We start from the raw sequence: 72089 nt of genomic DNA on the forward strand, positions 1-72089 counted from the left end.
TAGATTAATGCGTCCGTCCGTCCCCTTTCAATACTTTAACGAAGTGAAATCTCGTGCTATTGGGGTGTAAAAATAAAATTGCGCAAAATTCCAATGTTCCTACCAGCCCACCCTGCAGGGACCTGTTAAATTAGAGTTTTAGCCGGGACAGGTATTTTTATGGGCAGAAGAGGGTGATGTAGGGTACTGTACATGGCAAAAGTTATAGTGGTGTCAGTGGAGATGGGTGGAAACAGGTGCATGGTACCGTACGAGGGAAGGTTCGAGGTAGAAGACGGTAAAGTTTGCTGGAATAATCTTAAATTAAAGCTTTCATGAATGCAGGGATTCATACTCTTTGGTGGAGACGATAGCACAGAGTGGTGTACCTTCTTTATGATTCTGATATTTCCATCCTACCTGCCTATGTCAGCTGTTATTTCCGACTCTTTATGTCTCTCTCTATGCCTCTCTCTTAGCTCTCTCATGCTTACATGTCCTTTGGATTGCACTCTCATGCCTTTGGATTCCACCACTCTTCGATATTACTTTAACATGCTAATCTCTCACATTAACATGGCCACTTTGATGCCCTCTACGAGGAGGCCGCTCTCCGTTCTTACATTTACATGCTAATTTCTCACATTAACATCACTGGACCCGCCCACTTATTTATGGCCCTTGGGCTACACCCATTTCAAACTCTTTTAAACATTCTGCCTCAACAGCAGATCATGCTTTGCCATCTCATGACGGACGCTTGTGTTGCACCCAAAACGTCGTGATTTATTTTATTTTATACCTACGTGACTTTACCGAAAGAACCAAAGAGTATGGAAGATACCAAGTCAGCTTCATCCCCATGGTGATGTTTAGGCAAAAGTTTATCTATGAGTATATATAGGCTGGCTAACAGGTATGAAGTTACTCCTTTGGTGGTAATATACAACAAAAACAATAATAAATGTATAACCATTGTCATGGGTGAAGTCTTCCCATACTGGATCAGTCATGGAGATTGTTTCACCATACGCCATCATGCTTCTCAACGTGGGTTGATAACGAAAAGGCTCATGGCCAGTTTGTTTGATGTTAACTATAACCGAGAATCAAACTCAAGTGGACTGATTCATAGTGCAATGCACAAACCATTGTGACACCGTTCCACTCGTATGTACAAGTTAACAGGGAAATTAAAAAACTATGCCATGTTTTTTGTTTACTGTCAATAAAATGAGAAATTAACATTGCCACGTTGGTCAACCCGTCGTCTGAAAATTACGAGATGTACAAGTCAAAAGTCTTAGGTATAATGCAGACAAGGGTTTTGGTAGTTGGACGATTTCAGAATGGGTTGCAGGTGACAATCCTAATCAAATTACAATTTTCAAGATCGTGTGCATAGGTCTGTTGTAGACAAAAACAACGGCCTGCTGATAAAGCATGTCCTGCATTCTTACATGTGTAAAGAAGCTCCTTCGCAGGTTTCATTTTCTAGATGATTTATTCCCGACGATAACATATTTACAAGGTGAGAGTACGACTCACACGTTGCACAAGGCTATGACTATCTGCAGTCCCGGTGGTTTCTAATAGAGTAGATTAATCTCGAACAGTCTTTCTTGATGGTTTCCACCATGTTGATTTCCAACAGTCGGCCCCGATGTCGTCCACCTGCAGTTGTTCTTCAGTCCCCAAGGCATCACCCCATTTGCGGGCCATGCTCCCCCTTATATACCCGCACGGCCACGCCCTGGTAACTTCCAGCAGTTTTCCCCGGTAGATTCTCTCAGCAGACTCTATTGTCTTCTACTTCACTTCTCTTGGATGGCAAAGTTTATAGTGGGGGCAGTGGAGATGGGTTGAAACAGGTACAGGTTACTGTACGGGGGAAGGTTCGTGTGAGTCATACTCTTGCGTTGTAAATACGTTATCGTGAAATAAATCATCTATCAAATGGAACCTGCAAAGGAGCTTCTTTACACATGTGAGTGTAAGCCTGAGTACAATCTCACGTGTTGGTGCTGTCGAGTATTTTAATTTTACCAGTGGGTCAATGAGGGAAGGGGATGATGATTTATGTAGTGATAGAATGGGTGGGTCATTCTTGAGAGCATGAAAAAGTGCGTGAGTGAGGTTGACACAGTAAATGATCGGGTGATTGTGTGATCAGGTAAATATATGACTCATGAGGAGAGAGAGGGAGTATTTACGTGAGTCATAGATTTAAGGAAGTGGGTGAGTTCATAATGGAGTGAGTACCAGTTTATTGAGTTGAACAAGGCGAGAACTAAAGCGACCAGGATGAGTCTCATTTGCAAGAGAGACCTGGATCACCCAAATTACCAAAGCTAAATAAAACACAGAGTTACAGTAATTAAAGCAAACATACTATTTTCTTCTTTCGATAAAGCATATATAAACAATAGAAAGACAACTGCTGTCTCATGAAAAATCGACGTAATGGAGCTAAGGGATGATAGAATGTGTGAGTAATGTGCGACATGGATGTCCTCTGCCCCCTACACGACTGAACATTTTCTTTGACTACGTAGTTTGAGACGATTTCCATGGATGTACCAGTAGAATTTATCTGGTATAGATATAATGGGAGGCTGATCGATGCCTGAGCCGGTCATGGTATGGCTCTCTATTGTTAAACCATATTATGAATGCAAATGATCTGGTGATTACTGCCCACTCTAAGGAGAAGTTGGAGACACTACAGCTAAACATGAAGCATGCTACTAAAATATGGGCCGTTACCATCAGCCCCACGAAAACAAATCACCTCCCTGGGTATTTTACATCATAAAAATGCTCCCTTCCTCAATTCCTCATGTATTTGGGGCACCTGAGGAGAGAGTGGAGTGGGCAGTGTGCTGATGATCAAGTCCGTTTTGGGAGCCGAGGTCTCATTTAAAATAATTCGAGCATTATATTTTCATCAACTGCTCAACAGTGTGGAAGCTACCTGGCATGTCACTCCATAAAAATCTTCATGTCTTCTCGGCCACAGTTATACCCTTCCTTATCTCTCTCGAAAGGAACATTAAGGTTAGCTTGCCCACGATCTATTCAGGGTTTAACCAGACTGGACTTTGTAAGCTCACAGATTCCTAGAATATCTGGACAAATGCCCATCTGTGGGCTCCTCCAGCAAGCGAGGCTGCGTTGATTGTGTCATGCAGTCCGTATGCAGTCACGGCATCCCCAAGCAGCTTCAATTTGGCTGGATAGATGGTGCTAAATGGGCGTGGTACGGGGTAGAGAAGAGATGGACTGATGTGGTGCAGAAGGATGTGGAGCTGATTGGACTTATTGATGACTGGTATCAGCAGTGTCATGATCGGCTTCTGTGGAGGAGGTTCATGAAAGGTGCTGCTGAGGAAGTGGAGGCAGTTGCCCTCCAGCAACAGCATAGGGCAGAGGAGCGAGGCTCAAAACAACGAGCAGAGCGCCAAACAACTGACACAAATAAATTTGGCACAGTGGGGAGCACGGCTGTTGCATCTGCCCATCATCTTCCTAAGTCAATCCATGGCACCTGCGTCTATTACATGACCTCCTGCCAGCCAGCCTTCGACACTTCACGTGGCCTCAAAATGCACCGAGCATGGCACAAGTGCTGTGGTGATGTCACCGCCACTTAGGGGTGAACGACGGTTGTTGCGTTGTTGTTGTGCGTGTGTGCACGGACGCATGTACGCCTGTGAGTCTCGTGTATGGAGAGATAAAGAGAGGCAGCCGGGCAGGGTGCTGGCCATTCACCCCGTGTGCCATTCAGAGCTTCATAGGCGCTTGCCCCAACATTCTGGTAAGGCTATACAGCGGATGATTGTCGCTGTTGTGTGTGTGTATGGACGTTCACCCCCCTCCCACCGCCCCCGTGTGTGCAGGGACTCATTACGCCCCCTCCCGACAAGCAGACCGGCATCCGGACTAAAGGTAAGTGACAATAACAGATTTTTTTTCCATTTAAGTAACTTTATGTTTTGCTCACAATACAGTATTTATTAGAGTGTTGCATGCAAATGTACGATATTTTGTCTTATATATGACTTTGTTGATGTTCTATGGGGTATGTTTGTCTTTCTGAGTAATGTTTTAATTAGGGTGGTGTCATTTTCACAATTTCCCCAATATTTTTAAATGGCCGACTTGCGCTTCAGCAATTTTCGGAACCAATGGCTAAATCTCTTCATCTTCTTGGGCTTGGTGGTGGTGGCAGAAGTGGTGGTGGAAACGGTTGCGGTGGTGGAAGCTGTGGCAGCGGCGGTGGAAGTGGCGTCGGTGGTGGTGGCATCATTGTACATTTGAGACACGGTCCATATTAGCTCTTTCAGCTGGCTACGGAGATGCAGGTTCTCTTCTTGCAGCCTCTTTTCCCCATGCCACATGTCCTCGTGACGCACCAGCTTCCCGCGCAGCCTAAACTGTTCCTGCCCTCTCTGCGGATTCAGGAAGTTCAACTTCCTCAGGTGGGCGTGCAGCGACCTCCGGAGATCTTCGTTTTCACAGCGCAGCGACATTTGCCGCTGTGCTGCATTGCAGTCTCGGAGAAAATCCGCATGCAGAGACTTGCTCTCCCTGCAAGGCACTCTCGTGGGCTCCAGCTCCAACTGGCGCTCTTTAAGCTGTTGAACCAGGCTCCTGATCTCTCTCTGGAGAGTCTCTCGGTTCTCCATGAACTCCTCCAGCTGATGCTGTAGCTCCAGACGGAGCATCTTGCTCTTCTGACAGAGCTCCACATTCTGCAGGCCCATCCTCTCCGTAGACAGCGTCGTGGTCTCATGGTCAAAGTCTGAAATGGAAAGCGTAAAAAGAAGATATATGAATATCCCCATCCCAAGCATGGCCAAGACCAGAACGCCAACGATCAGCAGCACCATGCTCAGTTCGAGTTGACGGCACGCGGGACAGAAGCAAGTGTGAGACACGTCACGAAGGGGCGTGTTATTTATCGTGACGTCATTACCGGATGTGACGTACACTATGACGTAACAGCCATCTCTGCCCACTTATTGTCAATCATTGCCCACCACGTGACTCCACGGCCCTGCCCCTAACCACACAGCTCCTCCCCCATACTCTTCTTCCGCCTTCCCCACGTGACGCGAGCCAATCACGCGAGAGGCGGCGCGCGGTCGGCCCCGCGTCCGCTTCCCGCCATTCTTGCAATGGGTGGCGGGGCCGCTCAGGGTGGGGCGCGGGGCGCGGGGGCAAGTTCACTCCACGTCGCGAGTCGGGAGGAGGGACGAGGGGGAGGGGCCAGGAGGGACGAGGGGGAGGGGCCAGGAGGGACGAGGGGGAGGGGCCAGGAGCGGGAGGGGGGGGGAGCTGAGAGCTGCGAAAGTTTGGGGTACCACTACTTGAAAAATATACTGTACCACAGAAATGAGTTTATGTTTAGTTCGATTTAGAACATCTTTCCAATGAATTTTGATTTAAAGCTTTCGTGACTGCAGTAATTCATATTCTTAGTTTTTTCGGTAAAGTCACGTTGAAGAGAAACAACAAAATAACAAAATATATATAAAACAATAAAAAATTCTCACGACGTTTCGACCATAACTCAAACGGTCATCATCAGGTGTGTCGGTTTGCATAAATTTATTTTGAAAACGGCATGTTTATTTATTTATATATATATAAATAACGTTTGCGTCACGCGCAACGATGGCAGTTTGCCAGGACTAGTCCATCTATTTTTTGAAAAGAGGAGGGGGGAGACGAAATTTGTTTTTATGTATGCTGTCTGAAAGGCACTGTAAGCGTGAACAATCAATCAAGAACTGAAATGATTTATCAAATCTTTCCAATGATTGCTAAGATAGAATCCATCTTCTCGGTTGAAATTGTCTCTGTGTTTGTATATGTGGATAGCCTCATGAACGAATCTCTCATGGAAGCCAGATGGCTTACAAAGAACCTCCGTCTTGGAAAAGTCAATGGCATGTGAGCCTACTGAATTAGAACAATGATCTGCTACGGCCGAGGTGTTGGTCCTACCGTGTTTAAGGTCTGCTTTATGTTCACGAATGCGGTCCGAGATATGGCGTTTGGTTTCTCCAATGTAACTACTACCACAGAGGCAACTTAGTTTGTAGACACCAGGGTATTGTATGTCCGGAATCACATCTTTTACAGACGGAACCAGATCACGGATTTTATGTAATGTGTTGAAACGGACCTGGATCTTGTGTTTATTCAAGATTTTGGAGATCTTTTTTGTGATCCCAGCAATGTAGGGTAAAGTGATGGTTTTGAAAGGCTCCTCAAGAGGGTTCTTCTTCATGGTTTGAGTGATAGCTTTGCGGATTGTATAGTCGGAGTAACCATTAGCCCTAAGAGCTTGGTGTACGTGCTTGAGTTCACTGCTTATGTGTTCCTGGTCGGATATGCATTGGGCTCTATGATACAGAGTCTTGATGAGAGAATTCTTCTGTGATGGATGGTGGTGGGAATCCGGTTTCAGATAAGCATCCGTATGGGTAGCTTTCCTGTAGACAGAGTGGCTCATTGAACCATCAGGTCTCTTTTTAATTAGGACATCCAAAAAAGGTATCTTGCCATCTATTTCGACTTCCATGGTAAATCTGATGGCTGGGTGTATGGAATTGATGTGGTCGAAGAATTGGTCTAGAGCAGGCCGGCCATGTGGCCAGATGACAAAAGTGTCATCCACGTACCTCTTCCATAAGGTTGGGCGCAGAGTGGCAGTCTGGATGGCGTCAGTCTCAAATTTCTCCATGAAAATGTTAGCTATAACTGGAGAAAGGGGGGAGCCCATTGGGGTGCCCTCAGTTTGTTTGTAGAAAGTTCCATTCCAAGTGAAGTATGTATTGGTTAAACAGTGTCTCACCAGGGGGGGTACCTCAGTGTTTAGTCCTTGATGAACCAAGTCTTCAATGATTGCAATGGTGTCAGGTACAGGAACCTTGGTGAATAAGGAAACTACATCAAAACTGACAAGCAGGTCGTCTGGGGACAGGGAAATACGCCATATCTCGGACCGCATTCGTGAACATAAAGCAGACCTTAAACACGGTAGGACCAACACCTCGGCCGTAGCAGATCATTGTTCTAATTCAGTAGGCTCACATGCCATTGACTTTTCCAAGACGGAGGTTCTTTGTAAGCCATCTGGCTTCCATGAGAGATTCGTTCATGAGGCTATCCACATATACAAACACAGAGACAATTTCAACCGAGAAGATGGATTCTATCTTAGCAATCATTGGAAAGATTTGATAAATCATTTCAGTTCTTGATTGATTGTTCACGCTTACAGTGCCTTTCAGACAGCATACATAAAAACAAATTTCGTCTCCCCCCTCCTCTTTTCAAAAAATAGATGGACTAGTCCTGGCAAACTGCCATCGTTGCGCCTGACGCAAACGTTATTTTTATATATATAAATAAATAAACATGCCGTTTTCAAAATAAATTTATGCAAACCGACACACCTGATGATGACCGTTTGAGTTATGGTCGAAACGTCGTGAGAATTTTTTATTGTTTTATATATATTTTGTTATTTTGTTGTTTCTCTTCAACGTGACTTTACCGAAAAAACTAAGAATATGAATATCTTTCCAATGGTTGCTTAATTTGAAACCAACTTCTCGGTTGAAATTGTGTCTGTGTTTGTAGATCTGAATTGCCTCGTGAACAAATCTCTGATAAAAACCCGTGGGTTTGCAAAGAACCTTGGTATCGGAGAAAATTATATCGTGATCACCCACATGGTTGTAACAGTGATCAGCAAAGAATTCGTTTTGCTGTGTTTCAAATCTGATTTGTGCTCGCGAATTCGGTCAGAGACATGTCGCTTTGTCTCCCCGATATAGCAATCACCGCAGGTACAACTCAATTTGTAAACCCCAGGGTACTGTAAGTCAGGAATGCCATCCTTCACGGATGGGATCAGATCACGAATTTTGTGTACTGTATTGAACCGGACCTGGATCTTGTGTTTGTTTAGAATTTTGGAAATCTTTTTAGTAACGCCTGCTATATATGGTAGTGTGATGGTTTTGGCCGGAGTATCAAGTGGTTGTTTCTGTATGGAGGGAGAAACAGCTTGGCGGATGGTACGGTCAGAGTAACCATTCCTTTTGAGGGCCAGGTGTACATGTTTTAATTCACTGGTCAGGTGGTTTTGGTCCGAAATGCAATGAGCCCTATGGTATGAAGTTTTGATGAGAGAATTCTTTTGGGCTGGGTGGTGGTGGGAATCAGGTTTCAAGTAGGAATCTGTGTGGGTGGGTTTCCTGTAGACAGAATGCCCCAATGAGCCATCAGGTCTCCTCTCAAACAGAACATCTAAGAATGGTAGCTTAAATTTCGATTTAAAGTTTTCGTGACTGCAAGGATTCATCTTCTTTGGTTCTTTCGGTAAAGTCACGTAGAATGAGAATAAAATAATAAATTGATAAAATAAAATAACACAATAATATTCTCACAATGTTTCGGCCACAATACAAGCGGCCTTCATCAGGTGAAGGGAACGAGACTGTCTGGAGGACAGCGCTGGAGTGAGAAAGCCACGCTGAGATCACGACCTTTAAGCTGTGTGAGAAGAAACAAAGCGCCTGACAAAGGAATTAGCATTTAATTTAGCATTGAAATGGCTGAGTGATTAGCTTGTGACTGGTCACAGAAAATGCTATATTAAAGTTAAAGCATACACATCCGCAAAGGCACCCCTTGACAAAGGAATTAGCATAGAATTTAGCATTGAAATAGCTAAGTTAAAGTATACACATCCGCAGAGGCACTCCTTGACAAAGGAATTAGCATAGAATTTAGCATTGAAATAGCTGAATGATTAGCTTGTAACTGGTCACAGAAATAGCTATGTTAAAGTCAGAGCATATACATTCACCGAGGCACCTAGTACAAATCAAACAGGAGAATTTAGCATTGAACTAGGCGAATTTAGCATTGAAATAACTGAGTGATTAGCTTGTGACTGGTCACAGAAATGGCTGTTGAAGTTAAGGCCTACACATCTGAGCTATTCACTGTAACTGGGTATACAATACAATATATAATGAATACTATATCATGAACCAAAAAAAATACTAAAATATAAATTACCTCAATGTTATCAATAAACTCTATATTCTCCAATCAGCTAAGCTACCAACAATAAGTCGTTATATATCACAATGCTATATGGCGAAAAATGGGTGGATTCTTACCCTCAACTTTAGCAACACGGATAGCTTAACCGTGGTTAATGGTATGGTTTACAACATGGAGTATAACAGCGCCTCGCAGCTGTCTCTCTCCCCCTCCTCTGTTCCGACCATCGATGAACTCGTCCGTCTGAACGGGACCCGTAGCTATCCGTGGTGCTAAAGTTGAGGGTAAGAATCCACCCATTTTTCGCCATATAGCATTGTGATATATAACGACTTATTGTTGGTAGCTTAGCTGATTGGAGAATATAGAGTTTATTGATAACATTGAGGTAATTTAAATTTTTGTGTTTTTTATTGGTTCAGTATATAGTATTCATTATATATTGTATACCCAGTTACTGTGAATAGCTCAGATGTGTAGGCCTTAACTTCAACATAGCCATTTCTGTGACCAGTCACAAGCTAATCACTCAGTTATATCAATGCTAAATTCGCCTAGTTATTTCAATGCTAAATTCTCCTGTTTGATTTGTACTAGGTGACTCGGTGAATGTATATGCTCTGACTTTAACATAGCTATTTCTGTGACCAGTTACAAGCTAATCACTCAGCTATTTCAATGCTAAATTCTACGCTAATTCCTTTGTCAAGGGGTGCCTTTGCGGATGTGTATGCTTTAACTTTAACATAGCCTTTTCTGTGACCAGTCACAAGCTAATCACTCAGCCATTTCAATGCTAAATTATGTTAATTCCTTTGTCAAGGCGCTTTGTTTCTTCTCACACAGCTTAAAGATCGCGATCTCAGCGTGGCTTTCTCACTCCAGCGCTGTCCTCCAGACAGCCTCGTCCCCTTCACCTGATGAAGGCCGCTTGTATTGTGGCCGAAACGTCGTGAGAATATTATTGTGTTATTTTATTTTATCAATTTATTATTTTATTCTCATTCTACGTGACTTTACCGAAAGAACCAAAGAAAATGGTAGCTTACCATCTTTCTCCACTTCCATGGTCTTGTTCTTCTGACAGAGCTCCACATTCTGCAGGCCCATCCTCTCCGTTTGCAGCGTCGTGGTCTCGCGGTAAAAGTATGAGATGGAAAGCTTAAAACGAAGATAAATGAAGATCTCCATCCCAAGCATGGCCAACAGCGGAACGCCAACGGTCAACAGCGCCATGCTGAGCTCGTGTTGACGGCACGCGGGACGGAAGGAAGTGGTGAGGCACGTCACGAAGGGGCGTGTCCTATATCACCGGATGTGACGTACAGCCATCCCTACCCACTTATTGGCAATCATTGCCCACCACGTGACTCCACGGCCCCGCCCCTTACCGCGCAGCTCCTCCCCCATACTCTTCTTCCGCCTTCCCCACGTGACGCGAAGCGATCCAATCACGCGAGAGGCGGCGCGCGGTAGGCCCCGCGACCGCTTCCCGCCATTCTTGCAATGGACAGCGGGGCCGCGCAGGGGGGGGGGGCGGTGGGGGCGGGGGGGGCGGGGCTGAGTTCACTCCACGTCGCGAACGGGAGGAGGATTGACGAGGGGGAGGGGCCAGGAGGGACGAGGGGGAGGGGCCAGGAAGGACGAGGGGGAGGGGCCAGGAGGGACGAGGGGGAGGGGCCAGGAGCGGGAGGGGGGGTGCCGTGGCGCCGCTCTTGGGCCGCGAGGCCTCCCCCTGGGCCCGCGGCGCCACGCGGAGACCGCGACAGCAGCAGCAGGAGGTGGTGGTGGTGGTGTTTGTGTTTGTAGGCACGGGAGAGGTGGTGGTGGTGTTTGTGGTTGTAGGCACGGGAGAGGTGGTGGTGGTGTTTATGGTTGTAGGCACGGGAGAGGTGGTGGTGGTGTTTGTGGTTGTAGGCACGGGAGAGGTGGTGGTGGTGTTTGTGGTTGTAGGCACGGGAGAGGTGGTGGTGGTGTTTGTGGTTGTAGGCACGGGAGAGGTGGTGGTGGTGTTTGTGGTTGTAGGCACGGGAGAGGTGGTCACGGACAGGCGGTGAGTGCCGGGTGATGGAGGGGGGGATTGCAGGGTGAGTGAGTTAATGAGGAGAATTAATAGGTGAGGAGGGTGAGTGAGTTGAAGGGTGAGGTGAGTGAGTGGGTGAGTGGTGAGTTCACGACAGGGAGATTGGGGCTGAGTGAGTGAACGCAGCGCACGGTAAAGATCCCCTGAGAGCATTCGCAAGAGTTGGACATTGAGTGCCGCTGTCAGGGTCCACACGCAAATTACTCACTTGGCATGATATACAAATTAACCATTGTAAACGATAACTTTAAAGTCCGCTATTTGTCAGAGCTAATGCGATGTGCGTTTTGCATATTTGTAGCACGTTATAACCATCGTCAACATCGTCATTTAGAGTAACCATTAGTCCATACGTGTCACTTGCTAATAGTCCCCGGGTCAATCACAACTTTGCCGTGCGTGCAGGCTTTGTCTCTGGCTGCTCCCTAGGGCTGCGATGCCTTTCCATGCCACAAGATGACGTTCATAGCTCCTTCCACACCGCGACAATATTTACTGCAGTGTTCTATAACGCGGCAGTTGCGTTGCTGAATAACACCGCGTTGTGTAAACTCCCTCGTTACAATGACTAATACAGGGTAAAGCACAGTCCGTGATAACAGCGTGAGATGCGTGTGTCGGCTGAACAAAGACTGAGGCGCGTGGGGAGCATCAGGAAGCATGCAGCAGCATCCCAATGCCTCGTGTGACGCTGTGCCCAGGCAGCCGTACAACCGCACATTCCTACTCGCGCGACGTGGTTCTGTTGACTCAATCGCGTTATATCCATTTAGCATCTGCGTTATAAAACGTGTTCCCTATTACATCCATCGTGCCATATCCAAATGGCGTTATGAAAACACGCGTTGAGGCAGAACGAACTCTATAAACTATTTTTATTTTACCAGGTGAGACCCACTGAGCTATGTGGCTGTTTTCCAGAAGCGACCTTTCCACAAATGATAGATCAGCTAAATGGCTAATCACGTTAGAAATGTGTAGCACCAGCCACAAATACTCTAGACATGGGATCCCCTTTGACAGGGTCAGTGTCTACTTAGATTCACTCACTCCGCCTATTGTCATGCGGCATCCGCAGCTGCGTCGCGACACTTGGTAGAGTGCTGTCTTTGAGGCAGAGAGCTTTACAACCGTGTGCAGTGGTTAATTTGCTTAACAGCTTTACACCGAACTCCTTGCTTGTGGTAAAACATGTTTGCGACTTTGCTGATCGAGAACTATGCAGATTTAGATTTATAGTAACATGTACTTAGTGTGAGATGAACTTCCAAACAATTTCCTTTGCTCAACATCTTGCAATTAATGTCTTTTTAAATGGTCAGCTTAAGTGATTCCGTGATGGTTATGTAACTTGACCATTAAGATAATCTATGGAGCACAATTATTTCAGTATTATTTGTCATAAGTAAACTTTAAACTGAACCCATATGTGATATTATATTGCCTGATTATTTTATTTTTTAATGTAGTCTACATGCTCTTCTGGGGATATTACCCCACATTTACCATTCATTGATGTTCCCTTTGACATTGGTAATTGGCATTGTCACACCATAGTAATTCATGGGCAATTATGTAATTCTCTCTGTGTCTATCTTTCTCTGCATCTACCTGTGTGGTTGTCTCTCTCTGCCGGTGTGTTTTTCTCTATATGCGTCTCTCGTGTGTCTCTGTGTGTGCCTCTCTCTGTGTGTGGATGTCTCTCGGTGTCTGTGTCTCTCTTTCCTTTTCCACGATGTGGTGTTGTATTTACATGCAAATTCTACCTCTAGCCCCGCCCACTTACCCTTGGGCTGAGCTTATCTCAAGCCAATATAACTTCGTGTTTCAGCAGCTTTCTCGCTATATTTTTTCACCTGATGATGGTTGCTTGTGTTCCGATCGAAACGTCGTGATCTATTATCTTTTCTACCTACGTGACTTTACCTAAAGAACCAAAGAGTATTGTGATTTTGATAGTGATCGTTGTGGTGGAGGTGGTGATATTGATGGTGGTGTTAACGATAGCGGTGATTTTGGTGGTTGTAATGGTGGTATTGATGGTGGTAATGGTGGTTGACTATTACCCCTCTCGTGTCCTTACTTCCACAACCAGGTTTAAGAATCTGCTGGTGTCTGTGCTGGAGGTGGATGTCGGATATCTGTGCGGTCTGGAGCGGTGGACAATAGACTCCTGCAGCTCAACCAGGTGGACGCACTGGGCAGGGGGCAAGATGGTTGTGGCCTTAGAGACCCACTTACTCCCACAGAGAGCCATAGACTCACTCACAGAGTACACTCACACAGAGAGCCAAAGTCTCACTGACACAGAGCCATAGGCTCACTCACATGGAGACACATAGACTCACTCACACAGAGAACCATTGATTAACTCATTGGTTTTTTCGGTAAAGTCACGTATGTAGAAATACCATAAAATTATATTAAAATAAATCAATCACGACGTTTCGACCGCAACACAAGCGATCTTCATCAGGTGTAAAAACAAATAGCACATAGGGTGACATCAGCGCAACACATAGAGAGCGTTAAACTGCACGGAGGTAAATACAACAAGAAGATGAGAGACGAGAATTCAAAAAACCTAAGAAAAATTTACGTGATGCAAAACCAGTCGGCCAACGACACAGTTAGACACCTGCCTGGCAGACCACGAATTTCAGAAGAGTGCTAAATTTCGTGTTCATCCTCTGGGTTGAACATACCAGCATAGACAGAGTGAACAAATACGAGGTATAAGATAGCAGAAATACATATACAGGGACACAAGAGGTAAGAAGAGGAAAGACGGACAGAGAAGCAAGAAAAAAGGGGCCGGAGGGATGAACAGACAGAGGCTTAAAATAAGTAGTAGAGGTGGGGGGAGGGGCGGAAGAAAGCAAGGGGCACCCCACCCACCCCACCCACCCCACCCCACCCACCCATCCCCACCCATCCCCACCCATCACCTCACCCACCCACCCCACCCCACCCACCCACCCCACCCCACCCACCCCACCCCTCCCACCGATCCTCCCCCCAACCCTCCCCTCAACGCTCCTTTCACTCCTCCCGTCACCCCTCCACCCCTCTCCTTTCTGCTGCGTCAGGGCCAGAGGCTGAGAGCACGGGAGAGGAGGCTACACGGGGAACTGGGCCGCGTCAGGGGCGAGAGACGCGGGGCGACTCGACACTTCACAGCGTGGGTGAGTGTGGGGAGTTCGTGGTGCATGGGGGACGGTGGGTGGTGTGGTCCAGAATATAAACCACCTGTGTAGGATACACGGGGGATTTTTGATTGGTGCTTAAATGTGTGTGTGTGGAAAACGGTGTAGTGTGTGAGTGTGTGTGCGGTGGGGGATAGGGAGGTAAATGTGTGTGTAACGCAAATTAGTATCTGGGGCGGTGTGTAAACATCACACATTGGGGAGACAAAGGCGGTCCGGCGTGGTTCTGACCACTTACCATTTCGTGTACTATGCCAGCCTTCATAGGAGCTCAATAACAGCACTTGCCCCACCAGTCTGTGGAGCTCCATGGGGGATGTTTGTGTTGGAGCTCGTGCTGTAGGTGTAGACGACGCACGACCGTGGATCCTCTGTAGGGAGCGCGCGTCTGCTGTGGGTCGCATGGAGCTGCACAAGCGGACACCGCCGCAGCGATTCCCATACCGAGTCACGAGATAGGCGCTGGGAAACACCACCATGGTGTGCTTGCCTTGTATGGTCAGTCGTGTGACTGATTATTATAATATATTAATTCACACCTGTGCACCGTGTCATGGCAGTTTCTCTGTTTTCCTTAATTGCATTTTTATTTCAGAAATATTTCACCTGCAAAATAGATTGAGTTTGAATATCTCATGCGAAAGGGTGCCCAGGGCATGTGGGGTCGTCCAATTGCACAGTGTTTAGCGCACATCACTACACACCCATGGACTAAATCCAGAGGCGAGTGACAAATGAATCAGTTCTGCCCCCCTCGCTTCACCAACCCGCACTAGTCAGCATGGTGAAATATGGTAAAAAATCAACACGACCGACAGGGCATAGGGTGCCCATTATCCAGAAGTGCTTTACTTTATGATCACATCCACATCTAATGTGGATTTGGTTATTTTTCTTTAGTTTTCTTTGTTGCATAAATACAACTTGACAAGATGTGTACTGCTTCATTCTGGTACATTTACTGTTTTTCAGTGCATTTCAGCACTGGGTGTGTTTGTTGGATTTATTGTTTGTCACGTGAGGTTAAACACTAACAAAATATTTTATGAACCAGGCAAAGTTCACTAAGCTATTAGATTTTTCATTGAACTGACAGATGCTGTAACCTGGTCCCTTGGGTACCCAGGCCTTCCTATAGTATAACTCCAGGAATCGGCAGATTTTTATTTTATTGTACCAAGTAAGGTCCACTGAGCTATATAGCTGTTTTTCAAAAGCAACCTGGCCACAAATCGTAGCTCAACGAAGTGGCTTATCACGTGGAAATTTGTAGCAGCCAAATACTGTAAACGCATATTTCTAAATGTGGAGGGAAAAAAACTCGAGGATCCAGAGAAAAACCCACGCCACCACGGGGAGAATATGCAAACTCCAAATATCCAGGCGTCGGGGTTGGAATCGAACCCACGACCTCCTGCATTCCAGGCGAAGGGGATAACTTGTTGCCACCACTGAGCCCCTTGTTAATCTGATGTGGTATACTGGTACAGCCCCTGGTGGCCTCGGTCACTTTACTGACCTTTGCACCATTGTGTAGTCGGTTCAATTGAGTCGCAAACATACTCTTTGGAGGCAACAAATTTATTTATACCAACACGAAGGGGTAACTTCCCTTTTACCAGATAACAACCTATGGTGGTGGACCACCAGGCTATCTGCGCTAACACTCTGGGATAGCTACAATGAGCAGGACTCCAGCTTGAGTCCTGCCCATGTGTTGGTGACTCTTCACGGACGTTGAATGTAGATCTTTCAGAAGACAACAGCAAAGCTGAACCCCGGTCCCTCTGGGGACCCGGTTTATATGCTCACCAGTCGTGGCCGGCTCTGCCCTTGGCCACGACTACCTTCTCGATTCCTATTGCAAGATCTCGCCCTGATACGTGACTACCCACTAGCCCCAACTTGGGGCCCCTGTGTAGACTTTACCCGTCATGTACCTTCCAGGGTCAACCAGAGTGCAATGGCCCACATTAACCTCATTCATGGTTGACACTTTCACACCCCTCCTATAGAGAACAGCACTGCACGCCACACGTGGTGCCACTCAGCGCCATGACTCAGCGCTCACCAAGCCCCACTAGGGTGGGTACTACACCCACATATATGGGGTGTCGGTGATGTAATTACATCGCACGCCGTGCCTCTCAGGCCGGCACTACACAGTGGCATTCCCGATGTCACTACATTACCCCCCCCCCCCCCATTCGTAGCATTCAGCCGTCCTGGCTGTCAACTCCCCCTTAAAACTAACCAAGTGAATAAGTTCTAGATTTGAAGCTTTCGTGACTGCAAGGATCCATACTCTTTGGTTCTATTCGGTAAAGTCACGTAGGTAAAAAATAAAACAACAAAAATCATGACGTTTCTTCCACAACACAAGTGGCCTTCATCAGGTGAAGGGGACCGTACTGTCATGAGGACAGCGTTGGAGTGAAGAAAGTCCATCCCAGGTCGCGTCCTTTTAAGCTGTGTGGGAGGAAACAAAATGCTTTGACAAAGGAATTAGCATAAAATGACCGTAACGCACAAGAGGACCGGCACGGAGGGGGGGAGGGGGTGTGAATTGGAACGTAGAGGACCGGCACGGGGCGGGGGGGGAGTTTACAAATGTAGGTGTGAAGTGAAATAAGCTTCTATGAAAGTTTGGTATATCACTATTTGGATAAATACCATTGAAAATTAGTTTAATGTTTGGTATGATTTAGAACATCTTTGCAATGGTTGCTTAAGTGAATAAGGTGAAAAAAGCGAGTAAAAGTGACTAAACGCTATGTGTGCCTCAATAACAATAACAAATAGCATATAAATAACCAAGCCCACCTATACAATATATACACTAGCTGCAAATGTACAGAACAACACGAGAAAATATAAAACGCGAATGCACGGAATCCCCTCCATCACCAACAACTCCCATCCTCACCGTGTAACAATACCCATAAGCACAACAAAGGCTAGGTTCAGCCAATAACCGATATGGCCTACTGAGTGTGACAAGCAACTGATGGTGTGGGAGTGTGTGTGCATGGGTGTCACAAAATCCGAAGAGTTTTTGAGCGAGTCCTCGTGGCTGGGCCTCCAGTGGAGGTGGGCTCACTCTCCCTGGAGGTCCCAGGGGGAATATGCAACTGTCCAGTCGAATCCGGCTCCTCACGAAGAGCAGTAGGCCGGGTCGACGGGTTCTCCTCTCTCGAATCAAGTGAAGACAGCGCAGGCGGCGGCTCGGGGGACATCAGGCGCGCGGCACCTGAGGGAGGAAGCACACGACTCCGCTGAGGACCAACCTCAACGTGCACACATGCCAGCTCGCCGGACACATCTGTCCCTCGGCGCCCACAGTGTGGAGATGGAACAAACTCACAGGGAGCAATAAAGGGCTTAGGGCAAGAGGAGTGTACAAATCAACTCCGCCGCCCCAAGCGGATCTGGACACACTGCGGTCGAATGACCCGAATCACATCAACCAGCCCTCTCCAGGGTTTGAGCAATTTGGGCGATGTACCCACCGGTACCTGTGGACAGTGCAACCAAGCTCTGTCCCCAGGTGCCCATTCATGTTTTTGAAGTACGGAAGCCCCTCAGCCATTCATTGGCCAATCGGCACGAATCAGAATTTACCCTGGAAGTCTCCCGCACTTCTGAAAGCTTTTGAAGGGTACAGCACACGGAGTCAGAGATTTAAGATTTAGCCTTGTTGGGTGCGGCTTGTAACTGAACATGAATCAGGGGGTCGTGTTCTCGCTGACCTGATGACTCAACATGGAGGTCAGAGTTCTGTGCAGCCACCTCAACCATACCATCCATCTGCGGATTGTGCGGTGACATGCGTACTTTCTTGGTTCACAACTAACGCACACCTCTTGCAATAATTTTGAAGAAAATGTTTTGCCCTGATTGTTCAGAAGACGTTCGGGAGCACTCTTGTCCATTATGTAGTGGGTAATAAACTGGAGGAAGCTTACTCTGAGGCAACACATTTATTATAACATTAACAGGTTATTACACAATGGGGTAATGGCCCCTTTCACCCGATACTCTATGGAGGTAGTCCCTCCAGACTAGCTTGCCTCTCACTGGCTATCACGACATCTATACTGCTGGGGCTTGAGTCTTCGCTTGAGTCTTCACTGGTTATCAGCTGGAGCTTTCACTGGTACAAGCTCGAGCCGACCCTAGCCAGGGGTTCGGCTCTGCCCATTGGGCTCTACTCTTCAGGGCTCCAGGATGCTCTTCAGTCTTCGGCCGGACAACAACTGCTGGGACCGCTCAGGGACCTGACTTATATATAGGCTCCTGGCTCACTCCGCCCCTGGCCACGCCTTCCTTCTAGGACCGTCTCCGAGGGTCTGGAGAATGACATCATCTCCCCAGCCCCCTTCCCGGGATCTGGGGTCCCGACCGTTGGTCACGATGCTCCCCCAGGGATTGCCTTGGCCAACGGCCCGTCATCATTAATCCAGCAGGTTCAGCCTCCCCTCTGCTCCCTACTGACACAAGCTAGTACTGCCGGCTATGATTAGTGGCGATCATGTTCAACCATGCCACTACAATTACATAGCCATTGAGGAATGCCTCAGTGATCTTTGCCGCCAACTGTTTGGGAAGCGGCCAGGCCACAGGCCATCATGAGAAATACTCGACTCCCACCAGAAAATATTTATTCCCACGAGCGGCTTCTACCGCGTGTACTGCACACACCCCTTCAACAAATTAGCAGCATCCTCAGCCATGCCAGGCCAGAAGAAATCCGACTTACGTGTGGCCAATGCTAGTTTATGCACACCCAAGTGCAACAGACGCTCGTGCACCGCCCAAATGACCTTACCCCGCAGGGCGGTGGGCACAACAATGTTGGAACATCGCATCTCTCCGTCCCAATGCATGAGCAATCCACCTCTGCGAATGAAAGAGGCGACACCCCATCGATCCTCGCCCCCATCAGTCTCTCTGACTCCGCATCGCAATTTAAGCAGGGAAGCGTCCTCAACCTGGAGGCGCCCCCATTCTTCGTGGTCCAATCCAATGACAGCATCACGCGCCACTGGATCCCCAGCTCCCTCAGATGTTACAACCTCGGCCGATGCCGTAAGGGTAGGGGGCGAGTGTTCGTTGCGCGGCTTACAGCGACCGGAGCCCGAAAAACTTGCGCAACTCTCGTTCGTGGGTAATCGCGAGAGGGCGTCCGCGTTCGTGTGATGGGAGCCTTTGCGATAGGTAACCTGAAAAGAGTAGTCACGGAGGACCTCCAACCAGCGTGAAAGTTCGCCAGATGGCTGGTCAACCTGCAGCGCGTACTGCAGCGCCGCGTGGTCCGAGCGCACCTCAAAGTCTCTCCCATACAAATATGGAAGATACTGTTGCAAGAAAAACACGATAGCTAACAGTTATCAGCGTGTGACACAGTACCGCTGTTCAGCCGGAGACAGCACTCTGCTTCCTTATGCTGTTCTGTCTCTAGTTGCCATTGACAACTAGAGACAGAACAGCTCCAATGCCAGTGTTACTAGCATCTGTATCAAGGACAAACGGCAAGGAAAAGTCGGGGTAGTGGAGGGGAGGGGCGTTCACCAAGCCATCTTGGAGTGCAACAAATGCGGCCTCCTCATGGGTGGTGCCGATGTCACAAGTCGAGGAGACTGAAGTGCTGTGACAAAAGGGCCATTGCCTGAATCGTCTCTTACTATAAACATTTCATTTCAAAGCGGTGTTATCGAAGAAGTTTTTTTGGAAGATAAATAACATCGCGATGGGGGGAGGGGGAGATAGCGGGATTGAGGGGGAGCGATTAGGGGGGTTATAGAGGTGGGTGTTGAGTAAAATAGTATCAGTGTCTTGTGCTTGAGCCTAGGGGCTATGCCAAGGGGCTAGGACATTGAGAACACGGATTCGAATGAACGTCTCATCTTGCCACATGCTTTTTTTACTATCTCCATCAGTAACAAAATCAATCTACAAAGCAACGCTGCTTCTAAAATGGGTATAGTACTCTGAAGCATGTAAAAATGGTAATGTACTGTCAATCGTACTTTAACAGGAGCATTGTCTCTTTAAAGGTCACGGTTTTTGTTGTTGACATGAACTCTATTGGCTTCCACCTCCCTGTTCACAGAGATCGTCAATAGAGGCTGAAGTCTGTTACTCGCGCACAGTCAGTCGAGGGAGTGATAGCCCTCACTGTGCCCTTCAGCCCGTGGCGTTGCCTATGGGACTCATTGTCCCGTAGCATCCCGAGTTCACAATGTCGATTAAAGCGACACCTTTGTTTAATAACGATCCATGAAATTAGTGGGACTTTATATAGTGTGACAGTCTTGTCTTTGGTAATACTGTACTCATGTTTGTTTCTGTTGCCTGGTTTTTAATTGGTAAAGCTGTGATCGTGTTTGATCCCTCCACTGGTATCCGATTAATTTCTGCATCAAGCACAATATCCCCTTTGCTGTCTTCAAGTTCCACCATGGACACGCTCCTGCTTGCCTCTCCCATCATCTTATTCCCCTCCCAATGTTCTCCTATATCGTCCCTACCATCTCGCTTTACTCCCCTTCACCCATTCTCCGCCCAGCAACCAAGGCTTCCTGTTGGAACTTCTAATCAACCTTTACTCATTCGGAGGTCACTCATTCCCTTTTCTTTTGATGCAATTATTTGGGCCTGTCACTTACCATCCACAGATTTCTCCTGTGATCATCACTTTATGTTCTCTCTTTAGAAATGTAGGCTGAATGTACACCTCCTTGTTCCCAATGATGATTGTATCTCACTGATGTGCACATCACCTTGACAGAGGCTCTTTTTAAAGGCACTCTAATTGATTATTTCTCATTTCACAGCCTCCACTACACTACTCAGCAGATTATACCCCACTTTGTTCGTCAAGACTTGCTTGAGGCAAATATAAGTATGGTCCAACAACTTCTATGACTGACACGGCACGAGTAAGACTGCCTGCAGTCCAACCAAAAAGGCTGCATCATTGAAAGCTGGTTTCAAGCCTGCCCTCCACGTGTGTTAAAAGATCTTACTCACCCATGTGATGATAGTTGAGCCTCTGGGTGTCAGCATTTCTGCTCTGATATTGCAAGTGTTGGATACTAGTGATTTTTCATTTTTCTTAGGGTACCTCTCACTTTATACTCAAATGGCTCAATGCAGAAGGTGTAGGGTCTTTGGTTGCTGTGGCTTGCATGAGCTCTTCAAAGGGATATGACGAAGAGCGATTCTGCATTTGGGAGCATAATTACTTCTAGCATGCTAGTTTCCGCCTTCAACTGCTGAGGAGCTTGCCACTGGCATTTGTAATTGCGCAGGAAATATTAAAGTAGGCTCCCCTGAGCTGACTGAAGTTTGCAAAGTCATCCTTTATTTGACTGAGAGTTATTATTCAACTGCTGCAGCTTTTCCATCAGGCCCCCTCTGTTCATGCCAGATCTGAGTTTTGCATTGCCTTCTTAGGCCCTTGTAGCAGTTTTTACGTTCGTTTTTCAATTAAACACCACGTTTAATCACTAATCCATTCATTTCCAATATTGCAACAGGTTGTTGGGCTGGTCTTGGCGGCGTTGTTTACATAATCTTGAAATTGTCCCAAACTGTTGGTTCCTCATTAGACAGGAGCGTGCATTACCACTGCCCACCTCCACATTACAACCATCCCCACCATAAGAATTATATCCAGTATGAGCTGGAGAAGCTTTTGTTGAACTTCGAGAGTACTACTAAGAAATGGGGTTTACGTTCATCCCCACATAAAACAAAGCACCTGCCTGGGTATTCTGTCATCGTATTCTCCCATCCCTCCACTCCCCATGAGCAGTGGGGCAGTTTTGGACAGAGCAGAACAATTTTCCATACCTGGAAAGGGTGCATGTGACTAGCTCCAGTTTGGCAGCAGAGGCCATGCTCCGAATCGGTTGAACATAATTATCTCAGCTGCGTAACACACTGTGAATGCTACATTGCCTGTCGCTCCATGTAAAGCTCTGGGTCTTCTCAGCCAGATATCCCCTCCCTTCTCTACATTTGAGAAATTTGGATCCCTTTTAAAGGAACATCCACACTGGTTTTGCATATTCAAGTTGTCTACGATCCACCGTGGGCTTAACAAACTAGATTATGTGAGCAGCTTAGATCCTTGAATGATCTGGACAAATGTCCATCAGTGAGATACTAAGGCAGGTGAGGCAGCATTGGCTGGGTCATGTAGCCCAAATGCCCAGTCACTGTGTACCCAAACAGCTTCTGTTTGTCCAGATATAAGGGGCTTATCGCTATAGGCAAGAGTTTGACTGCAGTGTAACAGAAGGATGGTGGAGCTGTTTGGGCTTGCCAACAGCTCAACCAGTGGTTTCAAGATCAGCGTCTCTGGAAGAGTTTTGTGAAGGATGTCCGCCTCCAGCAATAACGGAGGGCGGAGGAGTGATGCTCACAACAACGAGCGGAGTGCAGAATGAGTAAAATGCAGCAAGGTGGAACAGTAGGGAGCACAGGTGGTAGATCTGCCAGTCATCCCTGTCACTCAACCCATGACACCTTTATCTATCCTGTAACCTACTGCCCATGAGCCTTCGACAGTCCACATGACCTCAATGTGCACTTAGCCTGGCACAAACACTTTTTTGACGTCACCAATTTTGAGTGGCGAATGGCTTTTATTGTTATTGTGTTTATGTATCCACCCCTTCATGTGTCGTACTGGCCTTCTTAGGTGCTCGCTAGCAGAACTAATCCCAATAATGTAAAAAACGATATGGGAGATTTTTCTCATTTGTATCTTGTATGTTTGTGTACATCGCCTATGTGTGTTTGTGGCGAGCCATGCTGCACAACAAACTCAGCCACAGTTATCAATAGCACGTGATATCTACACTGGTTTTGGGTCCTCTAGGTTGTGTCTGCATTAAATGAGTGCCTGGTACAATGGGTAATCAGTATAACCTATGAGACAAACGTGGCCAGGTGTGGTGCTGGCCATTTCTACCCCACTTTGCGTGCAGGTCTTCAAAGGGGCTCACAGCACTTGACCCACCAGTCTGTGGAGCTACATGGGGGATGTTTGTGTTGAAGCTCGTTCTGTCGGCGTAGAAGACGCTCGACAGTTTATCCTCTGTAGGGAGCACGCGTCTGCTGTGTGTAGCGTGGAGCTGCACGATAGTGAAACCAATAGAGTTGTTGCGCCTTGGGCGTAAACATCAATGTATGTCCATTTGCCAGGTGTTATTTTTTTCATTTCCTGTGGAGATGTGTGCTGTATGAGAGAAAAAGCGACTAAGCCCACGCCCTCACCCCCTTCTCCCTATTGCATTATCTCCTCGTACTATTTGACTACTCATAAAATCATACGTATATAGTGACACCACAGGGATAAATTAATATTACTTGTTATAGCACCTTCTTGTAGAAAGAACGCTGGTTAAGTCAGACCGGCCTGTATATGTACAGTATAGATATTTAGTTTGCAGCAATGCAATACACACAGCTCAATACACAAATAGTTAAATGTATAAATATCTCATACTAAAGAATGGATTACTTGGGTTTACAAACATGATGTACAAAACTCGTTATAGTCTCATGCTCTGCATGCTGTTGTAAATGCACGTGGTGCATACTCACTGACCAGATGCTTCGTTATTATTGATACTAATAAAAAATGTTAAATTAAGAATTTTCTTCATCAATTTCTCACGTTAAACAAATATAGGGAGGCGTTCATCCAGCGGTAGAGAGACAATGGCTGCTGATGATGATGTAACGTGCCGCTAATTTTGAAGAATTCCTAAGAGACAGTGCAAGTGGAGATTCAAAGGCATAGGAAGGTGGTTGCACAGACACCTGGACCACTGCTGTCCTGTATAAGTGATTTATTTAACATAATGAACATTACAGTAACATTGACGTTGCCTCATGTGTGTACTTTAAGTTTTGGCTTCCCCACACAAACACACTACCTCCACAAAAGGTCATGTTTACTCATTTCTGTGAAGCGTATTCAAGTTTAATTTATTAGGTATAGCCCTGTGAGCCATGCGGCTCTTAAGTCGGGTGCAAACGCAACAAACAAAATATGAATCTACATTGCAGAAAACTATTGAACCACAACCAGACCAAAATAAAGCTACAAAAACAATGTAACAGCAGTAATCATAGGAACTGTGATTTTAAAATTAACAAACGATAAACATAACATGTACGACAAAACCTGCAGCCATAGCTGGCAGCACGACACTCCCAGTGTATGATGTGTGAGTGAGTCAGCAGCAGCGTGAGTGAGTGTATGATGTGCGAGTCAACGTATGATGTGCGAGTCAGCGTATGATGATCGAGTCAGTATTAGGTTGAGTGAGTACATGATGTGTGAGCCAGCGCATGATGAGTGAGTCAGTGTATGATGTGTGAGCGAGTCAGCGGCAGAGTGAGTGTATGATGTGCGAGTGAGCCAGCACACGATGAGTGAACCTGTGTATGATGAGTGAATGGGTCAGTGGTTGTTCGAGTGTATGATGTGTGAGTGAGTAAGCGCATGATGAGCGAGTCAGTGCATGATGTGTGAGCGAGTCAGTGCATGATGTGTGAGTGAGTCAGTGCATGATGTGTGAGTGAGTCAGTGCATGGTGTGAATGAGTCAGTGTATGATGTATGAGAAAGTCAGTGTCGGCTCCCTCTGCCTGCGCTGTCGCCCCCCCCTCCCCCCGGCTCCGTCGCCCCCCCCCCCGGCTCCCCCGCCCCGTCGGCCTCCTGGCTCCATCGGCTCCCTCCGTCGGCTCCCCCGGCCCCCTCACAAATGGCCCCGCCAGCCGCTGCTGGGAGCGCGGTATGTGACGTCATACCACTGCTAGACAACCTCAGAGCACCCTCTACCCATACATTGAGAGCATGGGAGTGCTCACTACATAGGGACTACCCAAGATCAAACCTGGCTCCCACCCTCTAATCGTCACTCAACTAGAGGTGACGCTATCCCGATCATTGCACATTACAACGCAATTTGCCGTCTGCGTGGCATCACGATGGTCGAGGCAGTGAGCACGTGGTGTCACGCAGCTGCTTAATCTGCTAAACCTGTGTGGTGTTTTGAATTAGGTTTACATTTTACTTTTCTTTATCGTAGTGTTGTGTTCATGTGAATGTTCAAATGCTTGCACTGAAGAGTGTTTTGAGATGCCTAAAGTGTTTCGATGCAATTGTATGTATTTCTATATATTCCAATGACAATTTTTAAGCTTTCATTACAATTTAAATAACTCAATGTATTCACAATCAAATACCTAAAGTCACAATGGTACCTAACCGAGACCTCTCAGATTTTAGTAGCAACATTTTATTTTTATAATTATTATTCTTTCCCGTACCAGTCTAAAATTACACGACTATGCTTACAGGTGACACATGGTTTGTTTTCATTTTCTTCAGGTGACTCGATGCATTTGTCGTGATGGCATCAAAAGTTTCTGCATGTGAGAGCATTAAAACCAACAAAGTGAATCTGCAGAAATACCTCCAGGCGAAGTCTTCAGAAGTGCTTGACTATTCCTATCAAACAGGGATAGTCCTGGACAGTGTATATGCGTCCCTCAAAAGCGAGAATAACCCCATGGCACGAACACGGGACCTGGTTGACCTGGTGCTCAACAATGGAGAAGAAGTGTGCATGAGATTCCTTAAAGATGTGCTGGTGCCACTGAGATCCGAGATCCCTCTCTTGGGTCAGTGGATATCACAGCATGAGCAGCAGCTCAACGTGATGGGTGTCGATCTGAGCACAACTGCGGGTAAAGCCATCCCTGGAGCAGCTTCTCGTGAGTGATGCTAAACTTCACGTAACCATTCGCATGTCTCTGGCAAGTTTAAGCGAAGGAATTGCTTTGAACTGATATGAACTGTCATTTGATATTCGCAAACTGCACCACTCTTGCATAACAACATCCCTCTCAGGAGGAGGACATTCATATTCCATTCCATAGCAGGGTATGTACAAGGGATCAGAAATTTGGAGGAAAGGATGGATGGATAATGGAAATGTGTGTCAGTATCAAAACATTGCATCCACACTGTACCCCAACATTCCTGAATTTCTGTCCTATCCTACACCTCCCTTTCCTTGCAAATGACTTAAACATGGTGATTTTCTCTCACCTCTTCAGACACAGGCATTTTATTTGAGCTGGAAGAATATAATGAGCTATGAAGCTCTCTTTCAAGTGTCAAGCCCAATATTTTTGGCCATGGCAGCAAACCCATCAGCTGCCTTGGTCTCCATGACTTGGTACAATCTGGATTCCACCAAGGCCATTTCGTTGAAACTGTTTCCCTATTGAGGGTGAATGACCACCTCTCTTAAATTATGGAAGCTGCTTCTAGTTCTTGACTTTTGGGCTGCTTTGGATACCACACACCACTCCATCCTATTGAATCGGCATGGCTACGCAGGCATCTCTCACACTTCCCCATTGCTTCTGCTTCCCCTCTAAAAGTGAGCCCTATTTTTGCAAGCAAGGACTGCCTTCTGTTCAGAAGTCCCAATTATATGGTGTTCCACGTGGCTCGGTCCTTGGCTATCTGCTCTTCTCAGTATAATGTCTCCTCCTTTGTGGACATTTTTTACTCCTAATTTTTTTATATTGACTAGCTATGACTGCTATTCTCTTTGGTTCTATTCAGTAAAGTCACGTAGGTAAAAAATAAAACAACAAAAATCACGACGTTTCGGCCACAACACAAGTGGCCTTTCATCAGGTGAAGGGACCAGGCTGTCTCGAGGACAGCGCTGGAGTGAAACACAGCCACGCTCAGACCGCGACCTTTAAGCTGTGTGCGAGGAAACAAGGTGCCTTGACAAAGGAATTAGCATAAAAATTTGCATTTGATTGGCCGACTTAGCATGATGAACGGCGTAGAGGTGGTGTACATGCGGGTGCACATGCCGGTTGGCGCGGAGGGGGAGTTTACCTATTGATGGTGTGAAAAGGGAATTTTTAAGAGCTCATTGCATTTCGGACCAACACCACCTGACCCGTGAATTAAAACATGTACACCTGGCCCTCAAAAGGAATGGATACTCTGACCGTACCATCCGCCAAGCTGTTTCTCCCTCCATACAGAAACAACCACTTGATACTCCGGTGAAAACCATCACACTACCATATATAGCAGGCGTTACTAAAAAGATTTCCAAAATTCTAAACAAACACAAGATCCAGGTCCGGTTCAATACAGTACACAAAATTCGTGATCTGATCCCATCCGTGAAGGATGTCATTCCTGACTTACAGTACCCCGGGGTTTACAAATTGAGTTTTACCTGCGGTGCTTGCTATATCGGGGAGACAAAGCGACATGTCTCTGACCGAATTCGCGAGCACAAATCAGATTTGAAACACGGCAGAACGAATTATTCTGCCGTAGCTGATCACTGTTACAACGCTGTGGGTGATCACGATATAATTTTCTCCGATACCAAGGTTCTTTGCAAACCCACGGGTTTTTATCAGAAATTTGTTTACGAGGCAATTCAGATCTACAAACACAGACACAATTTCAACCGAGAAGATGGTTTCAAATTAAGCAACCATTGGAAAGATGTTGTAAATCGAACCAAACATTAAACTAATTTTCAATGGTACAGTATATTTTTCAAGTAGTGGTACCCCAAACTTTCGCAGCTCTTAAAAATTCCTTTTTCACACCATCAATAGGTAAACTCCCCCTCCCCCCCCACGCCAACCGGAATGTGCACCCGCATGTAAACCACCTCTACACCGTTCATCATGCTAAGTCGGCCAATCAAATGCTAATTTTTATGCTAATTCCTTTGTCAAGGCACCTTGTTCCCTTGCACACAGCTTAAAGGTCGCGGTCTGAGCGTGGCTGTGTTTCACTCCAGCGCTGTCCTCGAGACAGCCTGGTCCCTTCACCTGATGAAGGCCGCTTGTGTTGTGGCCGAAACGTCGTGATTTTTGTTGTTTTATTTTTTACTAACGTGACTTTACCGAATAGAACCAGAATATGGATCCTTGCAGTCACGAAAGCTTTAAATCTAGAAATGACTGCTATTTCTAATGACACCCCGCCTTTTAATGCCATTGACTCATGAAACGGAACCTACTCTCTCCTCTTAACTCTTGAAAAATGTTGATACTCCTACTGATACTCCTGCTGTTATGGAGTGACTCATGCAGCAAGCTATGGCTGCAAAGTTTGGTAGTACATGTTATGTGTATCTTTTATTGTAAAATTTAAATTAGTTCCTATGATCACTGTTACATTGCTTTTATAGCTTTATTTTAGTGATTTCTAAAACGTTTTGGTTTAGCCATATTTATTTGTTGTAGTACAGAGTTAGACTGATAACTTTAATCTAAATTGTCTTATGGTTGTAATTGTTTGGCTTGCATCCCACTGGGATGTTTGCACACAGCATTGATATACGGTGCTTTTTCCGGAAGACTTTGCTGTTTTTTCCTGGATTTTTCTGTTTGCGCGTAGTCACTTTAAGATGTTTCTTGTTCCTGGTTTTGTTTGTTGCAGTTGCACCCGATTCAAGAGCCGAATGGCTCACAGGGCTATACAAAATAAATGAAACTGAAACTGGATTGGTTATACTTCACTCCAGATTCAACGTCAAATTTGTAGACCTCGTCATTTGTAAAAAAGTCCACGGGAGATAATGACTCCGAATATATGATTCCCGAGAAATTAAAATAAGATCAGATACAGAGGGATCAGGCTACTCATGGTCACCATTGCCCAAGTGGTGAGAGACTGGGTTCAATGTTTCCTTGGAAAGCTGATGGAAGTTGTTGAGCAAATTTGTCATTGGAAATCGACACTCTCCACAATGTAGTGGCTGCCACAGTGTTTGCTGATGATGCAGTAGCCAGATTAGTTGAAGTTCAAGTGAACCTACGATGTATGACGTGGGATGCTACGAGTGTTGTGATTCATGTGTCTGTTCTTGTGGAAGTGACAGCACTTCATCTTCTCTGCTGCTAGGACCGTGGCTGGTGTACTGCACTCCACCAGTGTAGCCCCCGTGCTACGTGATGTAGGCCAGCTTGAGATGGGAGAGGAAACACAGCCCCAATACCAGTGAAATATAAAAAAAAAAATCAACATCCTAGACAAAAAAAAAATCGATAATTGTAGGATAAGGCAAGCAGTGCATTTTACACACAGATTGATAGAATTAGGTTGTGATGATGCTGATGTACACGGTAATGCTAAATGTGGTACTATCTTTTTCACAGGCAAAACAAACAAGACACATGGTGGTAGCATTTTTGTTATGATAAAACATATTTTTTTACAAAAGGTACAGTGTTTATAAAAATTGCATTTGGAGAATATACACATCGTGAAAACTTCCACACAATAATTCATGATGTACATGATGTTGCTGCATTATCCATGGTGAATGAATTCGCTACGCTTTTTTTACATAGTTTATTTTAAACATATTTGTCTGCTATAGGAATATGTTTTTTATTGTAAGTGAAACTGATCTGCTCGTTAAATTATTTGTGTCATTTAGATAAGCCTGGTGATGATTTCAGAGAATTATTGCTGAAGCTGACATCATTAACACGAAACTACGACGCACGACCTGGAGAACCTGCAGTGTTTTTGCTGGAGAGGATGGTGAAGCCAATTCTGGTTCCCTACTACCGCCATCAAGAAACCAAGGAGCACGAGTTACTAGCGAGAGGCAAGCAGCACGAGGAGCTGATGAAGAGAGCACAGAGAGAAGGGATTACTTACAAGAAGCTCTTTGATCACATTGGAAAAAAAACACACCCCCGACTGGTTATTGTAGTGGGGACTCCAGGCAGCGGTAAAACCATGTTGAGCAAATTCATTGTGCACAGCTTGCTGTCAGGTGAGAAAGTATTTGCACGACGCTTTGAGCACATCGTGCTCATAAGGTTCAGGGAGATAATGATATTGGAGAGGTGTCACTGGCAGAGCTGTTTTCTAAGCTGCACTCATGTTTGGGAAACAAAGCGGATGAGGTTTTCGCAAACCAAGAGAGAACCCATTTTGTTATGGACGGGTTGGACGAGTTTGGAAAGCGCCTTGACTATGCCAATGCGTGCACCGATCCACGTAAGACGGCAACAGTAGAAGCCATCATTGCTGCCCTAGTGAATGGAAATCTCTTGCCCAAGGCCTCGGTCTTGATAACGACCAGACCCATTGCCATGGAACAACTGAGTCAAGTGAATGTTGATCGAGCTGTTGAAATCACTGGGTTTTCCAACAAAGATAAAATAGCATTTTTTTACAAATTTTACCAAGATAGGAGTCTAGCAGAAAGGGCACTCAAGCTCCTGCAGGAAAATGAAACAGTGAATACATTGTCCCAGAACCCTTCATTCTGCCATATAGCAGCCATTACACTGAAGGAACATTTACAAAAGTCTGAACATTCTGAGATTATCCTCAAATCAATGACCGACCTCTTCACACAATACGTGTTTGGGCTCATAGTACACCATGGACGTGGCAGCTGCTGTGCCAAGGAAATTGTATCGTCTCTTGGCAATATGGCTCTGAAGGGGGTTCAGCAAAACATCCAGATGTTCAGCCAAAAAGATCTAGAAGAGTTTGTTGTTAGTTCTTCTGAACTAGGAAGTACATTCATCAACAAAGTGTTCACATGTGAGGGCATTAAACAAGGGAGTTGTTATTCATTTTCACACTTGACAATGCAGGAATTCTTTGCAGCGATAGCTGTGCATCTGTCACATTCAACATGGCCAGTGAATGACGTCATCAAGGCTATTAAGGACAGCAAAGATGGGAGGTTTGATGTGTTTCAGAGGTTTTTTTGTGGACTGGCATCAAGCACTCCATGGAAGTTCTTTGAGGGTATCTTGGATCCTCCATCTGCAGATTATCAAAAGGAAATAATCGAGTGGCTCAATCGCAGCATGAAGAATCGGATGGTTGACAAACACAGGCTCAACAGTCTCCTGCACTGCGTGCACGAGCTGCACGACCGCAAGTCCCTGAGTGATGTCACTCGGTCCATGACTGAGATAGACCTGTCATTCACAAGGCTGTCCCTGCCAGACTGCGCTGCCATCTCCTGGATCCTGCTGCAGCGAGAAGAACCTGTGGAGACACTCAACCTGTTCGGCTGTGGCATCGGCACCGACGAAATGAAGAGGCTTCAGCGTGGACTGCACAGATGTAAACATCTAGTGTAAGACTGGCACACCTTGCATTCACTACTTCACAAATTGTGTGTGCATAATTGTGCGTGATATCAACTCAGTTTCAATTGAGCACCAGGTGCAGTGTGTAAAACATCGCTACTCGGGAGACAAAAGCAGCCGGGCGTGATACTGGCCACCCACTCCATCATATGCCATGCCGGCTTTCATAGGTGCTCCCTAACGGCACTTTCCCCAGCAGTCTGTTAAGGCTATACGGCAGATCTTTGTCTATAAGAATCCTCACTTATTAACTGTGCATACAGTACAATGTAACTCCATTCTCACGTAAACACTCGGTCTTGCGTAGCCCAAGCATGAACACAAATTTTGACAAATTCTTCCCCTTGCCACTGCCATCATTGTCCTCACTCACTTCACTCCTCTCCCCGCACGCCACGCTCACCCCTCCCTTGATACCTCCCATTAACCCCCAATCTGCACCTGCCTTCACTTTTTCCATAACCCATCCCCCACCCTTGCCCATACCTTCACTCTCCAGCCGCATACCCACTCCCACTCATCCACTGAGGGATGAGGTTCGGTGAGTGAGTGCGTGCCTGCTTGAGTTGGTGGGTGACTTGGTGGGTGGATCGATGAGTGAATATGTGGAGTTAAGTGAGGATGTGAGTGGCGTGTAAGTGGGTTGGTGAATGAGTGAATTAGTGTGTGAGTGGGTTGGTGAATGAGTGAATTAGTGTGAGTGGGTAAGTAAATGTACAGTGAGTAGGTGGGTCCACAGTGAATGCTGCACTCACTGTACGTTAAAGTACAAAAGGAAAAAAAAGTTATGCATATTCATGGATGCTGTAAAGTTTTCCATCATCTTCAGCAACATTTAATTAGCGATAATGATAGCCCTCACACTATATGCAGGGAGTGAGGTGACCTTAGGCCATACTGAGAAAATGTAGCCCTGATTGCGACTGCGGTGGAGAGTGAGGGTAACGGTTTGATCCACGTGTCCGATTCAAGCCCCTGGTTCACAGTGGATCATGGTCAGTGATTGTGCTCACCACTACAGAGACAGCTAATTGGTAATGGGTGTTAATCTTAGTTGTAAAGCATTAAAGAGACAATGATCCCCCAAGTAGCCCATATAAACTGGTGGGGAAAGTGAAGCCAGTGACAGGGAACAAGCACACACTATTACACTGCACTTTAGAGCACAAAGACAATCTCCCCGTGGAGCCTGCATACACTTTTGAGGCAAGTGCTGATCGCACTTCCCTGACCAGCACCGTCCTTGGCTGTCTTTCTCTCCCCATTGCTGATGTTGACACACCACCAGGTACTCATTTAAGGCAGAGTCACCCTACGGGAGTTCCAGGACCAGAATTTTTTTCATCACTCACCACTGATGCTGTTTACGGATATTGAACCCAGGTCACTTCGTTTGTAATGTAATGTGCCAACGACTTTCCCACCATTCCCCTAAACGCATATAAATACACAATCAAAGACACTCGTATATACACACAGACATGTACACACACAAACGTACACATAGTGTACATATAAACTCACACACTCCTACACATGTACAAGTACAGCCTTTGGTCAGTCTACTGCTGGATAAGGCACTCCCACACCATGCAGGTCTTGGGGGTTATTTGACCAGACATCACCAATCTTGTCAGTGTGGGTTGGTGTAGAGCATAGAGATGAATGTTGTTCCATTGCCATAACGCAGCTCCGCAGGCTACAACAACTGTTGTTATACATGTTAGTCTTGGGTAGAAGCACCATCCAGCCTCGAGCCTATTTAGATTTTCAGATTTATTAGACCTTACATGTGTAGTGTTCGATTTCACTCGGACAACTTTTGTCTTTCTTTGAACACCGTTTTATTTACAACTCTCAGCATGTCCTCAATATTTTACAGTATCCATGTCGCCACGGCTCGCTCGTTGTGCTTCACTCGACTCGCTCGCCACCTTTGTCTCTCCACTCCCCCACGATTACTTCGCTTACTCAGCCGCTAACTTCTTCATCTCTGCTCTCCTATATCACCGTCACTATGCTCTCTCCACTGCTAACTGCTTCGTCTCTGTTCAGCTTCGCTATCGCTACGCTCTCTCCACTGCTGGCTGCTTCTCTTCTTCAGCTCTGCTATCGCTACGCTCTCTCCACTGCTGGCTGCTTCTCTTCTTCAGCTCCGCTATCGCTACGCTGTTTCCAAGCTCTGTCTCCAACTCTGTCTCCCAAACTCTGTTTCTCCAACTCTCTGTCTCCAAGCTCTCCACACTTCAATTCCCCACTGTTCACTCCAAGCTCTCCAACTTCAACAACCTTGCTCCAATTGCCGACCCCCCAATTTATCCCCGCTCTCATTACTCCCCAATTAATTAGTCCGTGTCCCAACGACGCTCCGCATCGTTCGAACCTGTTTCTCCTCCAGACCTTTAGGTGCCACTCTAGCCTTGGCAACAGCTCCAGCCAATCACAGCCGTCCTTGGTTCACCCAGCTTAATTGCCCTAATATAACCTGCACTGTATTTGCCTTCGCTACAGGCTGACCCAACATAACCCGTAGTGTCTGTGTTATCATGTAATCACGCTGAACACATCTTTGAATTCAAAGGGAAACCCATGGAGACGCGACCGCTGCACAGGCGTTAGTTCAGGGTTTTGCATATATAGATCTCGCAACCAGTCCGGATCATCTCCATCACCCGGCAACATCTCACTCTGTCCCGTTGCCAAACACGCCTCCCCTTCCGGACCCGGCGCTGCCGTTGCATGCGCCAACGTTGTACCCTCCAGAATGACGACCGATTCGTGTCCCACGTTTACAATTTGTATTAAAGGGTCGCAATTTGCCGGTACAATAGTCAAAGCCCCTACCAAAGTGGGCATCCGTGACACAGCATTTGAGGGCGTCAGCAATATACCCTCCTGTTGCTCGCCGAAAGGCAACTGTTTTTTAAAGCGCAGCGGCACAAGCATCTGCGTGCCAGGCGGAACGCGAACGGTGCGGCTCACCACGGCCTGCACCACGGCATTCGCAACCGCAAGCTTAAAAGACGTTCCCAAAAATTTTAGACATTTTCCCGATGGCAATTCCAAACACCCCTTTCTCTATAGAAATTCTAAGTGGCATCCTTTGCAAATAATCCGTTCCCAACAAACACGGTACCGCCAAGGCCTTGGAAACCAAAATATTCCCCGTAACGCTCACTTCGCCAATTTGATTCGTCGCGACCATACAACCCATAATACCGAGACTGCCACCATTTGCTACTATGCACGGCCCATCAACCGGTTCTAGGGCCTGGGGCAAAGTTGGCAATAAGCAAAAAGTTTGTAACGAGATAAGGGTCGCAGAAGCCCCCGTGTCAACAATAACTCTGACCATCACCCCTTGAATAAGTGCCATCACATCCGACGACCCCGGCGCAGCTCCCAAAACACGATGCACCAACGCGCCCCACACGTCCTGACCGTGCGCAACATACGAATGAGATGTGAATGGGTGAGATGACGCAGATTGGTGATGTGGAAAGAGCGGCCGTGTATTGAATGTATCGCGACTCACCCGGAATCCTCGGTCCTGGGAGAATCCTCGGTTGTAGCTGGTCGGCGCCCTTGGAAGGCCGCCCCTGCGCCACCAGCAGTCGCGGGCAACATGTCCTCTCCGTCCGCACTCGTAGTACATCCATACACCGCGGGGCGACGCAGCATGCCCGCGGGTGGCACCCCGGCCGCCGCTGCAATCGGCGGTGCCTCGCCCACCGCCACCGCGCTCTCGGACGCGGCAGCGCTCAGCAACAGCAGCTGCGCACCCACCACCGCTGGCTCATCGCGGAGGTCCAGGTTGACTTTGATGTTCCTGGCGATCTGTAGAGACATGTCATCGTCGTTGTTGCTGTCAGGAAGCGAAAGGACGACTCGTAGCTCCTTGGCCAACTGCAAAAGCTTCTCCTGCAGCAAGGAATCCAGGGCCTCCTGGTCCATCGCCAGGTATGCTACTTGAGCGAGGGCCAACAGCGCGCTGCGGAATGCAAGAGGGGATTCCGTGTCCTCCCGCTTCCTTTGCTGGAATCTACGTTTGGCGACCGACCGCGGCTCGTACACCTTGCTCATTGCCGCGAATGCCCCATCCAGTGTTGACCTGACGGTGGCAGGGAATCCATTAAATGTCGCCAAGGTATCATCATCGAGGGCCGTCGGCAGTGCCCGCAGAGCGGCACCCTCAGTCCACTCCAGAGATTGATAAGCTGCTCGGAACCGTCTTGTAAATGCCGTCCAATCCCCAACTTTGGCCTCGAACCGCTGCACATGAAGTCGCCGTGCTGTTCCCGATGGTGGTGCTTCATCGTCGTCGGATTTCTCCAATCGCTCCGACCCCGCGGCAACATCTGCTGGTCGACTTGACACCGTCGGTTGCATCTGGTCCGATGTCACAAAGCGGTTAAACGCCTCCGTCAATGTCGCCATCCTGGCCTCCCACTGGGCCATGAGGACTCTCCAATCACTCGACGGTGCGGGGGTCTCGGCCTCGCTCGAACCGCTGTCTCATTCTCTAGACTCTCGTTCAACCAGGCCCTCCGGAGGAGTATCGGCCACTTGGCAGGACACGGGCAAGCACGTCCTCGTCGTTGCTGTCGTCGGATGAGTCCACCGGCACGTTCTTCTTCTTGGCCGCCTTCCTTGACATCTCGGCATGGTTCGTAGTCACTCTGACCCGAAATGTAGTGTTCGATTTCACTCGGACAACTTTTGTCTTTCTTCGAACACCGCTTTATTTACAACTTTCAGCATGTCCTCAATATTTTACAGTATCCATGTCGTCATGGCTCGCTCACCGTGCTTCACTCGACTCGCTCGCCACCTTTGTCTCTCCACTCCCCATGATTACTTCGCTTACTCCGTCGCTAACTTCTTTGTCTCCGCTCTCCGCTATCACCGTCGCTATGCTCACTCCACTGCTAATTGCTTTGTCTCTGTTCACCGCTATCACCATCACTATGCTCTCTCCACTGCTAACTGCTTCGTCTCTGTTCAGCTTCGCTATCGCTATGCTCTCTCCACTGCTGGCTGCTTCTCTTCTTCAGCTCCGCCATCGCTACGCTCTCTCCACTGCTGGCTGCTTCTCTTCTTCAGCTCTGCTATCGCTATGCTGTTTCCATGCTCCATCTTCAACTCTGTCTCTCAAACTCTGTCTCTCCACTCTCTGTCTCCAAGCTCTCCACACTTCAATTCCCTGCTGTTGACTCCAACTTCAATTCCCCGCTGTTCACTCCAAGCTCTCCAACTTCAACAACCTCGCTCCAATTGCCGACCCCCCAATTTATCCCCGCTCTCATTACTCCCCAATTAATTAGTCCGCGTCCCAACCACGCTCCTCGTCGTTCGCACCTGCTTCTCCTCCAGACCTTTAGGCGCGACTCTAGACTTGGCAACAGCTCCAGCCAATCACAGCCGTCCTTGGCTCACCCAGCTTAATTGCCCTAATATAACCTGCACTGTATTTGCCTTCGCTACAGGCTGACCCAACATAACCCGTACTGTCTGTGTTATGTAATCACGCTGTTTCCACTATGCACCTTCCTACTCCACTACACATGTACACTAATATACACACTCTCATATATGAATATACAACAACAACAACCGCCATTCGCCACTAAGTGGCGGTGACGTCACCACGACGCTTGTGCCAGGCTATGTGCACCCTGAGGCCACGTGAAGTGTCGAACGCCCGCTGGCAGGTGGTCACGGGGCAGACCCAGGTGCCACGGGTCGACTGACTGAGATAACTGGCTGATGCACCACCTGTGCCCCCTACTGTGCCAACCTGCTGTGCTTTAGCCACCCGGCGCTCCGCTCGCTGTTGTGAGCGTCGCTCCTCCGCCCTCCGTTGTTGTTGGAGGGCGACTGCCTCCAACTGCCCAGTAGCATCCTTCACGAGCCTCCTCCACAGAGGCCGATCTTGACACCGCTGGTACCAGTCATCGGCAAGTCCACTCAGCTCCACGTCCTCCTGTACCACATCACTCCATCTCTTCTCTAGCCCGTGCCGCGCCCGCTTAGCCCCCTCAATCCGGCCAAACAAAAGCTGTTTCGGCATGCGTTGGCTGGGCATGCGGGCTACATGACCCAGCCATCGCAGCCTTGCCTGCCGGAGGAGCTCACCGATGGGACCCTGCCCAGATCTTTCAAGGATTTGTGAGCTCCTCACACAATCCAGTCTGGTTAAACCCAGGATGGATCGTAGGCAGGCCAGCCTAAATGTTTCTAACCGGCGAAGATGTTCCATTAGGGGGGTCCACGTTTCGCAAGCGTAGAGAAGGGAGGGAATGACCGTGGCCGAGAAGACCTGAAGCTTAGTGCGGAGCGACAGACCAGGTAGCTTCCACACAGCGTTACGCAACCGATGAAAAGATATTGCCGCTCGACTGATTCGGAGTGAGACCTCTGCTGTACACACTTTACACACCCCTGTTTGAGTCTGCAGTTTTAATGTGACAGTATTTTTTTACATGAAAATGAATGCAAGGAATCTTCATATAATAAGGATTCACATTCATGAGGCGCAATTCATCCAGTGATATGAGTGCGCCATGGACAAATTAGTGAATATACGCATGTATGTGCGTTATTTACTTTCGTTACTGTGTGTGTATGTAGGTGTGTAGACGAGGAGTAGTAGTGTCGTGATTAGCGCTACGCTACGCTATGAACCCGGCGTCCCGGGTTCGATTCCCGCTCACGACCAACACCGGTGACGATTATCTGAACCGGACCTGGGCCTCCCTCTAGGTCGACTCAGCCTCAAATGAGGACCTGGTGCAGTGTGTAAACATTGCCACTAAGGATACAAAGGCGGTCGGGGTGGTGTAGGTCACTGTTGTATATGTTGGTTGTGAAAATTTTGATGAAAATAATAAAAATTAAATGAAATTTGGAATTTGCGTAATTATCCGCAATTATGTTAGGTGATGCAATTATGCGCATAAATTATGCTAATTCGAGATATAATCATATTCATTAATGCTCGTGTGTGTGATTATGCTATTGCAATCCGTTATTATGATTAGGCCCCGCCTCGCTGACGAGGGTCGGATTATCAATCGGAATAATACAATTCTTCGTATGAAGTTATACAGGTGCTGTGAGCATGCCAGAGTCAGCTCAGCTTCCTTGTTTAACTTCGTATTATCGATCGGTATAATACAATTATTCTCGTTTTAACATTTACTGAGTGTATTAGTGTGTTTATGTCAGGTCTCCAAATTGAGATCTCAACGCAGAATACAGTTCTTATAAATAAGATTATTACGCACGAAATCAGGAAGGACACACGCAACCACTTCTGCGTTAATCAATTTTATTCTAAACAAAACTTTAACATAAGGATATGCGAACTCTCAAGCTCGGAATTTTCAACACAGCATCAACACAGTAAACATCAACGATTGCGTTGTTTCACTTTGACAACTGCACATATTATTAATTCCACTGCGTAACGCGAGCTTAATTGGTGATAGGGAGAGTCGTTAAAACATGCAGGCACGCTATTCTACACAAAAACCTTAACACTCTAATATGGAAATTTTTGTACTTGAAATTGTCAGCATAGTACTACAGGCAATGTTCATTTCATTGATCCATCTCTTCAACCCTCAATAATCACGTTGTTAATTGGGTAACGGAACAATTGATTGCTTCCTCTGGGTACCACGAGCATATGGAAAATACGAATAAAAAGTCCTTAGTAGTTCATCCGACGATATTCATGCGAAAAGGCAGTCAAAACAATTATTATTCTCAAAGGCAAAAGTATACGTCAATGGATTCATCGGCAAGATTATGCCATTAAAAGAAAACGAACGACTGAGATACTTCTAAATGACCGTATCCACGTAACTCAATAGGCAGCAATGTTCTTCACGATCAGCACCTTGGAATGTCACTCTTCTTGATTGTCCCAATATGCGTGTTGTGTGTCTTCGTGAAACAGACGCAGGGTGATGCGTCGTGAGGGTGAGAGTGTGGGGGGAGGGTTATACGAACTGCTTTGTTCTCTTGCTCGGGGCGTCGGCTTGGCTGCTCGTGCTGGCAGATACGGTCTCTTTCCACTGATGTAGTAGCTGATCCGCACGTGCTCTCTGTGGAGATGCTCGAACGCGCTCTTTGCTGGTTCGCTGACTCTTTTGCTCATGGGCGGCTGGTCAGGCTCTTTCCATTGCTGGATGAGCCAAGTCAGCACACGCTTGGCTGCTGGCAGCTGGCACTCAATGTAGAATAAAAGTCTTTTAGCGATATTTCTTTCAGCTCTGAACTCACACTCGGTGGCACATCGCTACTCTGCCAGCCTCGCATCCTCGGTTGATCGCGGGGCCCCCTTGGAGCCTGCCGCTCGCCACCCTCTTCTGGCGCTTGCTGAGCTGTTGTCTTGTTGAACTGTCGAGTGTGCTATTGTCGCTCACTCTCAAAACTTGAAAATTGTATTTGCACACCTCTTACACAACTCTGATAGCTTAGTATGATACAGCTTATCGCAATCCTCGATTCTGCAAGCGACTCAAAACATCAGGATGAATGTATAATAACTTTCAGCGATACTCTGTCTGCCCATGCCGAACTCAGCACCTAACGTCCCCTCGCCCCTCTTCTCTGCGGGACACAGCACCCATTGCTAATGTCTCGAGGCCATGCCTCGGAGCTGGCTTGATGTCTTCTTCCGAACGCTGTCTCGCTGTCCTTTGCGGAGCTTAAATGTGAAATTCCCTCTCCTCTCTCCGCGTCTCTTGCGAGAGAGAGAAAAAACAGATGCCCTCCCCGTCCGCTGTCTCACCGCGGTCGCGCGCGTGATTGCCCCCCTCCCCTCTTGGTGACCCCCGGCGGCTGTGTTACATCAAACAGGTTTGTTTGTGAATTGTCCTTTGGCAATCTGGAGATTTTGCAGATAGTCGCTAACCTCTCTTTGCCCCGGAGGTTATTATTTATTTATTTAAACGACCTTTTTACGATCTCCCGTTGCTGTTTGCTGGTCCTTGTCGTAGCGGTGTTTATTTATTTATTTCAGTTACTATTTTAAAAATATCGGCAAATATTATTATTGATTTTAATTGTGGAAAAAGGGCCATATACAACACCACCCACCCCCTCGTGTGCCGTTCCGGCCTTCATAGGTGCTCGCTAACAGCACTTGCCCCTACAGTCTGTTAAGGCTACACGGGGGATCTTTGTCTTTTTTGTAAGATGAGGTCTTGCAAAACAACACCCTTATGAACACAAACACGTTTCAGATTATAAAGGTACAGTGCAGTATAAATGAATGGATGATTGTGAGTAAACTCCTTTTTGTGAATGCCACCTATGATATATAAAATGTCTAACACAGAAGCATTGAACAATGAGCAGCTTTGCTCATGAACGTGTGTGCTCTGGTCACGTGCACCGCCATTGTGAGTGTCCCTCACTCACCGCGTGTTTGACTCCGCGGTTCCCGTGGGCTCAGTGAGTCAGCGCTGTCCCTTCCCCTGTCCACCCGGGTTTAGGCTGAGTGAGAACGAGATCAGAGACAGGGGACTCCAACTTTTAGCCGACGGGATGTTGGAGAGAGAAGGGAGTTTGGAGACGTTAGTGTTGAGTAATTTCCTGATGCACACACACTAATATAGGTACACCTAAACAAATATATACACATATATGGACACAAAACACAAATATACTCACTATACCATAATAATGTATTTAAACGTCGATTATAACTTAATTTATATGCACTCATCAATTAAGTTATTAGCCACACTTATTACAGCACTGTTAACCACTTAAATAACAATACAATTACATATTGACTTAAAGCTTTCGTGACTGCAGGAATTCATACTCTTTAGGTCTTTCGGTAAAGTCATGTAGATAGAAAATAATATTTGATTATTTTTCTATCTACGTGACTTTACCGAAAGACCCAAAGAATAACAATGCAATTACCATTGTCACATTACCTACTATAACCAATGATATTGTTTCAACTATATTGTGTTAATACAGTAGATCATCGATTATCCAGCAGCATCGGAGGGGAGGGGTACTGGATTTTCAAAAAACACCAGATGATCACATCATTATTTAAAATAGCTTGTTTTTGCACATTCTTGAATAAGATTATGTTTTTAGGTGTTCTGCATATATATTGACTGTTTCAAATAGTTTACGATATAAAAATCGCTTAACTAAATATACAAAGACAAAATAAATATCTTGCTGTAAATAGTGACTATTTACTGTACCGCACTCAGCACTCCAATATCGAAGACTCTGCATGGGGTGATGTGCGTACAACGCTCTTGTTCAACAACTTGTGTTAGACATCGACTTGTGTTTGACAACTTGTGTTTGACAACTTGTGTTTGACAACAACAACAACAACATGTGTTTGACAACAACATGTTTTTGACAACAACAACTTGTGGTTGACAACAACAACTTGTGTTTGACAATCGCCGGACTGATGCAGCCTTCAGACCGGTGCTCTGGCGAACGCCGAACTGCACGCAATTTTCGCCGGATCAAGCTGTATATTTACTCTTTCTATTACTGTAGTTGTTAGTCATGAAAATGTATATAAGTGCAGTATTTTCATTGTTTAAGTTGTATGTAGTGTATAATGTACTGTATATATTTTTTGATGCGGAAATGGGAGGATGTTCTGAGGAAATTAGGAATGAGAGGCTACTGGAAGAGTTGTTGTGGAAATGCCGATATGCAGGCCAGGTGCTAAGTTACCTTGTGCCAGACAGTTGTCACTGGGGGTTTCCTTTAATTACATTGTGATGAGATGTTACATGAAACGCTTTCAGATGTGACCGCTTACAGAATGATGCAATATCGAAGATAAATCATGATTATTTGATCTATATATACATACACAGAGATTCTACAGATAACTTTTAGCAGACTTTTGGGTCATGTACTGTTCGGGAACACCTAATGAAGACCAGAACGGCACATGAGGGGTTGGGAGGCCAGCACCACACTCAGCCAACTGATGTTTACTTACTACACCAGGTAGTAATTTAAGGCTGAGTCGACCTAGGTGAGGTCCATGGCCGTTTTAGATATTCATCAATGAAGTTCGCCGTGAGCGGCAATCGAACCAGGTTTGTGGCTCACTGTGCTAACCACTGCACCACTACTTCCCACGTGCATGCACACAAATATGCATGCACTAAGATACACATGTACCAAACACGTATAGAGATGGACTTACACAAATGCACACATAGTAGACATTCACACACACATCACATTCAACCCAAAAATCTAAACAGCAGTTGCTATTTGCAAGCTCCTATTAAAGTTGACACGAGGTTCATTTGTGCACAGTAGCCACAAACACGACCCTCAACCACTGTCCCATCAACCACCACCACCCCTCACCATCCCCCACTCTGTGCCCAGACCCTCCACCCATCCCCTCTGCCCCGACTAACCACCTCTTCTCTTCCTGCAGTCTGTATCTTTGTTCACTGACGGACAAGTCGGGTTCCTCTCTCAGTGTCATCCTCAAGGCCAACACAGGTTTGAAGATTCTCAGGTAAGCTCTGCTGTTCGTTTCTCACTTGTGCTCTGTGCACTAACTGCTAATTATTGGTGCAACGCGTTGTCAAGTAAACATTTGAATGTGAACACATTTAATCTTGCTGTCCTGCTTAATCGAGTCCACTTTAAAAATGTTTTACTGTAATCTTAACACATTTGTTTAGTTTAACACATAGGTTAAAGCAATATTCACAACATTGTTAGCAGATACATTAATTGAAAACATCTCCCTGTGTTCTCGATGAAAATGTACTTCACTTGTGTGTGATCCTCTCTTGTAACTTTGTGTTTATATAAACACAAACACTTCATATTATAAAGGTACAGTGCAGTATAATTGAATGGATGATCGTGAGTAAACTGATATTTGTGAATGCCACCTATTATATATAAAATGTCTAACAGAAGCATTAAACAATGAGCAGCTTTGCTCATGACGGTGTGTGCTGTGATCACGTGCACCGCCATTGTGAGTGTCCCTCACTCACCGCGTGTTTCACTCTGCGGTTCCCGTGGGCTCAGTGAGTCAGCGCTGTCTCTTCTCCCGTCCACCCGGGTTTAGGCTGCGTCGCAACGAGATCGGAGACAGCGGCCTCCGACTTTTAGCAGACGGGATGTTGGAGAGAGAAGGGAGGTTGGAGACGTTAGTGTGAGTAATGTCCTGATGCACACACACTTATATAAGTACGCCTAAACAAATATATACACATATACAGACACAAAACACAAAGATATTCAGTAGCATAATAATGTTGTATTTTAACGTCGATTTTAACATAATTTTTATGCACTTATCAATTAAGTTATTTGCCACACTTATTACAGCACTGTTAACCACTATTAAATAACAATACAATTACAATTGTCACATAACCAACTCTAACCAATGATATTGTTTTAAATTATATTATGTTAATATATTAGATCATCGATTATCCGGCAGCCAGATTTTCAAACAACCAGATAATCGCATAATTATTTAAAATATCTTATTTTTGCATATTCTTAAATACGATTACATTTTGATTTAAAGCTTTCGTGACTGCAGTAATTCATATTTTTAGCTCTTTCAGTAAAGTCACGTTGAAGGGAAACAATAAAATAATAAAATATATAATGTATTTTTATTGCTTTATATATTTTATTATTTATTGTTTCCCTTCAACGTGACTTTACCGAAAGAGCTAAAAATACGATTATATTTTTAGGTGTTCTGTATATATATTTAGTGTTATTAAATAGTTTGCGATCTAAAAATCGCTAAAAGTAAATATACAAAGACAAAATGAATATTCTGCTGTAAAAAGTGACTATTTACTCTTATTGGTTCTTTCGGTAAAGTCACGTAGGATGGAAATAATAAAATAATAAAAATAAAACATTATAAAATTATCACGACGTTTCGGCCACAACATTTACTAACCGCACTCACCACTCCAATATCAAAGACTCTGCATGGGGTGATTTGTGTACTATGCTCTTGTTAAACAACTTGTGCTTGACAACAACAACTTGTGTTTGTCAATAGTTGGACTGATGCAGCCTTCAGACCGGTGCTCTGGTGAATGCCGAATTCCACTCAATTTTCGCCAGATCGCACTTTATATTTTCTGTTTCTATGACTAGTTATTAGTCATGAAACATGTATATACGTGGAGTATTTTCATTGTTTAAGTTGTTGTATGTAGTGTGTAATGAACTGTATATATTATTTGACACTGAAATAAAGCATAGCTGCTTGTTTTGTCACGCACTTTGTGCCGATCGCCGGACTGGTTCAGCCTTTGGAGCGGTTTTACCGGTTTCATCGGATGTTGGAAGCCAGATAGGCACGCTCTGGATATAATCAATGATCATCTGTATTTAATGTCATAGATTACAATTAAGAATTTTATATAATGAACGGCTGCAATCTTGACATTAATTGCCCACCCATACGTTTACATTAATAACACCACAACCTGACTCTTATTAAAGCCATAAATCACCAATGGCTCTTATTCGCCAACCCGATACATTTGAACATTATTTGATCCTTACCCAATATACAGTTTAAACTAGCCTTTGCCTCGTGATGGGTTACGTGGACATCTGTGAAAAAGAGCTTTTTAGCTTTTCAGATTCTCTAATATAAATAAATATTCAGATTTATATTCTGGCTCCTCTGCCTGTATCTAGTGGCCTTGCATGGACAAACGCGATTTTTAATACAAAATATTGCAGACCTCGCCAAATGCGGTGGGTTACGTTCCTGTAAAATGCCGTGTTGGACAAAGCCACATTAAACAATTAATAGACAAATAGGATTGCGTTCCTGGGTCCGAAATGATTACTCCCTCTGTTTAGCTGATTCTACGAGATTTCCACCCTTATTGTACTAAAAGGTGTTGAGTTGCTCTCCATTTCTTGTGAGTGTGTACACTTTTATTTTCCAGTTTCACCCCACTCAGTGCCTTTTCTCTCCCTGTAGTCTGATAGAGTGCTCACTGACGGACAAATCGATCCCAGCTCTCCATGACATCATGATCACCAACAAAGCATTGAGGAAGCTCGGGTAAGTTATGCAGCTTGTGTCTCATACGCGCTCTGATTGTTGCTACAAACAAAACAACTGAGATTCGTCAGTAACACTGTGGCCTTAGCAGGAGAAAATATGGAAAAGGCAACGTTTTGGAAATTGACCTTCACACCATGTTTGTGTGCTAAGAGAGCCATTGCCAGAAGTGGAGTGAGTAGTGGAGTGTATTCCAGTGCATTTAATATTCTCTTTGGTTCTTTCGGTAAAGTCACGTAGAAAATCAAATCAAATAATAATAATAGAATAGACGTTCCGATTGCAACACAAGCAACCATCATCAGGTAAGAATGAAAAAAATGGCAAACTTAGAAACACAATGCAACACAACACAGAACCGAACAGCACAACAGCCAACACCCCACCTGGTTGACCCCGCTCCTCCAAATAATGACAATATTCATTATCAGACCAATGAACATGACCAAACGACTGGAAATGCGCCTGATCTTAAATCTGCAAGATAAGCAGGCTTTAGCCTGGAGTGCTGAGACGGGTGACCACCGCACATAACCACAGGAGTTATAGGCAGCAGAGCTAAGTTGCAGACAACAGACTGCAGTGTGCAGCACAATCCACCGTTGTACTTCACTACGATCCTAGATCTGCAGTCCTTGCCATCACAGGCCTGCACTGACCCGCGTGGTGAAGTATGGTGAAACAGCTCTCATGGCATGGGGAGACCTTCATCCAGCATGGTTGTTGTGGGGGCTGCGTGGGTCTTTGTGTGAACCCGCGTCAGCGTGAACCTCTCTCTTGCTGCAGGGTGGATGGCACTCGCTTCAGTGAGGAAGGGAAGCAGGAGTTGAGGAGCAGATGGACTCACCGAGGAGGCCTGGATATTTAGATATAAGCTGAGAGGCCGTGCTGGCCCTGCAGCAGATGGAGCTGGTCCACGCACGACTTGAACAGCAGCCCGGCTCATTTTACCTCCACCGCTCCGATCGTCGACCCTGACTCTGAGACGACAATGAGCTGGGAGCTTTCTCTGTGAGCTCCACATGGAGCCAAGGGTGAACGCGACTCCAAGATGCTGATGAGTGTGGTGATTCCAATAATGTGTAATAATGTGTAAGTGTATTTATGAATATGTGGTATAGGGAAGCGATGTTGGTGGCATGTGGAAGGGGTGTCGGTGGCTTTTAAATGGTCTGGCAGCTCACCATTGTTTCACTGAGTAGGAATGTTTGTCATGAATGTGCGTACATAGGGGTGTGTATCACACTCATGCAGATATCCTCGTCTATTTATGTATGACTTCAATATTCACCCTCTATCTTTTTTATATTCATGCATTTTAACTTTCAGTTGTGCTATGATCGGTCTAAAAATAATCTTCCAAGCCGACTTCAGATATAAGAAATGTACTAACGATTGTTATAAAGTTGTTTTACTCTGAATTCTCTTTCATTGCTCTAATTGATTAGTTTTCGATTTTGGTGCCTCGGATCACACTTGCAATTGAAACTATCCAGGTTAAAAACCTGGCTAAACAAATACACTTGATATTTCTTATCTTTGATTATACACATCTGTATACCAAATAACAGCACTTCAGCCTCGAAATGCTTAACAACGTATCAATAATTCAATTTTAATGTATACATTTATTGGCAGACTGTCATTGTCTGGATGTGGTCTGGGAATGTTTATTGCTGTTGTTTTACTGCCTTTCCCAAGCTTGGGAACTGATGCAATTTGAACTTGCATACTTTTAGGTATTTGTTTAAGTAACGCCATGGTGGTGTGATGTCATCTTCCTCGCCTGGTATGCAAGAGTTCAGGGGTTGGATTTCGACCCTGACACCTGCTGTATAGTTGGAGTCTGCATGTTCTCTCCGTGGTCACTTGTTTTTTTTTTCCTCTGGGTTCTCCAGTTTTTCTCTCCATATTTAGAAACATCCGTTTACATGTATTTGCTGCTATAAATTTTCACGTGATAATCCACTTCCTCGAGCTATTATTAGTGGCTTGCTTCTGAAAAATTAGATAATAGCTCTGGGCCTTTCCTGGTAAGATAAAAAAAAAAGAGTTTAGTTTCATTTGTATATTTTAAGTGATTTGTTCACCTTTACTTTACTGTGCACTCTTATCGTGTTGTATTGTATTGGTTGTTGTAACTTTTGTCCTGTCTCTACTGCACTCATTGCATTACTCCAGTATAAATGTTCAGATTCTGCTATTAAGTGTAGATTTATATTTATATACTCAGCCTTAACTGAGTATCCATCGCAGTGTGTAAACATCAGCACTGGGGAGACAAAGGTGGCCGAGCGTGGCACTGGCCACACCACACCCTCGTGTGCCATGTCAGCCTGAATAGGTGCTAACTAACTGGACTTTCCCATACAGCTTGTGGAGGCTACATGGGGAATCTGTGTATGTTTCCTCGTGTGTGTGTGTGTACTGTATATGGGGGATCTGTGTTGTACTTGTGTGTGGGGGTAGCCGTGGTTTAGATGGTGATGATGAAACACGGGAACAGAGAAGAGACTCCCAGCGACTCCACTCCTCCGCTCCCAGTGTCAGCGCGTGGAGCTTTTGATGCAGGAGGTTTAGGAAATGTCCATTTGTCTGACTCCACTTGCTTCTCTTGCTTGTCAAGCATTCTAACTTCTCGCATGGACTACGTGCTGGAGAATACAAACTCGGTGTAACTCACAAGAGGACTCTCCTGGTTACTCATGTGGCGTTGCCATTTAAATATTTCAATGTTATTGAATAGTTTTGATATTGTGCGCAATGCTATCATCGACCGTACTAATGGTGTCACGAGACTAATAACATAATGTTTGGATATCTCACGGTGCAGTGCAAGCATTTGTGTTCGATAGCGGCCCACAAAAGTGGATATCACAGAGCTACCAGTCAAATGCATTCCACTAACACTCGGTTTCAGACAGACCCATAAACTGAGATATCCGCAGACTCACATTTAGATATAAAGACTCATATAGACACAAAAAGACAAACAGAGAAATGTACTCACACTGAGCTAGAGACTTACAGGGATGCATAGACTCACACAAGGCACACAGTCTCGCTTCGACAAACACACTCACAAAGAGACTCATATCAACTCAAAGCTACAGACTCATGAAAACGTCCAGAGAATCATACAGAGAGCCCCCCCCCCCCAACTAGCACCGCCCACTCTACCACTAGGGATGCCCATTCCATCATGAGACCCGCACACTCCCCAACGAGGCCCGCCTACTCCCTCACTTAGCCCAACCCACTTCATCACTAACCCAGCCCACTACCATTAAGATCTGCCAATTTCACAGCTTGCCACGCCCACTATACCACTAATCCCTCCCACTATTATCCCACTCCTAGTTAATTTTCTGATCTTTAACCGTCTGGACCACTGTTATTCTCGTCGTCTTGGTCTCCCTGAATCAACCCTCACTCTCCTCCACAAATACAAAATTCTTCCACACAAGTTATTTTCAATCTACCATTTATTTTTTACATTTTACCTCTCCTACTTCAACTTCACTGGCTTCCCGTTCACTACCGCTGCCTTTTAAAATGCCTGATGCTCATCTTCAAATCTTTCTAGGGCCTTGCCCTACCTCATCTTGCCCCTCATCTCCTTCCATGTGCCCTCTCGTCCTCTCCGTTCCCAATCTTCCCTGTCCCTCCATCTCCCTACGCCCAATCCTTCTCTCTGGACACCTCCACTGGAATAACTTTCCCCAGCACATTAAGCAGTCCCCCTCCTTAACCTCATTCTGTTCCTCTCTTAAAGCCTCACCGCTTCTCCATTTCCCATTCTCTACCCCTCCCTCCCCTATCATTTTGTCTTCTGTTTTCAGATGGCTGATGTAGATGCAGAGTAACAACTACAATTTCACATTCAGGTGGTCAAGCCAGATAACCACGTCAAGAGTAGCGCAGTGTGTCATTGTCATGTGGATCGGACATTGCTTCATTGTATGTTGATTGGTCTGTTCTGGATGACCACAGTTGAACACTGGAGAGTTTTTAATTTTCCATTTGTGCATCAGCTATCTGCATCTGCCATGGTTTGTGCAGTGGATGCGGTTTAGGGTGGACCATGAGCTTCTTGGAAGATCAAACCCAGGGATCTGCCTTGGGCCTTTCACAAGGTGTTCGTTAACATCTCGCCACCAGATGAAGTGAACACCACTACGGTGTGCTCGGGATGGGTGTTCAGTCGTGATCATTTTAATCCATTCTATCTCACACCTGCCCACCGTGTCGTGGCAGTTTTTCTGTTTTTCCTGCATTGCATTTTTTATTTTAGAAAATATTTAATCTGGAAAATCCATTGCGATAGAATATCTTACGTGCAACGGTGCAAAGGAATATCAGGTGGAGCAGTTGCAGTGCTTAGATGCACCACACGACAAACCCATGGCCTGAAAGCAGTCGAGTGAAGAAGAATCAGTCCTGCCCCCCCTCGCTTCACCAACCCATACAGGGCGTAATGGTGAAATATAGAAAAAAAGCATTTACTCGTTGGTTCTATTCGGTAAAGTCACGTAGGTAAAAAAGAAAATAACAAAAATCACGACGTTTCGGCCACAACACAAGTGGCCTTTCAGGTGAAGGGACCGTGCTGTCATGAGGACAGCGTTGGAGTGAAGACAGCCAAGCCCAGGTCAGGTCCTTTAAGCTATGTGGGAGGAAGCAAAACGCTTGACAAAGGAATTCGCATAAAAATTAGCATGATGTACGTAGGAGGTGCATGGGCCATGATGGACCAGGAGCGGGTGGGGACCATGACGGACCAGCAGCGACCGAATTCGCGAGCACAAATCAGATTTGAAACACGGCAGAACGAATTCTGCCGTAGCTGACCACTGTTACAACGCTGTGGGTGATCACGATATAGTTTTCTCCGATACCAAGGTTCTCTGCAAACCCACGGGTTTTTATCAGAGATTTGTCCACGAGGCAATTCAGATTTACAAACACAGACACAATTTCAACCGAGAGGATGATTTCAAATTAAGCAATCATTGGAAAGATGTTCTAAATCAAACCACACATTAAACAAATTTTCAATGGTACAGTAATTTTTTCTTCAAGTAGTGGTATTCCAAACTTTCACAGCTGCATATTTCACTCCACACACTCACTCCACTCACTCACTCACTCCGCTCACTCACTCCACTCACTCACTCCACTCACTCACTCCACTCACTCCACTCACTCCACTCACTCACTCCACTCACTCCACTCACTCCACTCACTCACTCCACTCACTCACTCCACTCACTCACTCCACTCACTCCACTCACTAACTCCACTCACTCACTCTACTCCCCCCCCCCCCCGCTGCTGGTCTGTCATGGTCCCCACCCGCTCCTGGTCCATCATGGCCCATGCACCTCCTACGTACATCATGCTAATTTTTATGCTAATTCCTTTGTCAAGCGTTTTGCTTCCTCCCACATAGCTTAAAGGACACGACCTGGGCTTGGCTGTTTTCACTCCAACGCTGTCCTCATGACAGCACGGTCCCTTCACCTGATGAAGGCCACTTGTGTTGTGGCCGAAACGTCGCGATTTTTGTTATTTTCTTTTTTACCTACGTGACTTTACCGAATAGAACCAAAGAGTATGGATCCTTGCAGTCACGAAAGCTTCAAATCTAGAATTGATAACCTCTACGGGGAGGGCTTTCACCTATCTGTTAGCGCTTTCAACAGACAACGGGACAATAAGTCAAAGCTCATCGAGACGCTGACCTTCCTCAAAAGATGCCGCGACAACAAGGTAATACCCATCGCTTTCACACTAACATCTGCTGCTGTATCCTCACCGAATTCTAAACAGATTCTGTTTAAGGCCAGCCTATCTTTTATCTCAGAGAGGATAAGACTACTCCGTTTTGACTCGATACTTTAGACAAGACTCTCCTACAAGCTCATTTAACGCTAACACAAAAATGTCACCTGCTGATTGGAACCACGTAGACAACATGACTGCTTCTTCTGCCGATTCACTTTCAGTCAAATACAAAGCTAACTTGATTTCTAAATTCAACCACCTATCGAAGAAGAACCCAGTCCCACATATAACAAAACTAGACGTTAACAAAATCGTCATTAATCAGAGTAGCACCCCGATTTCGGACAATCTGAAAACAGTACTGGCTAGAGGGCTAAATTTTGCTGTCACCCCGAAACATTCCTGTAGATATCATCTTTCAGGTCGATGCGGCCCTTAAAGGCATAGGACACATCCAAGCAGACGTTGCGAGAGCTGAAATATCCACTATTCCTAAGAATGCTAAGAAATGTTGATTTAAAGCTTTCGTGACTGCAGTAATTCATATTCTTAGCTCTTTCGGTAAAGTCACATTGAAGGGAAACAATAAAATAATAAAATATATATAAAACAAGAAAAAAATTCTCACGACGTTTCGACCATAACACAAACCATCGTCATCAGGTGTGTCGGTTTGCATACATTTATTTATTTTTAAACGGTGTATTTTAAACGGTGTTCTTTGTAAGCCATCTGGCTACCATGAGAGATTCGTTCATGAGGCTATCCACATATACAAGCACAGAGACAATTTCAACCGAGAAAATGGATTCTGGCTTAGCAATCATTGGAAAGATTTGATAAACCATTTCAGGTCTTAATTGATTGTTCACGCTTACAGTGGCTTTCAGACAGCATACATTAATTTTCGTCTCCCCCCTCCTCTTTTCAGAACATAGATGGACTAGTCCTTCTAAATAAACTGCCAAATCGCTGCACGTGGCGCTGACGTTTTTTATAAATATATAAATGCACCGTTTAAAAATAAATAAATTTATGCAAACCGACACACCCTGATGACGACCGTTTGTGTTATGGTCGAAACGTGAGAATTTTTTTTATTGTTTTATATATATTTTATTACTTTATTGTTTCCCTTCAACGTGACTTTACCGAAAGAGCTAAGAATAATGCTAAGAAACCCATTAGCAACACAAGCAAAAATGAACGCTCTGAACTCGCGAATTTAAAAACCAGAAGTGATATAGTCATCCTCTCAGCCGACAAAGGCAACGCTACTGTAATTATGGATAAAGATTCGTACAACAACAAAATCCAGAACCTACTCAACGATGGAAGTTACTCAAACATTAAAAATGATCCTACTAATAGCCTAACTATAAAAACCAACAAGATCATCACAAGTTCGACCTCCCTAATCGAACCAACTAAACGTCCCTCCTTAAAACCTTCTGCTGCAAGACCCCCTAGATTCTATGGTCTCCCCAAGATTCATAAAGAAGGCACTCCACTACAACCCATTGTATCCACGATCAACTCCCCTACCTATAAGCTAGCATGTTTTCTGTCAGATACCTTGCTACCTTTCACTGGCAAGACCTCAGCAGTACTTAACTCAGCTCATTTGGTCTCTATGGTCAAAGACGTTGTACTGTCCCCTGACGATATCCTTGTCAAGCTTCGATGTGGTCTCCCTGTTCACCAAGGTCCCGGTACCTGATACCATTGAAATAATTGAAAATTTGGTCCAACATGGACTAGACCCCGATACACCTGCGCTGATTAGACACTGCCTCACCAATACCTACCTACTTTACTTGGAATGGCAGCTTCTACAAACAAAATGAGGGTATCCCCATGGGTTCTCCATTATCACCAGTGATAGCCAATGTTTTCATGGAGAAATTTGAATCAGACGCCATCCAGACTTCCACCCTCAGACCTTCCCTGTGGAAGAGATATGTGGATGACACTTTCGTCATTTGGCCACATGGCCTCCCAGCTTTGAACCTTTTCCTACACCACATCAATTCTAGACATCCCGCCATCAAATTCACCATGGAAGTGGAGAAAGATGGCAAGCTACCATTCTTGGATGTTCTGTTTGAGAGGAGACCTGATGGCTCACTGGGGCATTCGGTCTACAGGAAACCCACCCACACAGATTCCTACTTGAAACCTGATTCCCACCACCACCCAGCTCAAAATAATTATCTCATCAAAACGTTATACCACAGGGCACATTGCATTTCGGACCAACACCACCTGACCAGTGAATTAAAACATGTACACCTGGCCCTCAAGAGAAACGGATACTCTGACCATACCATCCGCCAAGCTGTTTCTCCCTCCATACAGAAACAACCACTTGATACTCCGGTCAAAACCATCACTCTACCATATATAGCAGGCGTTACTAAAAAGATCTCCAAAATTCCAAACAAACACAAGATCCTGGTCCGGTTCAATACAGTGCACAAAATCCGTGACCTGATCCCATCCGTGAAGGATGTCGTTCCTGACTTACAGTACCCCGCGGTTTACAAATTGAGCTGCACTTGTGGTGATTGCTATATCGGGGAGACGAAGCGACATGTCTGACAGAATTCGCGAGCACAAATCAGATTTGAAACACGGCAGAACGAATTATTCTGCCGTAGCTGACCACTGTTACAATGCTGTGGGTGATCACGATGTAGTTTTCTCCGATACCAAGGTTCTCTGCAAACCCACGGGTTTTTATCAGAGATTTGTCCACGAGGCAATTCAGATTTACAAACACAGACACAATTTCAACCAAGAGGATGGTTTCAAATTAAGCAATCATTGGAAAGATGTTCTAAAACACTCACTCCACTCACTCACTCCACTCACTCACTCCACTCACTCACTCCATCCACTCACTCCACTCACTCACTCCACTCACTCACTCCACTCCACTCACTCACTCCACTCACTCACTCTACTCCCCCCCCCCCCCCGCTGCTGGTCCATCATGGCCCATGCACCTCCTACGTACATCATGCTCATTTTTATGCTAATTCCTTGGCCAAGCGTTTTGCTTCCACACAGCTTAAATGACGCGACCTGGGCTTGGCTGTTTTCACTCCAACGCTGTCCTAATGACAGCTCGGTCCCTTCACCTGATGAAGGCAACTTGTGTTGTGGTCGAAACGTCGTGATTTTTGTTATTTTCTTTTTTACCTACGTGACTTTACCGAATTGAACCAAAGAGTATGGATCCTTGCAGTCACGAAAGCTTCAAATCTAGAAAAAAAAGCATTACTACAGATAATACATAGGAAGGCCTTTATCTAGCAGTACAGCAAGTGGGTCTGTGAATTCCATCTGGTTGCAGAACTGTGAGTGTTATTCTCTCATGTGCAAGGTGGAGTTTCTCCCGGTACTCCGGTTCCCTCCCACACAAAGCCAAACACCTGTTTCATGGAAATAGTCAGCCGTCCCAGGGCAGGCTTAAAAAAAATTAGTCTTGGGATGCCAGTGATGTTATCGCAGATAGATGGACATTGTTATTATCATATTTGAAATTCTCTCTCTCTGCTAAGAGCACTCTTTCCCTCTCCTCCACACAAAAAGCTGAGACAAAGAACCCCTAATAGCCATACAGGCTCTAGAGTCAAGTGCTCTTTGGGAAAATGGCTCAGCCTATTTCTTATCTCGTAACACCCATGTCCCCAAAATGCAGCTCTCCCTTGAGCGCCGTCTTTAGCAAATACACTCGGCTCCACATTCTCCTTTACTGCATCAATCCATCTCTTTTCCAGCCTGTGTGATGTCCGTTTATAACCCTCTATCTGCCCCAACATAAGCTACTTGAGCATGTGGAGGCTGGGTATGTTGGCTAGATGACCCAGTCAACTCAAGCATTGCCCGTTGGAAGAGCTCACGTGATGTGAGCTCACAATCCAGCCTGGTTAAACCCAGGATGGATGGGCATAAGTAGGAGAGGGGGACGATGCCAACCCCAACTGCAAGCGATGATGAAATTATTTATTACAACTTTCATCAGCTGGCTGAAACCAGGCCACTGTCGGTTTTAATGGGGTCCGAGATGGACACCCACCACCAGAGTGGAAGACTCTCAAGCGCATCTTCCTGTGACCAAGCCACCATTACCTGACTCCCGATAATGGGAGGTGAGCCCACCGTTACTTGAGATTCGCAGCTTCCCACACCGCATTCATTGTTTTATTCAAAAGAAGAGCCACTCCCTGTTTTGCAGTTTCCAATCCCATGTTTAGGACTGTCCATGCCTCAGTGGTTGGTACTATGCAACCTACGACTAAAATGGACATCCAGAACGCAATGAGAAGAGGCACTCGAGAACAAGGAGACGAGGAAGTATGAAGAGGAAATCTGCAGCAGAATCAGGGGGGAAAAATTTAAAAACCTTAGTATAGCAGGGAGAGAGATCGCGGAGACACGGACTTTGGAGACAACTCGGTGTTTATTTACCAGCTTCACATTCCCTATTGCCATACTAAAACTGAAGGGCCTTTGCTATTGATGCCCGTAGGGTCTGGAATGCTATTGCCAATAAACTGCAACTTGAATCACTACCTATGAGATCTTCACTCAAAACTGCTCTAGAGGAGTTGTACAACCCTAGCTGCCACTGCTATTCAGTGGCCTAAAATATGGCTCTAGATTTTGGTGTTATAATTAATTTATGTAGTTTATTGTAAAAAATTCGGTCACAGTCCCTATGATCACTGTTACATTGGATTTATGGGTTTTATTTTGGTGATTTCGAAAAGGTTTTTTTTTTGTTTTGGCCATGTTTTTGTTTATTGTAGTACGGAGTTGACTGATGGCCTTAATCTTAGTTGTCTTGTGGTTGTTGTTATTTTGACTTGCATCCCACTGGGATTTTTGCGCACAGCGTTGGTGTACGGTGCTATTTCAGGAATATTTTGATATTTTTTTCCTGTATTTTTTGTTTGCACAGTCACATAATCACTTTAAGACGTTTTCTTGTTCATGTTTTTTGTTTGTTGCGGTTGCACCCGATTCAAGAGCCGAATGGCTCACAGGGCTATACCAAATAAATGAACTATGAACTTATTATTGGTACTTACAGCACACACGGCGTCGCTAGGCAACCGAGCGCGAGGAAAGGGCGGGGGGGGTAGAGATGGTGTTTCTTCATTTGAGTTTAGAAAAAAGTTGATTTGCAACTTGCAGCAACAAAAACATCATCGTCAACATAATGACTCATTCCTATTGGATTCCAGTTATGGTGGTTGCTTTGGTGACGGTGGTTACTACGATGATTGCTGTGGTGATGGTGGTTTGCTGCTAGAGTGAATGTGGTTTCTATGCTGTGATTGCAACTATGTTGATTGCTGTATTGTAGTTGCCATATTGGTGGCTGTGGTGATGGTGGTTGTTGCTAGACTGATTGTGGTTGCTACGCTATGGTTGCTGACAGTGATGGTGGTAACTACGGTGATTACTGTGGTGATGGTGGTTGCTGCTATGGCGATGGAAGTTGCTATAATCATGGCGGTCTCTATGGTGACCATCGCGGTGATGTTGGTTGCCGCGATTGCTACGGCGGTTGCCGTGGAGATGCACGCAGTGGTCCTGGCAGTGGGGCAGATCCAGGAGCTCTTGGGCGAAAGACTCCTGGGTGCGAGTCCAGGACAAGACGCGAGACTCTCCGCTGGAGAACTCCGCCTTGAGAGATTCACAGTTACGCGATCAGAGCTGCCTCAACGCATCCAGGGGGTCCTGAGAGAGACACGGAGACTCGGGGACTCGCGCAGAGACGCACGCAAAGACTCGCAAATAAACTCACCTCATGATTCACAGACTCGCACAGAGACACGGAGACACACGGAGGCTTACACAGAGACTCACAGAGACTCAGCTTCACGAGCAGCGCTGCCATTCGCTCACAACTCGCCCACCCGCTCACCCACTCACCCTCACACTCACCCACCAGCCAGTTACCCATTCACCACCCAGCCATTCACCTACCCCTTCACCACCCACCCACTCAACCGCCCGCTCACCCACTCGCTCACCCAGCCGCTCATCCACTCGCTCACCCAGCCACTCACTACCTAACCGCTCACCCCCTAACCCACCCACCACTCATCCACCTACCCGCTCACCCACTCACCACTGGCTCACCAACTCGCTCGCCGATTTGCTCACCACTCACTCGTCCACCCATTCACTCGCTCACCCACGCTCTCAACCACTCACCCACTCACCATCCACCCATTCCTTCATTCATTCACACACTCACCACCCACCCACTCACCAACCCATCCGCTCACCTACCCAACTGCTCACCCACCCACCCGCTCACCCACCCACCCGCTCACTCGCCCACTCACCCGCTCACTCACCCACCCTCTCACACACCTGCCATCTGCTTATCCACCCACCTGCTCACCCACCCGCTCACTCGCTCACTCGCTCACTCACCCACCTACTCACACACTCACCATCTGCTTACCCACCCGCTCACCCACTCACTCACACTCTCACCCACCCGCCTGCCCACCCGCCCACCAACCATACCCGCTTACCAACCCAAGTGCTCAACCACCCACCTGCTCACTCACCCACCCACTCACACACCTGCCACCCGCTCAACCACCCATTCGCTCACCCACTCAATCACACACCCACCCAACCACTCACCACCCACCCACTCACCACCCACCTGCTCACCCACCCATCCATACACATTCACCCGCTCACTCACCCGCTCTTGGGAGGATAGACTTTTAGTTAGTAAAACATCTGTAAACAAATCAGGATTACTTGTTTTACAGATGATAAAATAGATCAGTAGACAGGGGCTGTATGCGTTTCTACGTTGTAATTTATATTCTGCACAAAGGCGACTCCACAGCAGCTGTGGCGAGGCAAGGCCGGCGATCACGAGAGCCAGATGACAGCAGATAACTCGAGAGAAGCACGCGTTATCGTCTAGCTGTGGGTGTGCTCAACTGCGCGTGTTTGTGGCTAAATGCGAGAATGTGGATCAGTGTGTTATTAAATTACGAGGCTGCAATAAGATCCTTGTATGTATGTCGACCTTCTGTTGCACCGTGCTTAGCCAACCGTGATAATCGGACATTACTCAATTGTATTTTACATCGAGCAATCAGCACCCCTACGTGCAGAGCAAAGCCGCTTGCAGGTGAAATGCTGAGTCGCCTTCTTATTGTGCAAAAAAAAAAGTTGCCACTGGGGGTGCCCTTTAGAAGTGCAAAGGGGATTGCATTCCTCGCAAACCACGTGGCCCAGCTTTGCCCTTGAGAGGCAGTCGCGCCATGCAGGCGTCCCAGTGTCAGCGCTGTCACCACCGTCACCACCATCACCATCGTCACCACCGTCACTATCATCACCACCCACACCATTGTTACCACCGTCACCACTTTCAGCATCGTTACCACCGTCACCAACGTCACCACCCACACCATCGTTACCACCATCACCCTCCAGGTGTAGGATTCACGGCATTTAAAGGGACAGGGAGTCATCTTAGATGAAAAACCATACATAGGTGTGCAGCATGCATGCACCCACCCTCTCCAACTTATCTAGACCAACAGCTCAGAAAAACTGAATTTGTGACCAAGTTGTCGTTTAGACCGGCGGTCCCCAACCTTTTTGGCACCAGGGACCAGTTTCGTGGAAGAAATTTTTTTCACGGACTGGTGGGGGGGGGGTCATCATTGGGCCTTTCCCCCTTTTCAAAGAAGCTCTCCAACGACGTTTCTTTTTTGCTCATTTTGGCGAGGGTTAGCTTGTGGGCTTTACACCAAAACTGTGACTGAGACAAGTGCACAGTGCGGGAGAGAGGCGCGGACGGAAGTGGTAAATACAATAATAGGCAGGCCACGCGCAGACTATAATAAGTTACGGATTCCGACTTCTCATAAGGAGCGTGCAACCTAGATCCCTGGCATGCGCAGTTGACAGTAGGGTTCGCGCTCCTATGAGAATCTAATGCCGCCGCTGATCTGACAGGAGGCGGATCTCAGACGGTAATGCAAGCGATGGGGAGCGGCTGTAAATACAGATGAAGCTTCGCTCGCTCGCCCACCGCTCGCCTCCTGCTGTGCGGCCCGGTTCCTAACAGGCCACGGACCGGTACCGGTCCGCGGCCCGGGGGTTGGGGACCCCTGGTTTAGACCACAGACTCAAAGCGTTGAGAACACGTGGCCGTCCCAGCAACAGGCAGCAGTGAGACAAAGACAACTGTGGACCGGTTTCGTCTAATTAGGACTCATTAGTGCAGGACGGTAATCGATAATTTCTCTTGTCATATGCCTCTGGCAGCCCCATATATGGAGATGACCTTTACACTATGGTGACCCCATACACAGTTGTCTAAAGGTAACAGTAATCAAATCTGTAAATGATGATAAAACCAATCACAACAAATATAAATTATGCAGGCTGGAAACAATAGATTTCACAATTGTATCAGTGAAAATAGTATACTTGTTTTTTTTACGGTAAAGTCACGTTTACACGTTCAGATACAAAAACACTCCGCATGTACCCTCCCCGAGCGAATCTAAGTAATTAAAATAAAACAAAAACAGCACCATGCATTACTTCTCTACTTTGTAGTCGCGAAAGTCTAGTGTGACAAGTCTTGATCAAATCGTGTTTATGCATATACACGTGCCTGAGTAAACATTTTAACGATGATAATCCTCTACAATTGAAAAAAACATCGCATTAAGAAGATCTGTGTGTGGGAATATTTACAAGGCCTAAAAGTTGCACAGCGCATACGACTTAGGGGTCTACAGTTGTACGCACTGCCGTGCAGTTGAAATCCTTTAAATTGTGAGAAAAAATCACACGCGGACAGAGTTATTTATGGTTGGCGCACTGCTTTATGAACCACATATGTATTAGACAGTCACCCACAGAAGTGGATATAACAGAGCTACCTCTAATTACAAATGTAATTTTCTTCTTGATTTCCCTGCATCTGCCCTCATTCCCCTCCACCAAATAAAAAATTATTCTGCACGAGTTATTTTCAATCTCCCCTTTAATTCTCACACTTTGCCTCTCCTCCAACTCCAATGGCTTCTCGTTCACTACCGCTGTCTTTTAAAATACCTGTCGCTGGTCTTTAAACCTCTCCATGGACTTGCCCTACATAATTTTGCCTCTTTCATCTCCTTCCATGTCCTCTCTCGTCCTCTTTGTTCCCAATCTTCTGTCTCTGTCCCTCCTCTTTGTGCCAAACCTCATTTATGGTCCATCTACTTAACCTTCTTCCATTCCTCCCATAAATCCCCACCTCTTCTCCATTGCCCATTCTCTACCTCTTCTCTCCCCTTAAGCCTCCACTCCTTCTCGTCCCTACTCTTCTCCGATCCCATTACTGTCTATCGCTGTCACTTATTCCTCAAACTTTGTACACCCCTGCCATCTAAATCATTCCATTCTGTCACCGTCTTGTGCTTGTTATGTCAAGAGAGAAGGCACTCTATAAATATACACCAAAGCCACCACCGCCACCACCGTCACCACCGCCACCAAGAAAAGGAACAGATTTATTTGTTGGGTCTGGAAGTGGCCAAAGTGCAAGTCGGCCATGAAAAAAAATTACATTTAAAATTACACCGCTACCAATTAAAACATTAAACACAAACACAAAGGTTGTCTGTATAACCTCAACGGACTCTTGAGGCAAGTGCTTTTAGCGAGCAACTATGAAAGCCAGCATGGTACACAATGGGGAGGGTGGCCAGCACCATGCCTGGCCGCCTTTATCTCCCGAGTAGTGATGTTTACACACCGCACCAGGTACTCATTGGAGGCTGAGTCGACCTCGGGTTAGCCCAAAACCACTTTAGTTCATCGGTACTGGTGTTGCCAAGTTCATCGCGCAATACGCGAAACACTATACAATTACCGGATAATACGCATACCCACACAGGCTTGTGCATGTGTGGGTGGGTTATTTATACAGCAGTATGCAGCATGGCAGTCAGTCGGCACCTTCCGCAATGCACGTTTGTTATTCATGAGGGTGCACATCCTGATGTATTCATTGGCTGATCACCCGAAGCCACCGTGTGAGCTGAGAGTTTCTCGATCTTACCGGGTACTCGATAGAGCTGAGAAATGCACTGCGGTCAATACTCAGTCATCATTTAGAGGTAGAGACCCAGAGATGAAGAGAATCCTTAGCAGCCCGTACATATTAATGGATAGCAGTGATGGTCCCAGCTGCTGACTTGTACACCAGGGGTGAAGAATTGAGACAAGGCTGTGGTCCCAAGATAATTTCACTCCTTCCATTTGTTTTGTATTGAGTGGCATCCTGACGGGCACGACACGGTTCAGACGCGGCCACCAGCTCAAAAAACACGTACAGAACAAACCCTGCGCAGAGAAGCATGCAGAGACGCGTGCTCGAAATCACACCAAGACAGAGGAACGTGCAGATGAGAGAACATACACAGAGGTAAGATCCCTCCTCATGTTGACCATGATGAGAAGGAAAAAGCAACACGCAGATGAAAACGTTTCTGGAAGTGACGATGGCTGATGATCAAGAGTAACTTGGAGGGGAGGAGGTGGGAAGCTCATGCACAGGAGGTGCTGGGGCCGAATGTCACAGCGCAGGCGTCACGAGAAGTGACGTTGGTTTGGGGAGGCCTTCATCAAACAGTGGATTTACCACTGGTGATGATGCCCATAATGATGATGAATGCACGGGCAGTCCACTCACATTCGTGCATAATCAGGTGCACGTCCACTCCCCTAGTCACCCCTCCACTAATCTCACTCCCCGAGTCACCCCTCCACTCACCTCACCCCCATTCCCCGAGTCACTCTCACCTCGACTTCTCCACTCTATCGCCAGTCGCCCTGAAGAGGCCCAACTCCGGAGCCTCCCCCAGTGCCACGTTCACTCTCAGCACGAACATCGTGCGGTGCCACCCCCTCCTCTGCTGCATCCCTCCAACTCTTCCTCCGCCATTGCGAGAATCGGCTCCACGAAGGGTCCCACGCTGTCCCCGTCCCTCAATGGACTCGTGTCCTTTGTTGATGAAGGCCATTTAATAAAATAATGATAATTAAGTATGCACACACACAGGTCACCAAAGTAGCCTCAATAGACATGTTAGGGCAAGTTGTGGAGCCTTGTGCTGTGGAACACACGAGGGGGTGGTATGTATTTTGTATGTTGAACTTCTTTTGCATGGTACGTAGCCAACCGTGCTAATCGGAGGTGCAGGGGAAGGGCAACAAAGTAAGCACAAAAAGTAGTTCCAAAGAAATGAGTTTTCAATCTAGATGTAAAAGTGCACAGCTCCAGTGGCTTCTAATATCAGAAGGAAGAGCGTTCGAGACGGCCGCAGAAGCGCTTCTGAAAGTGCGATGCAGCGACCGCCTTTGTTCGATGGTTCGCCAAAATCCGCTGTGGGGATGTGATGTGGCCAACACCATGCACGCGGCCACCTTTGTCTCTCCCAATTGCTGATGTTTATTATAGACACTGCACCAGGTACTCTTTAGAGGGTGAGTCGACCGAGGGAAGGTTCAGGACTGGGTCACACAGACACACACACACAGAAAAAGATGCCCTATGTCAAATCCAGAGGCTTCTAAGAAAATGGAGGTGTAAGACGGACACAGCTATTACATGGATGAAGGTGTAATACAGATATTTGTGTTAAGGTGGTGCTGCTCACCTGAAAACAATAACAAAAATCCCACCACTCATTCATCTGTTTAATCTTTGATTGGAAAACGCTGGGCGAGACCTGCGACATTCGAGTGAGCTCACCTACTCGCTCACAAACACAACACTCAACCCAGTCAATCAACATGTTACACACCCTAAATATGACCCGCCTTGTCCTGGGGAAGACCTGCAACATGCTACTGAGCTCACCTCTTCACTCACCTACTCACCCACTATTGCTATGTCATCCACACACCCACACACTCGCTTATCTTAACAGACCTCAATAATTGACATTTAGCTCCTGAAGATATTGCTACATGCAATAAAACGCGAGTGTGTGAGTGATTGAGTGATTGATTGAATGTGTAAGTGAGCGTCTGGTTGCGTGAATGAGTGAGCATGTGAGTGCGTGTGTGAGTGTGTAAGGTGAACGGTAGTGTATCGGCGAATGTGCTGTGCTACAAATCTGGTGATCCGAGTTCAAATCTCGCTCACCAGTCTATGGGTCTCTGTGTAAGTCTTTACCTCTCTGTAAGTCTATGGGTCTCTGTGTAAGTCTATACCTCTCTGTAAGTCTATGCGTCTCTGTGAGTCTACAGGTCTGGTAAGTTTACTGGTCTCTGTGTGAGTCCATGGGTCTCAATGTGAGTTCATGGGTATCTGTTATCATCTTCTGTGTTTGAATGAGTCGATGGCTCTGTGTGATTGACTCCAAGTCTCTCTGTTCGAGTGAGTTTATGGCTTTCTGTGCGAGTCTATGTCTACGTGACTTTACCGAAATAACCAAAGAGTAATTCCTGCAGTCACGAAAGTGCCAAATCAAGTTTGAGTCTATGTCTCTCTGTGTAAGTGAGTGCAACATATCCTTGCTTAACGCGGGGGTTGCGTTGTCGAAAATTGCTGCTTAAAGCTATTTTACGTCAAGCAGAAAACTTTTCTACAAGGAAAAACGGTAAAGGGGGAGACTCCGTTTTAGCACAATATAACTTTTATTATTATTTTTAATTGAGAGTACAGTACACTGTTTTCTATGTTTATTTTAAATGTGTTGTGTATATGTAGAAGATCTATATTATAATCTTTATTTATACTGGAGGAATCTAAAAAGCCCTTTTTCACAGATTTCCAGTTGGGGTGGTACAGAAAGTTACAAGAACAAACGATGCAAAAACACAATCGAAGTGAAAAGTATAGGAAAGGTAAGCAAATCACAAAAAAATAAAAATAAACTATTTTTATCTTACCTAGTAAAGCCCTCTAAGCTATTAGCTTCTATTTCAGAAGCGAACTGGCCACAAATGATAGATGAATGAAGTAGCTTATGACGTGGAAATTTATAGCAGCCAAATAATAATAAAAATTGTGTTACATTCATCAATATACATACAAAGGACGTAAAAGGGAGATATGATGAGTGAAAACTATAAGGGAGTGAGTGAGATGACACTACACACATGCTGGAACAAAGGCTGAGGAAGAGGATGACACGCCACGTAACACAGCGCGCACCGGTACAGCATCAGCTCCCAGCAATACAGAACAACGCCGCCAACACCCACACCACTCATAAGAGCAGTCCGTCATGTGCTACTCCAGTTATAGTGGGTGTGGTGTGCGCTAAGCGAAACACATTACATAAAAGACGAGGATGTACTGCATATAGTCCTCTGCGTGAGTGAGTCTATGTCTCTCTGTGTGAGTCTGTGCGAGTGACTCTATGGTTCTCTGTGTGGGTTAATCAATGGTTCTCTGTTTGAGTGAGTCTATGTGTCTCCATGTGAGTGAGTCTATGGCTCTGTGTCAGTGAGACTTTGGCTCTCTGTGTGAGTGCTCTCTCTGAGTGAGTCTATGGCTCTCTGTGGGAGTAAGTGGGTCTCTAAGGCCACCACCATCTTGCTCCCTGCCCAGTGAGTCCACCTGGTTGAGCTGCAGGAGTCTATTGTCCACCGCTCCAGACCGCACAGATATCCAGACGTCCACCTCCAGCACAGACACCGGCAGATTCTTAAACCTGGTGGTGGAAGTAAGGACACGAGAGGGCTAATAGTCAACCACCATTACCACCATCAATACCACCATTACAACCACCAAAATCACCGCTATCGTTAACACCACCATCAATATCACCACCTCCACCACAACGATCACTATCAAAATCACAATACTCTTTGGTTCTTTCGGTAAAGTCACGTAGGTAGAAAAAAATAATAGATCACGACGTTTCAATCGAAACACAAGCAACCATCATCAGGTGAAAAAATATAGCGAGAAAGCTGCTGAAACACGAAGTTATATTGGCTTGAGATAAGCTCAGCCCAAGGGTAAGTGGGTGGGGCTAGAGGTAGAATTTGCATGTAAATACAACACCACATCGTGGAAAAGGAAAGAGAGACACAGACACCGAGAGACATCGACACACAGAGAGAGGCACACACAAAGAGACACACGAGAGATGCATATAGAGAAAAACACACCGGCAGAGACACCCACACAGGTAGATGCAGAGAGAGATAGACACAGATAGAATTACATAATTGCCCATGAATTACTATGGTGTGACAACGCCAATTACCAATGTCAAAGGGAACATCAATGAATGGTAAATGTGGGGTAATATGTAGACTACATTAAAAAATAAAATAATCAGGCAATATAATATCACATATGGGTTCAGTTTAAAGTTTACTTATGACAAATAATACTGAAATAATTGTGCTCCATAGATAATCTTAATGGTCAAGTTACATAAACATCACGGAATCACTTAAGCTGACCATTTAAAAATACATTAATTCCGAGATGTTGAGCAAAGGAAATTGTTTGGAAGTTCATCTCACACTAAGTACATGTTACTATGAATCTAAATCTGCATAGTTCTCAATCAGCAAAGTCGCAAACATGTTTTACCACAAGCAAGGAGTTCGGTGTAAAGCTGTTAAGCAAATTAACCACTGCACCCGGTTGTAAAGCTCTCTGCCTCAAAGACAGCACTCTACCAAGTGTCACGACGCAGCTGCACACGCCGCATGACAATAGGCGGAGTGAGTGAATCTAAGTAGACACTGACCCTGTCAAAGGGGATCCCATGTCTAGAGTATTTGTGGCTGGTGCTACACATTTCTAACGTGATTAGTCATTTAGCTGATCTATCATTTGTGGACAGGTCGCTTCTGGAAAACAGCCACATAGCTCAGTGGGTCTCACCTGGTAAAATAAAAATAGTTTATAGAGTTCGTTCTGCCTCAACGCGTGTTTTCATAACGCCAATTGGATATAGCACGATGAATGTATTAGGGAACACGTTTTATGACACGGATGCTAAGTGGATATAACGCGATTGAGTCAACAGAACCACGTCGCGCGAGTAGGAATGTGCGGTTGTACGGCTGCCTGGGCACAGCGTCACACGAGGCATTGGGATGCTGCTGGATGCTTCCTGATGCTCCCCACGTGCCTCGGTCTTTGTTCAGCCGACACACGCATCTCACGCTGTTATCACGGACTGTGCTTTACCCTGTATTAGTCATTATAACGAGGGAGTTTACACAACGCGGTGTTATTCAGCAACGCAACTACCGCGTTATAGAACACTGCAGTAAATATTGTCGCGGTGTGGAAGGAGCAATGAACGTCATCTTGTGGCATGGAAAGGCATCGCAGCCCTAGCGAGCAGCCAGAGACAAAGCCTGCACGCACGGCAAAGTTGTGATTGACCCGGGGACTATTAGCAAGTGACACGTATGGACTAATGGTTACTCTAAATGACGATGTTGACGTTGGTTATAACGTGCTACAAATATGCTAAACGCACATCGCATTAGCTCTGACTAATAGCGGACTTTTTAAAAGTTATCGTTTACAATGGTTAATTTGTATATCATGCCAAGTGAGTAATTTGCGTGTGGACCCTGACAGCGGCACTCAATGTCCAACTCTTGCGAATGCTCTCAGGGGATCTTTACCGTGCGCTGCGTTCACTCACTCAGCCCCAATCTCCCTGTCGTGAACTCACCACTCACCCACTCACTCACCTCACCCTTCAACTCACTCACCCTCCTCACCTATTAATTCTCCTCATTAACTCACTCACCCTGCAATCCACTCCCTCACCCCCCCTCCATCACCCGGCACTCACCGCCTGTCCGTGACCACCTCTCCCGTGCCTACAACCACAAACACCACCACCACCTCTCCCGTGCCTACAACCACAAACACCACCACCACCTCTCCCGTGCCTACAACCACAAACACCACCACCACCACCTCTCCCGTGCCTACAACCACAAACACCACCACCACCTCTCCCGTGCCTACAACCACAAACACCACCACCACCACCTCTCCCGTGCCTACAACCACAAACACCACCACCACCACCTCTCCCGTGCCTACAACCACAAACACCACCACCACCTCTCCCGTGCCTACAACCACAAACACCACCACCACCTCCTCCTGCTGCTGCTGTCGCGGTCTCCGCGTGGCGCCGCGGGCCCAGGGGGAGGCCTCGCGGCCCAAGAGCGGCTCCACGGCTCCCCCCCTCCCGCTCCTGGCCCCTCCCCCTCGTCCCTCCTGGCTCCTCCCCCTCGTCCCTCCTGGCCCCTCCCCCTCGTCCCTCCTGGCCCCTCCCCCTCGTCCCTCCACCCCCACCGCCCCCCCCCCACCCTGCGCGGCCCCGCCGCCCATTGCAAGAATGGCGGGAAGCGGTCGCGGGGCCTACCGCGCGCCGCCTCTCGCGTGATTGGCTCGATTCGCGTCACGTGGGGAAGGCGGAAGAAGAGTATGGGGGAGGAGCTGCGCGGTTAGGGGCGGGGCCGTAGAGTCACGTGGTGGGCAATTGCCAATAAATGGGCAGGGATGGCTGTTACGTCTTAGCTACGTCACATCCGGTAATGACGTTTATATAAATAACACGCCCCTTCGTGACGCGTCTCACACTTCCTTCCGTCCCGCGTGCCGTCAACACGAGCTGAGCATGGTGCTGCTGATCGTTGACGTTCTGGTCTTGGCCATGCTTGGAATGGGGATCTTCATTTATCTTCTTTTTACGCTGTCCATTTCAGACTTTGACCATGAGGTCACGACGCTGTCTACGGAGAGGATGAGCCTGCAGAATGTGGAGCTCTGTCAGAAGAACAAGATGCTCCGTCTGGAGCTACAGCAGCAGCAGGAGGAGTTGATGGAGAACCGAGAGACTCTCCAGAGAGAGAACAGGAGCCTGGTTCAACAGCTTAAAGAGTGCCAGTTGGAGCTGGAGTCCACGAGAGTGCCTTGCAGGGAGAGCAAGTCTCTCCATGCGGATTTTCTCCGAGACTGCAATGCAGCACAGCGGCAAATGTCGCTGCGCTGTGAAAACAAAGATCTCCGGAGGTCGCTGCACGCCCACCTGACGGAGTTGAACTTCCTGGATCCGCAGAGAGGCCAGGAACAGTTTAGGCTACGCGGGAAGCTGGTGCGTCACGAGGACATGTGGCATGGGGAAGAGAGGCTGCATGAAGAGAACCTTCATCTCAGTAGCCAGCTGAAAGAATTGAAATGCGCCGTGTCTCAAATGTACCATGATGCCACCGATGCCCCTTCCACCGCCGCTGCCACAGCTTCCACCACTACTTCTGCCACCACCAAGCCCAAGAAGAAGAAGAAGAGATTTATCCATTGGGTGCGAAAATTGCTGACGCGCAAGTCGGCCAATGTAAAAACATTGGGGAAATTGTGAAAATGACACCGCCCCAATTAAAACATTACTCAGAAAGACAAACATACCCCATAGAACATCAACATACTATTGGGGAAAGTGCTGTACAATATATATGTATCTATATTTAACTTTCTTTGCATCGTATGTAGTCAACCATACCAATGGAAGGTACTGTTAGCGAATAATACAACTTATCGGTTCCATTCCTGAGAACTGTCCGTAAGTCGAACGGTTCATAAGTCTGAATACAATAGTGTACTGTATTTAAATCCACATACTGTAAGTTTTTTAAGATGTTATCACGGTTCAGCAAAACATGGAAACATTGTCAAAGTCATATGTAAGACAAAATATCGTACATTTGCATGCAACAATGTAATAAATACTGTATTGTGAGCAAAACATAAAGTTACTTAAAGGGAAAAAAAAATCTGTTTTTATTGTCACTTACCTTTAGTTCGGATGCTGGCCTGCTTGTCGGGAGGGGGCGTAATGAGTCCCTAAAACTGCACACACGGGGGCGGTGGGAGGGGGGTGAACGTCCATACACACACACAACAGCGACAATCATTCGCCGTATAGCCTTACCAGAATGTTGGGGCAAGCGCTGTTAGTGAGCAGCGCCTATGAAGCTCAGAATGGCACATGGGCCAGCACAACGCACGGCTGCCTCTCTTTATCTCTCCATACACGAGACTCACAGGCGTACATACGTCCGTGCACACACGCACAACAACGGAACAACCGTCGTTCACCCCTAAGTGGCGGTGACATCACCACAGCAGATTTAAAGCTTTCGCTGTCCTCCAGACAGTCTCGTCCCTTCACCTGATGAAGGCTGCTTGTGTTGTGGCCGAAACGTCGTGACTTTTTGTTATTTTATTTTTTACCTACGTGACTTTATCCAATATAACCAAAGAGTATCACCACAGCACTTGTGCCATGCTCGGTGCATTTTGAGGCCACGTGAAGTGTCGAAGGCTGGCTGGCAGGAGGTCATGTAAATAGACGCAGGTGCCATGGATTGACTAAGGAAAATGATCGGCAGATGCAACAGCCGTGCTCCCCACTGTGCCAACTTTATTTGTGTCAGTTGTTTGGCGCTCTGCTCGTTGTTTTGAGCCTTGCTCCTCTGCCCTATGCTGTTGCTGGAGGGCGACTGCCTCCACCTCCCCAGCAGCGCTTTTCATGAACCTCCTCCACAGAAGCCGATCGGGACACTGCTGATACCAGTCATCAATAAGTCCAATCAGCTCCACATCCTTCTGTACCACATCAGTCCATCTCTTCTCTAGCCCGTACCACGCCCATTTAGCACCATCTATCCAGCCAAATTGAAGCTGCTTGGGGATGCCGTGACTGTGCATACGGACTGCATGACACAACCAACGCAGCCTCGCTTGCTGGAGGAGCCCACAGATGGGCATTTGTCCAGATATTCCAGGAATCTGAGCTCCTCACAAAGTCCAGTCTGGTTAAACCCTGGATAGATCGTGGGCTAACCAAAATGTTTCACACCAGTGCAGATGTTCCTTTCGAGAGAGATACGGGAGGGCATAACTGCGGTCCAGAAGACATGAAGGTTTGTATGGAGTGACATGCCAGGTAGCTTCCACACAGTATTCAGCAGCTGATGAAAATAGAATGCCGCTCGAATGATTCGAAGTGAGACCTCGGCTACTGAAACAGAGTTGGTCATCAGCACACTGCCCAAGTACGGAAATATCTCCACTCTCTCCACAACTGCCCCAAAATACATGGGGAATTGAGGGAGGGGAGCATTTTGATGATGTAAAATACCCAGGGAGGTGATTTGTTTTTGCGAGGCTGATGGTAACGGCCCATAATTTAGGATAATGCTCCATGTTTAGCTGTAGTGTCTCCAACTTCTCCTTAGAGTGGGAAGTAATCACCAGATCATCCGCATTCATAATATGGTTTAACAATAGAGAGCCATACCATGACCGAACTGGGGCATCGATCAGCCTCCCATTATATCTATACGAGATATAGATTCTACTGGTACATCCATGGAAATCGTCTCAAACTACGTAGTCAAAAAAAATGTTAAGTCGTGAAAGGGCCAGAGGACACCCGTATCGCACCTTACTCACATATTCTATCATCCCTTAACTCCATTACGTCGATTTCCCATGTGACGCATCAGTTGTTTTGTATTATTTATATTTGCTTTCATTACTGTAACTCTGTGTGTTTATTTAGCTTTGGTCATTTGGGTGATCCAGGTCTCTCTTGCAAATGAGACTCATCCTGGTCGCTTTAGTTCTCGCCTTGTTCAACTAAATAAACTGGTACTCACTCACTCCATTATGAACTCACCCACTTCCCTTACTCTATGACTTACATAAATGCTCCCTCTCCCTCCTCATGAGTCATATATTTACCTGATCATTCACACAATCACCTGATCATTCACTGTGTCAACCTCACTCACGCACTTTTTCATGCTCTCAAGAATGACCCACCCATCCTATCACTCACTACCTTAATCACCATCCCCTTATCTCATTGACCCACTGGTAAAATGAAAATACTCTACAGCAACAACACGTGAGATTGTACTCAGGCTTACACTCACATGTGTAAAGAAGCTCCTTTGCAGGTTCCAATTTCTTGATGATTTATTTCACAATAAAGTATTTACAACGCAGGAGTACGACTTTTACGAACCTTCCCCCATAAAGTACCCTGTACCTGTCTCCACCCATCAACACTGACACCACTATAACCTTTGCCATCGAAGAGAAGGGAAGTAGATGACGATAGAGTTTGCTGATATAATCTACCGGGGGCAAGTGCTGGAAGTTACCAGGGCGTGGCCGTAGGGGTATATAAGGGGGAGCAAGGCCCGCGAATGGGTTGATTCCTTGGGGACTGAAGAACAACTGCAGGTGGACGACATCGGGGCCGACTGTTGGAGATCTACATGGGAGAAACCATCAACAAAGACTGTTCGATATTACTCTATTAGAAACCACCAGGACTGCGGTAGTTATAGCCTTGTGAAACGTGTGAGTCGTACTCTCGCCTGTAAATATGTTATCCCGAAATAAATCATCATGAAAATGTACCCTGCGAATGAGCTTCTTTACACATGTCGGAATAGAGGACATGTTTCATCGCAGGCCGTTTTTTGTCTACAACAGACCTAAACACACGAAATATGAAAAATGGCAT

The 72089-nt window shown here is 46.3% G+C and overlaps 2 protein-coding genes and 1 long non-coding RNA gene across 8 annotated transcripts; 1 reads left to right on the forward strand and 2 right to left on the reverse strand.

Annotated features, from left to right (window-relative positions):
* Positions 1 to 2229: 2229 nt before the first annotated feature.
* Positions 2230 to 10344, reverse strand: LOC142907488 (uncharacterized). Its single transcript, XM_076057060.1, has 2 exons — positions 10122 to 10344; positions 2230 to 4783 (listed from the first exon to the last, which is right to left on the reverse strand). The coding sequence occupies exons 1-2, from the start codon at positions 10306 to 10308 to the stop codon at positions 4128 to 4130; spliced, it is 843 nt and encodes a 280-aa protein (XP_075913175.1). The 5' UTR covers positions 10309 to 10344; the 3' UTR covers positions 2230 to 4127.
* A 441-nt stretch (positions 10345 to 10785) lies between these two features.
* On the forward strand, positions 10786 to 48375 carry LOC142907491 (ribonuclease inhibitor-like). Of its 6 annotated transcripts, XR_012931047.1 has the most exons (9): positions 10786 to 10853; positions 13251 to 13343; positions 14245 to 14340; positions 25777 to 26162; positions 29894 to 31567; positions 43048 to 43131; positions 43699 to 43785; positions 45607 to 45690; positions 46477 to 48375. XR_012931047.1 is itself a non-coding variant. In XM_076057066.1 (8 exons), exons 4-8 carry the CDS (start codon positions 30405 to 30407, stop codon positions 46556 to 46558), a joined length of 1500 nt encoding a protein of 499 aa, XP_075913181.1. In that variant the 5' UTR covers positions 13251 to 13343; positions 14245 to 14340; positions 25777 to 26162; positions 29894 to 30404; the 3' UTR covers positions 46559 to 48375. The 6 variants fall into 6 exon arrangements, 3 of the variants coding, with proteins under 3 accessions (XP_075913181.1, XP_075913182.1, XP_075913183.1); XM_076057066.1 differs by lacking the exon at positions 10786 to 10853; XR_012931048.1 differs by lacking the exons at positions 25777 to 26162; positions 29894 to 31567 and having other exon boundaries at positions 10787 to 10853.
* A 14590-nt stretch (positions 48376 to 62965) lies between these two features.
* Positions 62966 to 65216, reverse strand: LOC142907492 (uncharacterized). The gene is made up of 2 exons (XR_012931050.1): positions 65111 to 65216; positions 62966 to 63051 (listed from the first exon to the last, which is right to left on the reverse strand). It is a non-coding gene; the product is annotated as an uncharacterized LOC142907492 (long non-coding RNA).
* Between the last annotated feature and the right edge of the window lie 6873 nt (positions 65217 to 72089).

The sequence above is a fragment of the Petromyzon marinus genome, chromosome 79 (genome assembly GCF_048934315.1).
Source record: "Petromyzon marinus isolate PM22_M1 ecotype Great Lakes invasive population chromosome 79, UKy_Petmar_22M1.pri1.0, whole genome shotgun sequence".
Lineage (NCBI taxonomy): Eukaryota > Metazoa > Chordata > Hyperoartia > Petromyzontiformes > Petromyzontidae > Petromyzon > Petromyzon marinus.

What these genes read in the sequence shown, in the direction of transcription:
- LOC142907488 (XM_076057060.1), bottom strand. Translation starts at nt 10,308, where the DNA reads ATGGCGCTGTTGACCGTTGGCGTTCCGCTGTTGGCCATGCTTGGGATG. An exon ending in CATGGAAGTGGAGAAAGATG is followed by an intron (nt 4,784 to 10,121) that starts GTAAGCTACCAT and finishes TTTCCATTTCAG; the next exon opens with ACTTTGACCATGAGACCACG.
- LOC142907491 (XM_076057066.1), top strand. Translation starts at nt 30,405, where the DNA reads ATGGACGGGTTGGACGAGTTTGGAAAGCGCCTTGACTATGCCAATGCG. An exon ending in CACAGATGTAAACATCTAGT is followed by an intron (nt 31,568 to 43,047) that starts GTAAGACTGGCA and finishes CTCTTCCTGCAG; the next exon opens with TCTGTATCTTTGTTCACTGA. An exon ending in ACAGGTTTGAAGATTCTCAG is followed by an intron (nt 43,132 to 43,698) that starts GTAAGCTCTGCT and finishes ACCCGGGTTTAG; the next exon opens with GCTGCGTCGCAACGAGATCG.